The sequence below is a fragment of the Centrocercus urophasianus genome, unplaced genomic scaffold (genome assembly GCF_019232065.1).
Source record: "Centrocercus urophasianus isolate 14NV4802_14NV808 unplaced genomic scaffold, USGS_Curo_1.0 seq_11, whole genome shotgun sequence".
NCBI classification, from domain to species: Eukaryota; Metazoa; Chordata; class Aves; order Galliformes; family Phasianidae; genus Centrocercus; species Centrocercus urophasianus.
Window position 1 is genome coordinate 38,052,130 of NW_024884253.1, and position 72,089 is coordinate 38,124,218.

General features: G+C 37.2%; 1 protein-coding gene across 4 annotated transcripts; it reads left to right on the forward strand.

The window, feature by feature from the left end:
* The first annotated feature begins 10,015 nt into the window (after positions 1-10,015).
* Positions 10,016-57,552, forward strand: ST18 (ST18 C2H2C-type zinc finger transcription factor). 4 transcript variants are annotated; one of them, XM_042839939.1, is made up of 19 exons: positions 10,022-10,202; positions 13,850-14,212; positions 14,303-14,647; positions 17,483-17,617; positions 18,965-19,055; positions 20,606-20,710; positions 22,107-22,312; positions 25,496-25,707; positions 34,397-34,639; positions 40,074-40,189; positions 43,030-43,092; positions 43,857-43,925; positions 48,556-48,618; positions 48,711-48,791; positions 49,677-49,898; positions 52,596-52,684; positions 54,125-54,228; positions 56,332-56,475; positions 57,273-57,552. In XM_042839939.1, the coding sequence occupies exons 1-19, from the start codon at positions 10,031-10,033 to the stop codon at positions 57,411-57,413; spliced, it is 2,964 nt and encodes a 987-aa protein (XP_042695873.1). In that variant the 5' UTR covers positions 10,022-10,030; the 3' UTR covers positions 57,414-57,552. The 4 variants fall into 4 exon arrangements, with proteins under 4 accessions (XP_042695872.1, XP_042695873.1, XP_042695874.1 ...); XM_042839938.1 differs by having other exon boundaries at positions 10,016-10,202; positions 13,850-14,647; XM_042839940.1 differs by lacking the exon at positions 34,397-34,639 and having other exon boundaries at positions 13,850-14,647.
* Positions 57,553-72,089: the final 14,537 nt, after the last annotated feature.

Genomic DNA, 72,089 nt, shown 5'->3' on the forward strand with positions numbered 1-72,089 from the left:
TCAGTGTTCATCAGCACATAGTAAATATCATCCTTCTAATCACGTGCTGGAATTTCAAGTTTTGTATGCCTTAGTGTTTTCTGTTGAGTGACAGAATGTATCAGAATGTTATGGCCCCAGATGGTTGCTTCTTATGGCAGATCCATTCTCTGTGAATGACCACAAGCCATATAGAGAATGAAATGTCAGACACAAATTTCTGCCTCACATATATCAATCATGAGTTTGGACTCGATGATCCTTAAGGTCTTTTCCAACCTGAGTGATTCTATGAGTTAAATATTACTACTAGCTGCATTGCTCTGTTTAACGGATTATAAGGGTGGATTCAGACAATAAAAACAGAGACAAAACAGACTACATGCAGGCAAAAGATGGCAAAGAAAGGTAAAGAATAAAGCCAGCATCCTTTTATGTTAAAACAGTTTCTGACAATGAATTACTTAGGATCCCATTGTCTGTTTTCAAAAGAAAAGGAGAAAAAAAAAAAAGGAAGTCTTATCCTCTCTTACATCTTCTCTAACCTAACCGAAGGAATTTGCATGGTTTTTATTTACAGATTTATGGCAGCTAGCAGGCTGACCATTCACATGTAAGTCTTTATGCATCCAGAGATTGTATGGATGATCTGTAGTTCTGACTATGAACTTAATCCGTTCCAAGCTGCATTCCTGGATTGGGTCCAAGAATGTATTATTGACCTAGTGAGCAGAGACAGACTGAGTGACTGACTAAAAAAGGGGGTAGAAAGACTGATTTGGCCAAGCTCTTGGGCACACATTCAGATCACTGAGTTTAGGAATTTCCTGAGTTCCGGTAAATAAAAAGTTTTTTCCAAACCGTCTTTTAATAAACATAACTTATCTGTTGTTAAAGCGTCCAAATCTGTCTCTAGCTATGTAGAATTCTTGAACTATGAGCATTAGAATAAAACTTTAAAGTAGCTACTAATTTCATGACATATTTAAATAACAGTATCTATGTATGATATATCTGAATATCATTATGAGCCCACAAGCTTCTAAACTGGAACAGGAAACTCAGAAAAGAGAATTAGAATCAGTGCTGTCCTCTGAGTTGTCTTTTCTGGGGAAAGAACCATACTGAAATAGCAAACTGTAGTTTAAAAAGAGAGAGAGATTTAAAGAAAAAAAATACAATTTCTTCAGCATGATAATTACATTTTAAGTTCTTATTCTAATCAAAATTTACCTACTGCAGCTTGAAATCCTTGTCTTTTAGCCTCTGGTATCACATGATTAGACTTCACCATAACTACGTTTTTTTTTTTCCTATGTTATTGCTGACTTACCATCACTCCACTCTTAACATGTATCATTTTATTTGCTCAGTCATTTCACAGTTCAGTTGTTCTTTTTGGTCAGGTGGCCTATAACATTTAGTTTACTGTCTGAAACATCTCAAGCTCAGTATATAATGACTCAACACAATTAGCCATTTCTCCCCAGTCTCTTTTCATGGGGGCTAATAAATCCTCTTTTACCAACAAGGCTGTAGCAACTCTTTTACTTTTCTTATATGTCTTTTCAAAATAAAATATATCTTTCAATATCATCCTCCCTCCGGCTTTCACTTATGATACAAAATTTTCTCCACTTTATTATCTGTCTCGTCCTGTTACTTTTTTTTTCCTAGCTAAATCTTTAATTTGTGTATACAGGCACACACTTTAATATATTAAAGTTACTGAGATAGTTTTGCTCATATTAGTGTTCACAATTCTCCTTTTATCTTTCTTCTCATCTATACCTCATATGCTTTCCTTTCATCTTGGCCTGGCTCTGGACTGAACTTTTCACAGCTCTGACATTTGAGAAAAAGATCATTGTCCATGTATGGTAGTTACCTTTTCTATTTGTGGAATGCCTTTTAACCCTGGAATGATTGCTTCAGTGCATAGGAACAAGCCCTGTACCTTTCATGGATACAGCTTGTAGGTTAAATGTTTTGGTTTCTATGGCTTTGTTAGAGACAGAAAGAGGTGAAATGCATTTTTGTGTCGTGTTATAATGAAAAACAAGAAATATTTCTATTTTCTTTAGTTATCTTTGTCATGTTCTGACTTTTTATCATCACTTCTGTGACATCAGTTCACCAGATCTAAATGACAAGCTAGTTTATTAGTTTGATCTCTTCCTATTTTTATGTTTAAAAATATTAATAAAAGGAAACTACTCTTATCTGATGAATTCCAAAAGATTTTTCAGGAATTCTCGTGTGCAGTTTTTTTCTGGTGATACACTGTAAGTGTCTCATAGTTCATCCATTGACTACAGTTTTCTCAGTTGCACATTTTTTTTTTTTTTTTTTACTCCTTGAAGTTCTTCAGCCAGACAATATGTTGCCACCTCTAACTTGTAAAGTAAGCAGTTGTTTCTGCTCATGTGTAATTTCCTCATGTCTCAAAATTCACAAGTATTTTTTCATTTTTGTAGGTAGGTAGAATGATCTTCTCATATAACCTGTGTTCCAGCACATTCTACTATTCAGTGAGCAATTCAATGACACACAAGATATCGGTTAAGTTTACTGTCATGTCCTCCAGAGTAGAATAACATTTGTAAATGGGAAGTACGTTTTAGCATGAAACATCAGAATGCAATGCTGTATAAATTTTGAGAATGTATGTAATACATAAAACAGACCAGGTACAGGGAGACATCATTTCAAGCTTCCAGTATTTAAAGAGAATTTATAAACATGAGAGAAATCAACTTTCTACACAGGAGGTTGGTAATAAGACAAAGAGGAATGCTTTTAAACTAAGCAGAGGAGATTTAGGTTAGATGTCAAGGGGAATTTTTTGACTCAGAAAGTGGTAAGGTGCTGGAACAGGCTGCCCAGAGAGGTTGTGGATTCCCTGTCCCTAGAATTGCGTGAGGTTGGATGGGGCCCTGGGACATCTCGTTTAGTGCTTGCTCTAAAGGTATGCAATCGTATCTGTGGCAGAGGAGTTGGAACTTGATGATTCTTGAGGTTCCTTCCAACCAAAATGATTCTGTGATGATCTTCCTAAGAATTTGGCTTGAAGAGTTCTGAGATAGTGCGAATTTGTTACTCTTGAGCTGTCAGTCTCACTGATGAAAAATGTCTCATTGAGTATATTCCTTAATAAGTAAACTTGTAAATAAACATATGATAATAAGTGATTAATCTAGAGGTTCTTACTCAATTAGAAGAATCATTTTTAATGTCATTTGATTGACCTTTTCTTAGTTAACTACCTGGCACCTATACTGATATTAGAGTGGAATACTGTAAATTGAATTACTATTGAATTATTATTTTTCCAAGGATTCAAACCTTTTGTATTCCATCAAAATTGATGCAATTTATTTTCTTCCATTAGAAAATTATGTTCTCTCCCTACTTGTACAATCTGAGAGTAACTTTTGTCATTTAAAAGTATGCTCTATCTAGTTTCCTAAGTTTAGGATTTGTCTTTGTATGTCGTCAGAATATGTGGATTCTTTAATGGTCAGTAATTTCATGGTACTGAGAACAACATCCTAGCCTTTGTATAATTAATAGTTTAAGCGGACTTGACTGATGTTGTGGCTTTTTAGACTTTTTGTGAACTCCAACTTCTGACTATGATGAGACATTGTCTTAATTGTCTTTATGCCTATGCTCACTTTTAGAGCAACCTGAACTAAGAATATTAACACTCACTCCAACTAGGCTATAAAATTTACATGCAGTCTCTGCAAACAATGAGGATTACTTAAGGAAACAGAACATAAATCTGACTGACTTAATCTGAAAACAAAGAAGATAATTGGATTATAGTCACTTTCCACCTTCCTCCTCAACCACTAATGTCTATCTGAAGATGCTGTAATTTACAGTATTTGAGTCTTTAGTTGCAGTGATGAGACAACCTATGTTGTGTTTCTTTTGAGTCCAATGTTTCATATCCTTTCAGGAACCTCTAGCATTCTTAGTTGCTGTGAACAATTACCTCAGTGTCATTTCAATCAACATATGATCGTCCCCTTCCTGTACCCAGTACTAGTCATTTCTCCTGATTATCATCAGCTTATGTGGAGCTCAGGATTTTTTGTTTGAATTTGAGGGATTAGTGACATATAGCTGTAGCCTAATCCCTTGGGAGCCACTAGGCAGTTAGAATCCAACTCATCTATTTCTTAGGTTGCTAGAAGATGTAGAAAAGGACTAAGGTAGGGACATTAAGGATTTCTATGCCTTTTCAGTACTTCCACAGCTTTCACATTCTTAGAAGAAAATCCAACTATGACAGAAAATTGTAAGCTATAGGTTCAGCTTTGAGTAACGTGTTCCTGAATCCTAGAATATAAACTTTTCTCACTCTTAAGAAATAAGTAGTATTTGATAGAGAGTTTAAGAAATAAGTAGTATATGATAGAGAGTAATGGGACACCTGCAAATCTGTGAACAAACTTGATCAAGCCCTAAAGAAGCCAAAAATATCTTTACTCACAATCTAATTAAGGAACAGTTAGGCTAACCTTCTCCTTTTTCTGCTGGTGTGAAATTAAATTAAAAAAAGACAGATCAGAAGAGCATATATCCTTTAATTGAAATCCAGTAGTTTAATATTTACCTTTGTGACATAGCTATCAGTCAAAAGGTAACTCAAATTAAGAATTCAGTTGTTTTCTCCACAAGCTAAAATGTTCCATTAAGTACTCTTGTGCAAACTACACGAAAAGCAATCCTTAAATACAAATCCTTAAATAGTATTAGACAATACATGAAAATTCCTTGATATTCAAAGACAGATATTTTTGTCCTTATGCTAAGGAGCATACACGAGAAGAGGTGTGTTCTGTTCTTATTATTTTACCTGACATCCATTATAGACAGTAGTAGACACCAGTTATCAAGCTAAATGTACCCCTGGTTTTATCCACTGTAGCAATTCTTATGTCTGTTACCATGCTTTACCAACCTGCAGGCTGCTTTGAATAATTAAAAAGAAAAAATTCCCCAGAGGTTGGAAATCTTGACAACATACTAATGACAAAAATCTTTGCTGGCTACAAAAGGTCAGGGTAAAGGTTTGACATACACACTGCTTAGATGAACTGTTTACAAAAAAAAAGATGGACATGACAATTAGACAGTCTTCAGTATTAGGAGAAACTATAGACTGTGAGGATTGCTCTCTTCTTAGGCATTGCTTTGTGAATGCAAACCAATGCACCACTGTATGTCTATATTACCAGCGTCTGTCTCAATACATGCAAGTAGATCATATATGTCTTAGATATTAACCTATTAACCTTTTGGATCGTACTGTAGCTGACACAAGATTATTTTTCCAAAAAAAACAAAAAAAAAAAAAAAAAAAAACATAAAAAAAACTCTTCATTATAAAAGTGCTAAAATTATTTATTATTCAAAAAATATTAGTACATTTAATTTGGGGAAGAAGTGTACATTGACTTTGAGCACAAGAACAAAAAGAACTTCCCCTGGTTTATGAGCCTCACATTACCAAATAACCTTGACAGCTGAATCAGTGTTCCATGACAACAAGCAAGCCATTGATAAATAGCAACAAAACTATTAGACGTTGAATTTATGAGATGAGTAATAGAGAAGCTAAATTATAGGTTTACCATTTGAAAAACTGCAGTATGACAAATCTGTTCTAACGTGTGTGTGTGTATGTGTGAATGCACAGAAGGAAGAGAGAGAAATGGAAACTTTTAAAGACAGATATAACATAAACATGCCATGGATATTAGAAATGCACAAATATATTATTTTATGTGAACTAGTGAAATTCAGTGTCCATTATGAAGTAATAAACAAATCATGTGTAAGTAATTGAAAAAGCTACCACTTGTGAAGTTGTCTTCCTGGTTTTATTCTCATTTTTATTTTTAAGCATTGTGATGTAGGAAAAGGGAAATTGTGGTAAGTAGTAGATCTTTAAACTGCCTATTGCAAACTAGTAGATTCCATTTAAAACTGAAGCATGAAGAGTCACCACCAAAAGCAAGAGTATGTTCTTCTGGAGTTCAAAAACCTCTTCTTGGTCTGTGGAAAGTAATTTGCACTTCCTAGGAAAGAAAAAACAATTATTTTTTTATCCTCCTGTAATCAGAATGAATGGTATCAGAAATCATTTTAAGTAAGGTTGAATCTTGCATCTGAAATAGTTTTGCTAGCAGGGCAGGGATGTAATTGTCCCTCTGTACTCAACACTGGTGAGGCCATAACTCCAGTACCATGTTTCATTTTGGGCCCCTCACTGCAGGAAAGAATGTGGCGCCCTGAAGTGTGTCCAGAGAAGAGCAACTAAGGTGGTAAGGGGTCAGGAGCACAAGTCTTACGAGGCATGATTGAGGGAACTGAGATTGTTCAGTATAGAGAAGAGGAGGCTCAAGGGAGACCTTATCACTCTCTATAGCTATTTGAAGGGAAGTTGTAGTGAGCTGGGGGTCAGCCTCTTCTCTAGTGTAACTAGTGATAGGATTAGAGGAAATGGCCTCAAGCTGCACCTGGGTGGATTCAGGCTGGATGTTAGGAAATACTATTTTTCTGAAAGAGGGGCACTGGGATGGGCTGCCCAGGGAGGTGGTGGAGTCATCAACCATGGAGGTGCTGGGGGACATGGGGTAGTGAGAAATATTGGTGATATGTGGATGGTTGGACTGGGTGATCACATATGTCTTTTGCAACCTTGATTCTATGATTCTGTCTTATGTAGTCACTTATTTTAATTTATTAATATCTTTATTTTATTATTTATTATTTTAATTTATAGGAACTATAGAGGAAATCTGAGTGAGTGGCTGTTCATGTACAGAGACAGATATGATAAGAACAAGATAACAGGAAACTTGGTGATATGACTGATTGTTTTCCAGGCAGACCTGTAGTGGGATTCTTGTGCTCATTTTTCAAAGCAGGACTACATTGGCAGGTGGCAGCAGCACTCTAGGGCTCATCTTGTCTGTTATCTGCAAGTGTTTGAGTTTGGCTGTTTTTCATTGTGAAACACCAATAGATTGACAGCTGACATTAAGTTCCTAGAAAAGTACTGTAGTAGTGAGGAAGAATACAGCAATCACCTTACATTCTGATTATGTTTTTCCTTACCTTGACTGGAAGATGCGCAACAGTCAGACAAGTTACAGGATTAATGCTGAGGAGTTATATGAAGTTCTGTGACCTGTGTTAAAGAGGATAGTATACTAGATGAACTGATTTGATCTTCTGTTCTAAAAATCTATTAATTATACTTCTGTAAGAAACAGCTGCAGCTTTGTCAAAGGGGAATTAAACACTGAAAATGCATATTGTCCCAAATACTGTTACAGTAGCTACTGGAGATAAATTTGAAGCTTGACAAATAAATGAAGGAGATTCAAAGGCAAACTTAGCAAAGGTTTTGGTTAATAAAGCAATTGAGTGTGAAGGGTATTCAAACATTTGTCATTTATTCATTTTGCCTGAACCAGCATGAATGGTACTGTCATTCACAAATATTCATTAAGAAACATTTGATTGTACTTTTTTAGAAACTAATTACGCATGTTCATCTGTACTGCATCCATGTCTGATGTCTGTTATACAGCCACCTTTTCTAAAGGGTCACTTAAACTCTGTTGTGATTCTGACTTTTAACGTGGTATTCATGTTATCCTCTAGTCTTAAAAAGAGAAATAACCGAGAAGTCTTAGTATATTCAACCTCAGATAGTAGTTACTGGATAGTAAATGTCCAGTAATGCTAATGCCCATGGCATTTTAGCTTTCAGAAGATCATGAATATCTGCTGTGTTTGAGGTGCATATGGTAGAATTGTAACATTCCCTCAAACTGCAGATCATCGTATTTCCACGTCCTTCATGTTTGCAATGATGAGTTGCCAAAAAGGTGCTTAGCCAAAAATGGGTATTTTTTAAACAAAATGCTGAAGTTAGTCATATGCTTTCATCCAAAACAATCAGAACCTGAGCCAATTTAGTGCACATAAGATACCTTGGAAGGATTAATTTATGCTGTAGAGCTTGTATTATGTTTAACCAATAGGAGTTCTCTGCACACATGGATTTAAAAAAAAAATTTTTTTTTTTTTTTTTTTTTTTGCAAATCTTGCAGCTAAGTCAGTGAGCCAAATGCAAAATCTAGCACCTAAGAGCATCTTGTAGATTTGTAATGCACCCTGGGGGTGCCTAGGGTTGAGAAATCACTGAGTGGATTACACAGATTCATATAGTTATTTTTGTCAATGCTGAAAGACATAATATGAATACTATTATTCATACAGCATAAATTTCTCAGAATACTATGTATAAGAGAACAATAAAACTGCACAAAATCGAAAAAAGTTATTTTTAAAGGGCGATTTGAAGGTTTGAGCCTCTTTAGTGAGGTACTGCAAATATAACACCTATGCACAACACAGATCAGATTTACAGTGGACAAAGCTTTATTAAATTTCTCTAGAAGCAAATTAATGGCAGGTCTTGAAGGAGATGAAAGAAATATATCAAATCTGCTAATAATCTTTCTCATTAAAAGTCAGTCATTTCTTCTCAGTCAGTCATGCAGAAGTAAAGTATTTAGACAAGGCTTTTTCCAGGGGGTGGTTTGCACAATTTATGCCAAATAACTAGTTCTTACTGGGATGAATAGCCCTCTGTTGGAACCTCTTTCCAGAGTCTTTACAAAGACCTGAGAAGATCCTAAACCAGGCACTTCTGGCATAAGTTAATGAAATGAAACCAGTGCTCAGAACTAGTACTGAAAGACCGATACTGAAAAATATTCTGAATATGCACTGTCTTTCAAGTGTGTTCTGTTGTTGAATTGCATGTGATGACTAAAATTGAATTCAAGATATGTGGTTAGTTTTTCAGCTTATGTGTGTATGTGGAAAGATCTGGCTCAAAAAGAAGGAATGAAAAACATCACTGTATGTAATGTGTGTTATATTTTCTAGTCATACACAATACATTTTTGGGTCAAAATCTCCTTTTTTCCCCAACGTGGCTTTATAATAAACAGATTTGCCATGTTTCTACCTATAGAGATGACAAGGAAGTTTGTTCTAAATGATGCTCAATGCAGCAACAAATACACCTAAGAAGACACAGTCTACAGACTTGGATATAACAAGAAATTGTCATGTTGGCGCACTCCAAGACACTGCTGCAATTCTTTTAATACAGGAAGATATGGAGAACTGTATTTAAGAAGGAAGCATTGCCCAGTCTCAATGGGGTCTGATGACTGCATCTGATATACAAATCCAAAAACAAAATTAGACATTAAATTATAAAATTTATTATACTTCTCCACCCAAATTCTGTTTGAACATTTTAATTAATATCAAAGATAATAATAAAATTGATCATTGAGTCACAAAATAACATGCTTATCTTAAACTTGAATGTCAACCAGTTATCAAAAAATGAATAAGACCTCTGTGGTCAACACTGGTATGAACAAAGAGGGACTGCTGACTGTAGGTTTTGTAATTTAAGGATGGTGGGGAACGATACAAAGTACACAAGTAAATGTACTACTAGCATAAAGACAGTGGGGCTAAAGCATATTGTAATATCACTGGTGGTATATTTTTCCCCATTAGTTGTTTTCTCTGGATTATCTGCCCAGCCTGCATCTTTGTTCATCCTTTCCTGGGTGTATTTATTCTACAGCAGAGCTTGGATTAACATATGATTACTTAAGATCAAGCATGTTGAATTATCGGTCTTTTAGTTTTGTCTTCCTCTTCATCCCTCTTCCCCCAAAGAGATTTTGGCAGCACTCAAAAAAAGAAATAGTAAATTTTGTCAGGATCCTGAAAACTTGGAGAACAGAAGCTAAAATTAAATTTCTGCTAAACACAACTTGTTGCTGTTGCAGGTGAATTGATATTGTGTCAGTCCTCTCCCGTATACATGAAATGACGATTGTAGTTTTTTAACCAGTTTATCCCTCACTTCTCTCACTTTTTTTCCCTGTCACTACCCATTAATCATTGCAGTGCCTACAAATGCTCCATGGCTAAGAGAAAAGCTGAAGAACAGATTTCAGGTGTTCCTGTCAACAAAAGGAAGTCTCTGCTAATGAAGCCTCGCCACTACAGTCCCAGCCTGGAATGCAAAGAGGAAAATGAAGACAGGACAGATTTACAGGAGAATATTGCTGTCCTCGATAGCAATTCAATTCCAGGTAATCATGTAATAAGGCTCCACTCAAACCTGAATTCCACAGAAGGGGAGCTATGAAACACTGTTTTCAAAAAGGATGCAGAACGCTTTTGGCTTGTAATGGAGTTGGAATAGTGCATTTTTATCTAGCTTTAACCATTCAATTATTTTGTACAAACTCCTCCTGGGGTCTAGTAAATGCTTTGCAGGTCACACAGAGAGACAACTACTACAGCAGGTCAGGTATGGAGCAGCATCTGCTTCTCCACTAGGTCTGTCAAAGAACAAGGTTAAGCCCACCACAGATAAAAACACATTTATGAAGAGCAGATTTTCATTGGAATATATAGAGCTCTTAGGGAAAAAAAATGCTTAGCAAAATGTTGTTGACTTTAGCATTTAGCAAAGCAATTTCATGCGTGTGACGGCTACGTGTGTTCTGATTAACACAATTATTAGAGTCAGCACTTTTATACTTGTTATTTAAACTCTTCTAAGTCAGACATGTCTGACAATTTATTGAAACTTCTACAATGTGCTGCAAAATATAGAAGAGCGTGGGGATACAGAAATATATTGCTATAGTTTTTTTGTTTCTTTCTAGTATATTTATATATATTCAAGATGAACAATTAACATCAATCTAAATTGACTGTTGCATATATGTTTAAATAATACTGCACAAGTTGATAATCAGGGAAGTGAGAAATCAGTGGAGTATATGCTGCATTGTTTTAAAGGGAAGAGTCATCATTAGATGGCAACCATCAAGATAAAAAGAAAGGGATCTGGCACTGGGAAATTAGTAATCACAGCTACTATGAAAACAGAATACAGAATGAACTTGTATCCTGCTTGGTTGTTTGTTACTACAGATGTTTAAAGGTAATTTACTTTCCTCTCCCATTACAAGGTTTCCTGTACAAACTTTTAAAATATTTTGGAAGGAAGCAGAGAAATGAGATTAAGAATTTAGATCTTTATTCACTCTAAATAGGATTTTCGAAGAAGTAAATAACTCTTCCACATATTCTACATATGACAGCTACATACACATACAAACAGAAGACAACTGACAGATTAATCAAATCCTTGTTCTGCTTAAATCAGTGCAGAACTCTGTCTTGTTTCTGAACTCACTGAAGGGAAAATATTTTGATGATTAAATAGGTAGAATGTGCATATTCACGTGAACATAACTTATTTAACTTTTTTTTTTTTTCAAAAAAAGGGCCAGTGTTGAGCCAGACCATTGACATAAATTAGTACCCATTTCAAAAAGGGTAACTTGATTCTTATTACACTTCTTGCAATTGTTTTTGGCATTGATAATGCAATCTATATCTTTTGAATTAACCTTATTAGTTAAAGTGTCTATGAAAAAACTTCAGCTAGAACATAAGACTGATTGGATATTTACTTTTAATTTCTTAGAGTAATATTGGTGATTTTATTGTGAACTTTTCACTCTTGTTGCTTCACCTGTTAATGCTTCAGTTCATGCACTGAGGCCACTGCAAACTAAGCTGAGTTCTGATTATTTTAAAATGAAATCCAGTCTATAGAGTGAAAAGCAAAGCTGAGACATCTGAATCATTAAAACCAGTTAAACACATTTTTTAACATTGCATTTGTAAAATTCCTCATTTCAGTATCAATCATGATGGTTTAAGAAGCCATCACCGAAGTTGTGATGCCTTGTATGGCTTTACATCTTTAATCTAGAACAATAATAATTGAAAATATCTACTGCTATTATCAAACCTTCTTATTTTTATTTTTATTTCTGAATAGTGGGTAGAACTAACTTCTTACTTCTATAAATGACATTTTGATGTTAATGTTTCATTTTCCAAATGGCAGAAGAGCAAATAATAAAATGCATTTGCCTAAAGTTTGTAGCAGAGCCAAATGATCATTCTTACTTGCTGAGATGTGAAGACAACAGACTTCTTTATTCAGAATACTGCAATGTGTGGGGTACCGGAACAGCTGCTAAAAAGTTATGCTAAGGATTACAGACATTTTTTTAAAACACAACTTCACACACACAGTGCACAAGGCCACCTCTCCCTGCATGAGCCCAATTTTCTGAAGAATAATAAGAATTAATCAATATTTTCTTTTAACATATAACAAACAGTTGAACCAAACAATTATGTAAACTGGAAATGACCCAAAATGCTAACAGTTTGGCAGCAGTAAAGTGAAATGCATTGTGGTGCACATGTGCATTTTTGTCCCCCTTTTCCCCTCCACAATAATCTGCACTTAATAGGAATATTTTAAACTATGTAGCTAAGCAACAGAGGTAATTGTTGCTTTCTAGAGCTTTTGTTAGGCACTCTAACACAGCCCAAATATGCATAATTAGGTATAATGTCTATAAATCATTATTGTACACATGTGGGTAGTTAAGTGGATTGAGAGAATAGTTCAATGAATTGGACATATTCACTGAAAATGCTTTTTATTTGTTTTCTGTAGTTCATAATACTTTAAAATTATCATAACCCTTTACACTTTCTCTTAATAGCTCACTGTGTTATGGAGAGAAACTTCATTTGCATTTTAGACTATACCTAATTTATTATTTAAACCTGGAGTTCTTCTGATTCAGGAGAGAGCAGACACATCTTGGGAAATAGTCTGTGCTTGTTTATTCATCTTCCTTTCTAGGAAGTAAAATGTTAAATTTTTCAGTTTATGTTGAATAGATCCCAACAAAAGAATGTACCCTATAATCAGCATTATTGAAGGGGCTAGTGTTGTGACTAAATTCTTCCCTTCATCCAAAAATGCTTTTAGTTACTATGGCAATATTTACTTGATCCTGGCAAACCAGTGTTGATTTTAGAGAGATAATTACCAGAAAGGAAGATGATGGAGATGTATTTTTGAGTGTCCTTGTCAGAGGAAATGTTTATAAAAAAATTAAATGAGATACAAAAGGCATATTGTCTTCCACACCGTCCACCTCTCCTACATGCAGCCTCTGTTACCATCTGCCTGCTGCTTTTCTTCTGAAGAAAGATGTTTATAAAGACAGGATGCACTTCAGTGGTGTCTTTAACAAGCCCTTTATGAGTCTGTACATAACAACCATTTCTGTTTGCCTGCATGACCTGATCTATCACTTAATGTGGCAATTGTAATGGTGACCAGGAGCTTGCCCTTGGTGAAGTGCGGATGTTTTTTTCCTTCAAGGTCTTTCATGGTGCTCAAAAAGTAATTAGGGTCTATTTTGAGAAAATATTTAGGAATCTTAGATGAAAGGAAAATGAAAATGGTTTTTAGAAGAATTTTTAAATGTGTGTGTATATGTTTCTGTGTATATGATATAGATTCTGCTTATATAGTATTTATGTGCATATCTGTAGTGCATTATACTTGTGCAAATATATGTGAAGATGTATGTTGTAAGACAGTATATTTCTTTACCAACAGCAAAAAAACAGCAATAATGAAACAATAATATAAGGCAGGTACAATTTTAGAAGGGCTTGTCCTGGTGCTACAAGTAGTCATTTCAAATACAGCACTGGTGAATTAAATAATTTAAGGGTACTTTTCAGTAAAGTAATGAAAGTTTTTAATATCTTCATATCTCTTCTAAATGGTATAAAAAGCTTTTCTTACACGTTTTTCTCTTGCCATTTTCTTATGCAGAGGAAAAGATTGCAAAACCATGTGAGGAAACCCTTCATTCAGGTGGGCAAGAAAATTCCAGTCAAAGAAAAGATAACTACACCAGTTACCAAGATGCCATGGCCAAATCTTTGATGAACAGTGGAAAAATTGCAAAAGATGCACCCAGTCAAGCAGTGGCAGAAAATCTAAATGACAGTGGCATTCAATCCTTAAAAACAGAAAGTGATGACACTGATGAATGTTACATGATTGACTCAGCTGAAAGAAAGGAAAAGACTGTTATTTCTGACCCAAAATATTGTTCATCTGAGGAAAACGAAAGCAACTCTGAAATGATGGAAAACGAGTGGGACAGCTCCTCAAATTTTTCAGAAGAAACTAGTGAAAAGCCCCATGTAACTCAGAAATATATTGCAGAGTGTAATCAACCTAGCATCTTGGAAGTCCCTGAAATTAAGAAGGAGGAGGTAGAATTTGAGCCTTGTGAAACACTTTGTGATTCAGAAGCAGAGCTAAGAGCACCCCAGGAGTCTCACCCAGATTCTTTTGAGAAGAGAATGCAGAATGTGTTCCCTGAAAGTGAAGAAGATGACAACGAGTGCCTGTCAGAAACCACAGAAATGTCAGTTGAACTGGACAAAGCAAAAGGGAACTTGAGTTTGCTAGAAGAAGCAATAGCTCTGCAGGCAGAGCAAGGGCATGTGTTTCACAGCACCTACAAGGAACTGGATAGGTTTCTCCTGGAGCATCTAGCGGGGGAGAGAAGACAAACCAAAGTTATTGACGTTGGTGGGAGACAGCTATTTAGCAACAAACGTAAGGAAGTATTCTTGGCTGTTCTTGCTGGCTTAAGTATTTATCCTGTGACTGATAGAGAACTCTGAGAGAGGTTTTATAGAAACAGTAAAGAATCTGGAATTTACCTGGTAATTTTGCTAATTATGTACCTTCACTCTAGTGCCTTACATCTGACCAGGTTAAACACTGGGTACTTGGCTTCCTGCCAAACTGCTATGTGAAATGTTCAGTAATGGCTACTAAAAGGGCTGTGTAGCTGGCACTGACACTCCTTCTCCTCCTTCTCCTCCTCCTCTGCCTCCTCCTCCAAAGAGCGTAAATACATACCTCCTGAATTTGAGCAGCCAAAAAGAAGGCATTAAAACAGTGCTTAAGGATAGGTTAGAGTGAAAAATTGGCTTCTTCCAAACATATCACCTAATTCCTAAGCCATGTGCTTTCTGAGCTCTGCCTACTTCACGTATCTACATTACATTTTACTATAGCCAGCATTTTTGAGCCAGGAAAGCATAAGTGTGCTCTTCTGCCTCATTCACCATCAGTGGAATTACCAGTAAGTTCCAAAATCTTTATTGTTTCTGGTGCTGTGTGACATCCTACAAAACTGCAGAACCATTGTTCCATATTCTATATCTAATCAGGCTTCTAGAATTGGAGATTTGAAAGATTCAGGTTTGATTTGTATACTGGGTTGGCTGGCATGAAAATCCTTGACTAATGGTAATCACAGAACATTGAAAGATGTCATTTTATAAGCACATTTTCTGCTGTAGTAAGTAACTCTACATTAGTCTGTCCTTTGATCTTTCCTTTTTGGCTTCCAAACATGGTGAAGCCACCCTAGCATAGCTGCATTTTCTGCTTTTGTTAAACAAATGGATTTTGTGTTTCTGGAGTTACTTTAGGGTAACTCTTCAGAGTGGCACTTTAGAGTCCATGTAGATGATGTTGTGGCATTTGCAGATATTATAGTTATTTAGTTAACTAAAACATTCAGTGTATAAGATAACTTATATTTTTTCACTATTTGCAACTATGCTGTATTCTGTATTATTTTCAGGCTGGAAATACATATCATGCATCTCATTCTGTCTTCCCATTAACATGTCATAAGCTGTATGTGCTAGGTGTTGGTCTACCTCCTTGCAAAACTACATTAACCTTTATTTGTTCAGATGACTATGATAAATGTAGAAATTCTGCAGGTACATTTTTTTTTTATCCCGAGACCAAGTTTGTTCACTTGGGTTCACATTGGAGTCAATGTGAGTTTCTCACAACATAAAGAAAGGAGGAGTGCTGGTAAGCATGGTAAAATTTTGCACTTTCTGGTTTACCTCATACTGTCGTTACTAGTAGTTTTCAGGTGGACTTAGGGGCTATGTTCATACAGGAACAAATAAGACCGTCTTCAGGCTGTATAAACACTGCATGATTTTAGTCAGTATATCATCGGGCACAGATTTTTTTTCTTTTTTTTTTTTTTTCACATAAATAACTGGTTTTTATTTCTAGTGATGAAAATCCACCATCAAATCCATCAGCTCTTAATTTTCTTTCTTGGATGGCACATCAGAAGAACATGTCTTACATTTACATTTTTCCATCTTTTTAATGATAAAGCTTTCCAATTACTGAAGGAAAAAATTAAATCATATTTTAGGGTCTCTCTTTCTTCTCTGTCCACTACTGCAGTTTTTTCCATTTGCAGTTATTCTAAAAAGCATGTGGTCTCCTGTTGATGCTCATTCGATTTACTTTTCTCCCCAGTTTTTAATTTTTGTCTTTTACCTAAAGTCTTGCCAGGAAGTTTAACCCTCAGCTGTCTCGCAATCCTGCCGCTGAGCACATCCTACCTCACGGTCCAACAAAATCAGCTTGAAGAAGGCTGCTCCCTGTGCTGGCTGCAGCTGTTTTCTCCCCCAGCGCTGAATGCTGTTGGCAGCCAATCACAGATTGAGCTAAAACCATCCTCAGCAATTTATGCGGCCACTTCCTGCAGATTTCTCACAAGAGATTTTCTGGACCAGAATGCATTCCTTTCTCGCCCAGACTTCTGATCCTGCATTGGAAATCAAATAAAGGCTTTTTGACCAGAGCTTCTTGCACAGTTCTAGGTGCTTGAAACAAAAATTGGGATTGCACTGTGGCTATTGCAGAGTGGTAGCTCTGGGGCTGAGCTGAGACCTCCTCTTTGAAAGGGTATCAGCTGCTCCATGCTTTCACTGTCATTGTGGGCTATTCCACAAAGCAGCATTGCCATGTGTACCAGAGGGAGCTGCTTGCCTTGCCTCTCAAATGTAAAGTGGCACATATTCAGTTTCCTAACAAAGAACCTACAGCCTAGAGATCTGCGATATTTAAGGAATGGCTTCTGGTTGAAATGCTTTTTTGTTTTTGTTTGTTTGTTTCACACCTCATCTTTTATTTGGTTGTCCCAGCTTCCTGCAGTCTGACATTAGCAGAGTAAAAGATTGTTTCTGTTTGGTGCTTTTTGTTTTTGTTGTTTAATTTATTTATTCCTTTATAGATCTTGCAGTTGGCTGATGCTGCCAGTTCTCTGGCTTACTGGATTGTGGCTTCTGTCCTATTTGAAGCTCTGAATGGAATAAATGACACTGCAATCCTAAAGCTATATAGTTTACCAAATAAATGGCTTACCAGGAGTGAGGAGCCTCTGCTTTAAGGATACAGTGTGTAATAACATAAAGAGATGCTGGAATTACTTAAACCTGTGATAAAACTTTGTGTAGGAACTGTGTCTGAAGTACAAGAGAGATTTTATCATCCTGCACTCAGCTGAGTGCAGATAGTCAAAAACCAATCAAAATCCTTATCTGACTTTTTTTGCAGATTCACCCAGGCCTGAAAAGAGAGAAACCAAATGTCCCATCCCAGGATGTGATGGCACAGGGCATGTGACTGGGCTGTACCCCCACCACCGCAGTCTCTCAGGCTGTCCTCACAAAGTTAGAGTGCCACTAGAAAGTGAGTATCATCACCCTGAAGTCCAGAGTAACTGGATCTGGACTACTACTGTCAGTAGCATGTGTTCTTGCTGGAAGGGAAACCCACTTTTTCTGTGTGAGATTGCAGAAAAGGTCTGGGAGCTGCTATCCAGCTCTTGGTCATTCCTACTTGCATACAGTAGCCAATGGATCTTGAGAATCTTGCTTGTCCATGCCTTTCCAAAAGGCATACAGCACAGAGATTACCTGTCCACTTCAGAGCTTAAACTTGATTTGATTTCCTGTAACCACCCATCATGGCTGCTGTTTTCACACTGATACTTAGAGTCCAGGGCATGACTTTCCAGAGATGTTTCCAGCACCCTTCCTTCCACTGATCTCAATGAGATTACTTCCATCCATGCATCCCAGTAGTGGTCCACAGCAAGTCCCTCTCCTAAGGCTGTATCATGCTAATCTTTGTGTGGCTAGTTTAGCCTGAATTTCCCTCTTTATTTCTAATTTTACTGATCTTGTTAAACTGGTATGTGTGCATGTATGTAATCCTGCAATGAGATGCAATGAAGTGTTGCATAATAACACAAAATATAATGTGAAAATTTGTTTAAACATCCTAGATAGTAATATTGCTTTCTGCAGCAGCATGCAAGACAGTAAATTAAAAGGATACCTGATAGAACAAATCATTTGACTGAATGCACTGTACTCCTAAAGGGATAATGAAGATATGAGAAAAGATATACAAAGATGTCTCCTGTTTGACACAGACTTATGTCTTGCTCTTAGTAAAGGTGGTAGATATCACAGCACATAAGAAATGTGCATGCAACAGGTTGTAATCCCTGTTGAGAGTGTAAATTGCTGCTTGGGGTTGACCAGTTGATCAATAGTAGATTCAGAACAGAGCAGATAATCAGAAGATATCAGGATTCAAAAGGACATACTCAGAACAGATCATTTTACATGGTGGAAGGTGCCTTCCTGAGCCAGAGAGGGATTGTAGCTGCAAGTATGCCAACTGTGGTTCTTAGGAGTTCTCTATAGCCTCACTTTTTCATTTACTGTGTTAGTGTTGTGAACCAGAGAGCTATAGGCTTCGTGACTTAACATCCCTGCTAAATCCCACCTTTGTCCTTCTGAAGTCCCTAGGAAAAAACGTTCTGTGTGTTGATAGACACACTACAACGAAGTAGCAGTCAAATGGTCTGTCTTGGAGACACTGGTCTGGCTTCATTGCTGCTTCTCTTCTTTTGAGGTCACAATATGACAGAATTGAGAATCTTCTGAGTCTAAAAAAGAAATATTCTTGTTCTTTAACATCTGTATTATTCAGTTATGTATGTTACCAATTGTTTTTCTTCCTTAGTTCTTGCCATGCATGAAAATGTTTTAAAGTGCCCCACTCCAGGATGCACTGGAAGAGGACACGTCAACAGCAATCGCAACACACACAGAAGGTAGTTCAGAACATTTGCTGCCTGCTTAAAATCTGACATGTACTAATGAATAAACTGGTGGTCATGCCTTGGAATTGGGTGCTATTTACTCTACTGCAAAATGCCTATGAACAGCAAGATTAGTCTGTATTATTTATAACAATTGTTTTTAATTTGATTATTTAAAAATGGCTTCAGCACTGTAGATAGTTGATTTCACTAGTCTTTCTCACAGATGAGTTTTCAAAATGTGGTATCACTATAGTAATAATGATGAAACACCATCATATAAAAAAAAGTTGGAATGAACAAATATATTATAAATGCTACAGCTAGAAATCCCCCAGGAAAAAAAAAAAAAAAGCCTTTTTGTTTTGTACTATATACACAGTAGTCCTTGGCAGGAATTAACTATGTTCTGCTTCAGCAAAACATGAAATTTTACAGGCAAAACTTTAGAATCTCTGTAAAAGCAAACTCCATTAATTAGTTTCAGGAATGTCATCTTCCTGCTTGGAACACCCTTGTCTGTTTAACTTTCTGCCTGCAGGGAGAAAGTAAAACTAAGGAAAGCCTTCCAGACAGGCAGCTGGGGAATCACAGCTGGGCTGCAGGTGAGGCAGAGAGCTGAAGCCACTGTTGTCAGCATGGCTCCTATGGGCACTGATGTCTCCTGGCAGGCAGCAAGCCAAAATATGCCACTGTAGTTCTTACGGAGTGCCATTCCTCTGGAAGAATATATTGTCCATCTAATGATAAAACTTGTCGCAAAAAAAGTCAAAAAAATCTTGACTGAATTGAATTTTTGTGGGATTTTTTTTTTTTGCATGATTGATTTTGGTTAATTTGCTATGGTGAAAGGGCACCAAACTCAAGGATTAACAAACTGTGTCACTATCTCTGATGTAAAAAGATAGCATGAAGTCTTAATTAGAGTGATCATTAGATTGTCTAATATAATATATAAGGAACCATTAAATATTTTTTTCAGTGTTTAGCTGTTTTAAACCCTTGGTTTTCTTAGCAGCACATCACGTGTGTCATAACTGAAACATGAATAGGGTAAGAAAGCATTGTTTAATTAAAGCAAATAGAGAAAGAAAGAAAAATAAAAGAAAAAACAAACAAACGAACAAAAAAAAGTCCAGCCAGAAATAGTAAAATGTTCACTTTGGTAAAAGCCATACATACAGCTATATTTTTCTACAAATCCACTTTCTAACTTTCTAATCATTAGGAGGTTTATACCCAAGAAATAGCTCATTTAAAAAATAAGAATAAAAAAATAAAAATCTTGTTGTGACTTGCCAGCCACAGAACATTAAAGCTCAATGCTGGAAAATTCCTACATGATTCAGTTTCCATTTATATCTTCTCTAATATGCAGATTTCACAGTTTTGCACTAAGGGATGAAAAACAAATGAATCTGACTTTAAAGGGCAGCTCCTATTGCCATAGGGTCCCAGAGAAGTTTGAAGCCATTGGTTTCCATAGCACATTTCTATTACTTAAAATTTCATTTTAAGATTTCTTTCTTTTTGTTTCTTTCCTTCACCTTGTTTTTAAACAGCCTTTCTGGTTGTCCAATTGCTGCAGCTGAAAAGTTGGCAATGTCCCAGGAAAAAAACCAGCTTGAGTCTCCAAAAGCAGGGCAGTGCCATGATCAAACTCACAGGTAGGAGCCTACCATGGTCTAGTCTGCTCAAAGTATTCCGTACAAACTCTATCAGTCCTCAGGTCCTTCACCCTTTTGCTAAAGAGGTATTTCAGTTTTGCAAAATGAAGCTCTGCGAAGGTAAATAACTTGACTGTATCAAGTGGCATTCTGCTGGTCATTGTGAGTGTGGCTGACGCTAAAGACAACGGACATATGTTTCGAAAAGCAATTCATTTTCTTCTACTAAACCTTACTTCAACACAAGTATCTTAATGGACCATTCTCAAATGTCTTCCTTCTGTAAACAAAATCTGCTATCTTTGCTGAAATGTTGGAAATGATTTTCTGGAACTGTTCCTTTGTTACAACGCTTTGTCCACTGAAACATTTTTAAAGATTTTTTTGAGCTTTCTGCACTTCTAGCAGCATGGGGCTACTTTGTTGCGATTCTTTTCAGAGGTATCTTTCAGTGACCCCAAGAAGTTGTATTGTTGATCCACTTATGTGAAAGGATTGAGAACTCTGCTCTTTCAGTTTCCTCACTGTTGATTAATTCATGTTATGAGTTTCTTTAAGTTCATTGATTTAATTAGTTTATTTTTTTGTACAATGGCATCAAAAAGAGAAAACATTTTTTATTGTGATTGTATTTTGTTCAGAGTTATATGGACCCTACAGACATGCATAATTTGCACATCATTGGCACCACGACCGTTACAACCTATTATATTCAGGTCTATTTGGGGACACTTTAATTTGTGGATTATTGACATGATCAGCTCTAATGGTTCCTTCAGAGCCATTATAGAATATTATGTCCATGTGTCTGCCAACTGCACGTGCCTTAACTCTACATATGAAAAGTCCTTAGGAAATTACTAAAGACAAGTACTTACTGAACAGTAACTAAATGGAATAACATGGAATAACACACTATAAATCATTCTTCCCAAATAGCAGAAGCAATTATTTTGGATCATTCGTATTAAATTTATACCATAATCATTCACAGTAAAGTGAGAATAGTGATCCATAAGAATACAAGTCATTTGTGACTTACAAAAATCCAGAAAAATTTTACGTCCAAAAAAAAAAAAAAAGGAAACACAGTGGTACAGAAGTAAATTGGTATCCTCTTTGTAAATTGCCTGCAGCATTGCTGTAGAATACTAGGTATTTTTACACGTACAGCTTTGAACTTATATGAAGACAAAGTACTCTTTGACTTCTTGGTCAGCCACCAGAATTGGATTTCTTTCTTGTACGTATCTACCAGTAGATGTTACATGTGAAAACAATGCACTTTCTGATACTGGGTTGCAACTGTCTGCTACTTTTCAGTAAAATATTATTTAAAGATATTCTTGCTTTGCTATTCTTGTCTTTCTCATGCTTTTCCTCCTTTTCTCTGCAGCACAAATTTGACTAAGCAGCTTGAAGTAGCTCAGTACAATTACAGAACTTCACAACCAGTCACTTCCTCCAGAACCACCCTCACAAAAGAAAAGGAGAAGTTTGGGAAAGTACCCTTTGATTATGCCAGCTTTGATGCACAAGTCTTTGGCAAACGCACAATAGCACCTGCAGTGCAAGGGCGAAAAACACCACAGTTCCTTGAATGTAAGTTTGAAATTCTACTATATTTTGGGAAATGGGCTTTTTTTTTTTTTATTCCCTCCCCACCCGCTTTCAAATTTATAGAATTCAAAAAGTCTTTATAGGAAACATCTTAAGCTACTTATGGCCAAAATGCTAAATATATTCACTATTTGCTAACTGTAGACTGCTAGATTGCTGAATGTGATCACTATAAGGTTTACTTTTTCGATGTGTCTTTGAAAAGCAATTGTCAGAAGGAGAGTTAAAAAAATGAATGATTTTTATCTTATCTGTTGGCTTCCTCCTTGGCTGAATTTTTATATTCTTGCGATAGTACGCTACCATGAGAAGTCCCACAGAATGTCAACACAGAATGCTATGAATTGCATATAGCATAATAAAATTTCAAGTTAGGTTTTAAAAGAAACTTGAGATACTTTTTACCTGCATCCATACATCCATACACATACTCCTCCTCCTAGACCATGTGCTTCAGCTGCATTACTTTCAAGACTGAATTTAATTCATTTTGATTTCTTATATTTCTGTACTATACCATATTCACAGTGCAGACATATCGAATGCATCAAATCATTATCAAGTGCTTACATCACTTGCAGATTTGCTGAAGTAACACTCTGTAGAAATGAGATGCTGCAGTGTGAACAGTGATTGCTTATTGCAGACACATTTTCACAACCTGCATGGGAAACTTCAGCAAGATTGTGCTGTATAATTGGCCATTATAAAATACTTCTTAGTTTCAAGAAACATACAATTCAGTTTCCACAAGGAAAATGAGGAAAAACCAGTTTAATTGTACCATACATGGATGCAGAAGAAAATAGATCTGAAGTACCGATTGTGCGTGACAAAAAGAGTAGTAAAAGAAAACAAAAAAAGGAAAATTCATCTAACTTAAAGAAAGGAAGGAGAACATTTGTAGTAAGGTGAGCATAAAAGCAGAATTTTTAAAAATGCATATATACGACATAATACTTCTAAGAATATATTATAAATATTTTTATATATTTATAAAATATGCTTATTTGTTCAAGTATCTGAACATATGTACATACATATATAATGTATATGTAGACACATGCATTTTTGCATATATGTGTGTGTGTATATATATATATAAATACCTCATTTAAAATGACAAATGGAAAGCAGATATTTATACGGACTGGAAAATAGGCTTGTTCAGATGTAAGCAAATATGTGCATTGCCAATTTTTTGGGTGGCAGGTTTTCCAATTTTGTTTGTAAAATTGAATACACCCTATTAGCTGTCTCTTTGCACAGATGCATGTCTATTTCACAGGCTCATCTCAAGGAAAAAATGATTGAAATGTTTTTATACAAATCAAATCCATACATATGCAATTTCTGTATAACGTATATCAGGACTGAAGTTTATGGCCTGTTCTTACAAAGATTGCAGTGTACAGCTATTATTTTAATGGAAAGGTGAAAGTAAAAGAGCAGGTGAGTGTTTTAGCTGAGCAGATGCATAAAAGTTGGCAGTAAGAAGCTGTGATTTACAGTCTGGTTCAACGTCCTATGTAAATATGAAGCTAGCCAGAACCACATCATTAGTAGTCTGTGGATTCTGCTTTTATAAACTTGATTTGCTGACAAAATGTGTATCCATCAGAGCCTGCTTTTTTTTTTTTTTTTTTTTTTTTTGCCTGTTATGGTGGTTAATAGATAAAGCACCTTTTTACTTGTTAAAAATAATATGAAATTAGCAATAGTAAGTGCTAAAAGACCCTCTTGTTCTGTAGTTTCACAGAGGGGTAGTTTCATTTGTACTGGAGAAAAGGAGAGCTGAATCATGAAGCTCTTATGTTTTGCTTTATTGAGATGCCTTCAGTATTTAGAAAAACAGAACATGGCATTCAACTGCAGTCAGTGCACATAAGCAACTATTTCTTCTACAGCATCCCGAGATTGAGGAAAGATGTCTTGAATATCTCGTGTAGGTCTTATCATTGAAATACAGTCAGCCAAAACTCTATGTCCACAGCCTTGGGGCTGAAATCTTTATGCAGCAAGCTGTTTGTTACATGCAGCAATGTTCTCGTGTATCTGGGTGTAGGCAGAGAAGCTGGATTTTGCATACTTTGTGGGACACTGAGCTACAGAGATGACGATTGTTTATTAAGAACTGAGATCATGATGCTGTCTTTTCCCAGCCACAGTTAGTGACTTCTCAAACTCCAAAATACAGAAAAGAGAGTACAGTTCTTTCTACCTGTTTTGGATTAAGTATTGGTGATGGAAGAGAAAACAAAAAATGATAAACGCCACTTTTGTCCATGAAAGTGCTTTTCTGTTCACCTGCTGACTCTTTGTTCTTAAGTGACCTCTTTGTGTCTACTGAATCTTATTCCAAATGACAGCCAGCATGAAGATATCAGCTAAGACCACTTTTATTCTGAATATTCATTGTTTGTTCTTTTTGTGTGTTTTCTTTTTTTTTTTCTTTCTTTCTTTTTTTTTTTTTTTTCCTTGTTATTTTGTGGTTCTTTAGGGGATCTTTTAGTTTATTTTTTTGTTTTTTTTTTTTGTTTTTTTTTTTTTTTTTTTTCTTTTTTTTTTTTTTTTTGGAATTCTCTGAAGGGTAGACTCAAATTACAGAAAGTTTCCAGAAAAACAGTTTATTCAAGAGCCTGATCTTGTTCTCTTTACTCATACAAACAAAGCTACATAAATAACAGTTATTCATTTAAGTAGGGTAAGCAGTGTTGTTTTAGCTAAGACTGGACAAGTCAGTTGTGTCTTCTTACACAGTAGAGCTCCAAGGGGAAGCCTTCAGAAGGATATATTTGCAAGTTCATTTTCTTACCAGTGTCATCAGATCAAATTTGATAATGTATTAATCCTTGTTCAGTCTTTCCTTAGACATCATTGTGTTCCATGCCTGACTAAGGAATGAGAAAATTCTGAGTAAATGTCTCAGATGCTTTGTTAAAAGATGCGTATATGGATGTGTATAGTTATTTTTCTGGTAAAAAACTAAGTATTCATATTTCTGAAGCCACTTTTACAGTAAACCTTTAGAGTCAGTAAGAAATTCATTGTTTTAAATGTATTCTCTGAATATTTTATTATATGAAATTGTAGTCTGAGAAACAAGACTATTTTATGGAAAGAAATTGCATATTTAAAATTGCTAATCAAATCTCTCTTCAACAGCAAAGCATTTTTCAAATCCAGTGAAATTTTCTAATCGACTGCCTAGTGCTAGCGCCCACACACAGAGCCCTTGCCATGCCAACTCTTATAGCTACGGTCAATGTAGTGAAGACACCCACATAGCAGCAGCTGCTGCTATCCTGAACCTTTCCACCCGCTGCAGGGAAGCAGCAGAGATCCTCTCCAACAAACCACAGAGTCTGTCTGCCAAGGTAGGGTAGTCCAAGAACCTGGAGGGTGTGCTAGCTACTGAACTGTGCGAATAAACTGTCTTTCATGTTAGTGACTGCATTAAATCCCCAAAAAGAAGGCTTCTGTTTGCATGCTCTTTTGAAGAGAAAGAAAAAAAAATCAGTAATGTAGTGGCCATTTATTTATAAAAATAAATAAATAGCAGGAGTTATGTTGTTACTCTTTTCATAATTGAGCCCTACATACAAGGAGGGAATTTTGTGGGAATAACAAAGATGGATATGCGAAATCCAGCAACAATTCGTGTTGGATAATGAGTTAGGTATGTTTAAAGAAGGAATTTTCCTCTCTCTGAAACCTGCCATAAACAATCATTTTGGAGGCTGTGCATTTAAAAAAAGTATTAATCAAGGTGATATTTTGCTTGCAATTAAACAGGACTGCATCTATTGAGTCTGCTGTATTCTGAGCGCATATGATAGTTTGAAATGGTGTAGAGAGATAAATAACAACTGACTTGGATAAAATGCTTGTTTCTGCTGGTGAGAGAGGAGAATCAGACCCACAGTATTTGGAGATAGATAATTTGGGCAAGTCTGTCGTAATGGAATGCTGCCTAATCTCGTAGATGTTTGTGTGGCTTTCATGTTTTGGTTTTGCTCTGCGTTTCCTCACAGATCTTTATGATTTACAAATGGTACTGTGTGAGCTATGAGCCTTATTTTCTGTGCCATTACATGGTATTATAATGCTGATGAAAACAGACAAGATTTTCTTCTGATGGCTGTGCATGTGGGAGCACTGTTGTTTGTTATTTGCATTAAAGTTCCATGTGCTCCCTTATGAACCAACAAAACTTTTGAAAGCTCTGTGTAGATGAGGATTTGCCCTTACAAGAACTTGAGAAGAAATCACTGGGGGGTGAAAAGAGGTGTATTTATCAACACACAAATTATCAAGCGTGTTTCTGTTATGGGACTCAAAGTCTTGATATGTATTCCAAATGACCAGTGATTGTTACACTGCAAGCCTCAGGGTGGCTAGAGGTGGCTTCTGCAGCTGTTGGTTTACAAATTTTCTTGGGCCTCTGTCCACTACTACTAAGAGGCTTCCTGTTATCCTTTGAGGGGAGCCACTTGTTTTACTACAAACATGGCACCTTGTCAGGCAATACAATCCATTCTCCTTTGCATAGTAGTATCTCTTACTTTTCTAACTTTTATTTCTGTTTGTGGGGTATTGAATCTTGAAACCAGCACTGGGAGGTGCCACAGGGTATACATTTTAGTGTATTTATATGCATTCTCCATAATTTAGATATTATCTATCCCAAATATTGCACATGAAACCTTTCTCGTGAAACCTGACAACTGCTGCGGAGAGGTCCTTCCACTGATCTTCTGTAGAGACTTCTAGCATGAAAATGGAAACTGATGCCAATGGCTGGATTACATTGCTGCCGCAGCCTTTGGCTGACCTCAGCAATACAACTTTCTTGCCAGAGACGAGCAGTAAAGGGACCAGACATAAACCAAAGATTTTCTCCTCCATACCTGCTTCACAGTTGCCAAATGATGAGGAAGGTTTGAATAGGAATGAATATAGTAATAACAATACAGAAGAACACTTGGGGCACATAGCTTACTCCTTTTTCACAGCTAGGAATCCAACTTAAAAGAAAATCACCTGCATACCTTGCTATCTGCCTGCATCTACTTTTGCCAGACTTTCTGGAGGGCGTACTGATACAAAACATCTGACAGAAGAATCAGAATTAGCTTCTGGCTAAAACACAGGCAAGTGAGCCCCAACCAGATTTGGTGGCCAAAACCAAACAAAACTGTTTCTATTTGGATTTGGCTATTTATTACTTTAAGAACTAAAGCAGAAATAAGTCTGTAAAAAACTCTCTTCAGTGTAGATATATATTTTTTTATGTTAAAATATGAAACATGTATGAGGCTATATCTAAAAGATACCACCGTCTATTTGTCAGTATTCTTGAATTCATTTATGGCTAGTATTGGTCACCAAGGTAGATTTTTTTAATGATAGAGTGTCATATATTTTTAGATAATCAAAAACATCTCATGAGGACCTTTTCAGTGTTTGGAACTCAAATAATTCACCATGAGCTGATGACTACAAATTTAATGATTTATTTTTCCTGTTAGTGATAGTACACACATTCACCAGGTCTGAAAACACTTGTGAAAGGTGGCTGTGTTTAGAGCTCAGTGAAAGATCTCTGAGCCCTGATCTTGCTACATTCCTTTTGTTCCTTGCCAAAGAAAACCTGATTAACATCATTCTTAATTTAGTGGATCAAAGCCCCTGACTTCTAAAGGTCTTTTCTATTACATGAGCACCATGAAGCCTCCCACCAATGCAAACCACAACACTTGAGAGTCAGAGTGGTAGAAAAAGGGCCAATGGGACCACGGAGGATATGGTAGGAAATCTTTTCCAAGTATATCTATAATAGTCAGATCTGTAAAATACCGTGTTTCTACGTTTTAAAAGAACTTCAATCATTTTAAGCAATTGTTATTTTCTTGTTTTCTCTCAAGGTGCATTGTCCCCGATTTTATTTATTGACCTCCAAGGGCTTGCCATTTCTTTTTAGTAAGAGCTGGACATTTTAACTTGAATGCTTACTACTTTTCTGCAAATATGGATATATAATACTTAAATGAAAAAGAGACTTTTTTTCATTGCAAAGTTTCAATTGTTATTAATTCAATGGATTTACAGGAAATGATCTCATATTTTCCACATATCAGTTCAAAAGGGAGAATCCAAAGGGGGAAAAAAAAAAAAAGTGTAGCAATGGTAGAGAAATCTGATTACACATTAATATTAGCACTGCTGTTGGTAAAAAGAATTTTAAAAAGAGAACCAACAAACCAACATAAGAAAGTTATCTGACATATATTCCTATATAAAAATTCTTAATTTATAAATTAAACAATTTAAAGAATACCTTTATTCTAAAATGGGCATTAAAATTGATCCTAAACTGTCCCCGTAAGTCTCTATTAGCTGTGTGCTACTTACTAAGATAATCAGACTCTTGATTATACCATTTATGTTATTATTTATTTATTATGTTTAAAATAAGTAATACCACATTAACTTTAGAGTATCTAAGCCATTCCATTTCACAGGTGCACAGGTTCACCAGTAAGCTGTTCCCCTGCTTATATTGATCAGCCAATTCTCATGTGGTCTGTACACCAAACCAGTACACTCATCTCCATTTGATTTCCAGCTCATGTCACTACTTTCAACTCGTATTGAAGTAAACAGAAGGACTCCCCTTGAATAATTAGCCTGCAGTTTTCAGCACAGAGCAAGACTCTACATTATCATAGCATCCATCCACTATTTACAGCTCTCACCACATTCACATCTCACAGAGGTAGTTGCAAGCAATGCAATTTAACTGTATCCCCATCACTACTGCTTGCCAAACATTTTGTTTAATGTTTTGGTGTTTTTCCCACCTGCTTAGACAAAATGGCATATGCATGCTATGCCTTGAAAGAAAACAAAAAAAAATGACACTTGCTAAAAATATTTAAAGTTCAAATTCTGTTTTTGAACAAAATTATGTCATCTCTATATTCTTGGATGTTGATGGTGATAACTACATCAATTATTTCAACAATGTAGTCAGTGTTGTCACTTGACACATTTGTCAGGTATTCTTTTATTCCAAATACCTTAAAGCCTAAATACAGAGTGAAAATCAGCCAAGAATATCACTAGGTTCCATCCTGTTATACTGCTGTGCATGTTGCTCCTTGAGTAAGTGCTTGGCTGCCTTTATTTAATTTGTGAATTGCTCTGGGCTGAAACTGTGACTTCATTTGTTTCTCAAATATCACTGGGCAGCTACAAGTTTTCCTGTTTTGCCTCTGTCTTTCAGCTTACTACAGGGTAACTCAATTGTTTAAATTTACGTCTGAGGTATGCATGCATTTATTCTTATTGATTGTGAATAGAAAAAAAGGTAGTCTTTCAGATGGAGTCAAACTAAGAATAGCATTCACACACATGGCAAGAAAGATATTAGTTCCAAAGTTATTTCTAATGCTAGAACTGAAAAGCCCTTTTGAGCTTTCTAGACCAGACTGAACTGCTAGTTGGAAGACAAAATCTTTGATAATGTTGTTTCTTGGGACTTACTTAGTATTAAGAACTATGACTGATGCCAACCAAAGAGTACATAAAACTCTTATATATAATGACACAATCTCCCTTAGGTCACAGGTTTGAAATAGAAATAGTTCATACAGACACAATAATTCACTCTTTCTGATTCGTCTATGAGATAAAGCTTAACTTGTAATCATTACTTGAGACAAATTGCAGCGTATTAGTTTTGAGCTACCAAATGAACCAAAAACATATGAAATAATGCAGCAATAATTTATGAAAAACAAACAAACAAACCCTCCTCCCTTTTATTATCTTGGCTGATATGCTTGAGTTCCAAGACAAGATTAAATAATGTACTAGATAATACTTCGTAATAATTATGCCATAAAATGAAGTGAAGTGAAAAAGCCTGACTTTAAATTATAAAGCACTTGAAGAAGATAGAGACCATTTCTTCATCTAATTTGTGCTAGTCTTCATTTTAGATGGATATACTTCACAGAATACTAACTGTACTTTATCTTTTTCTCTGCATACATTATGGAATGTAGAAAATATACTTTTGTCTTTTTTCTCTCATTTTTCATTCTGAACTCCTTTTTCCACCTCCTGTGGGAATGATTACACTGTCAGTGACGTGGAAATAGACAAGAAGTAACCTGAATTTAATTACTGTAGGTCTCCTTTCACCCTTATTGATTTTTTTTTTTCATTGCTTCAGTAGATTTTTCCCTGGTTTACATCAGTGTAAATGTAAATAAGATCAAAATCAGATACCGAAGATTCACTCAGCTGACAAACTATTATTTTAGGAAATAATAAGATACATTTGAATCTTTATTTTACTTAAATTTTAAGGGAAAGACAGAAAATATACATAGTTTTCTGTAGGTGCTATTAAATATGTAATTAAAAATGGATAAATATGGGACAGTTCCTGTCTAGACTAGAGTTGACAGATCTTGCCTTCACTGAGGAGGACACAACCTTTACAAGCCTGAGATAAGCATAGTAAGTGCCATTTTCTGTCAGCATGCCAGCATTCTTTAGCATTTTTGCCATTTTTGTCTTTTTAGTTCCGTTTTAAAAGTAACGTAAAAACAAATGTGGTAAAACAAGCAAAGCAGACATATTGAGAGGAGGGTGGGATGAGAATAGGAATGAAAACTGGAGCTGTAGTTCTGAGCATCATCTCTCTGCCATTTGGAGTTTGCTGTGAATGTAGCAAAGTGATAGCTATTTTATACTGTTCTGAATAAAAATCCATGCTGTAAACGTGTGATCCATCCTGTGATGGGCAAAAGGGGATATTTTTCCATGACTATATTTAATTGCTGTGTGCATCTGTGAGCTCACTTAAACCCCATCTGTACTCTGCTTCACAAACACACAACCCAGCCTTTCCTGATCAGAATTAGGTGCGTTGGACAACACAGCTTCTGCACGAATTTCAGGAAAGTACTGATATCTATCTATGTTAGTAAAATGTTCTCCTTATAACTCAAAGCTCTTGTTTAGGTTAATGGTAGCTGTTTCCCAGGGGCTATACGTTTCCCAGTATTCTCCTGTGTACAGTTTAATCAAGCAGGGAACCTTGAATGCTTTTGGTCCCTTTTGTTGCCATTGTTGCCTTCTGAGTAGCTGATATTTTGTCAGTGACACAGAATCTGCACTATTTATGGGTTTTGCACTATAAAACTACTGCAGCCCAGTCACATGGCTTCCTTTTCTAAGCCATCTGTCACAGAGGTCTGGAATTTTATGTGAATGTTGGTTGTGCAGACTTAACCCAAGTTTTTTTATTACGAAAATGTCAGCAACTACAATATTTAGCATTTTACTTTACATTGGTCATTAAACTTGATTACTGTAGCTCTGTTTCATGGCTATAGTTACATATCAACTCTGAAGCCAAAAAACACTGGGGCGATCATGGCAGAGCTGTATTGTCAGATCCTGGAGTGTGAACTTGGCACTGATATAGTTAATATCTTGGATTTTTGTAACTAAGGTTTATTAATGCTAGTATAAAAAAATGTATTTGATATTATACAGATGGCATAAGATGTGGTGGATACTAAGTTATTATCCAGGATAAGCTGCACTGTCAAATTCAGGGCTTAAAACTATCACAGGAGATTAAACTATTTACTAAAAAGGGGCAGAAAGATATAACCAAAGCGTCTTAGTATGAACATATTAGAAGTGTATTTACTTCCCATAAATATAATAAAACATCTCTTTAAGCTGTATGATTGAAAATGTGAAGTTTGTCATGCAGACGAAGCAAATGTAAGAAGTGTCTGAGTTTCTGAACTGGGGAAAGCAGATGGCTTGGTATGCTTCAGTCTAGGTGTGCATCTATCACAGGCCCATGGATACAAAACGGAACCAGGATCCCCAAGTCAGGAGAGATCACTGGCCCTGAAATTTTCATCTTCTACCAAAATTTTCCTTGTGATCAAAAATATTTCATCAGCTGCATTTCACCTTTAAGTGAGTCACCACTGACAGTGGTAGAAGACCTACCTATAAGCTGCATGAATGAAGCTTGTGCCTTCAGCCAACTGACTTTGTCATGTCACATTTTCAGTACAGAGAAAGAATTCTCCACTTCATTGTAACTGTTTTTAAGATCCACAAGTAAGCATAAATTTGGTTGCCCTATCTTTAAGCATTCAATGACAGACTAATCTCCAGCAATAGTTAATGGGGAAAAAAAGATATTTACTCTGTCGGTGTCTCATCTTTTCCTAAGAAAGAGATGAAAGTAAAATGGAAAAACTTGCTCCCTGGGCTTATCTGTCTCTTTTCTCTTTTCAACAAAGGATCTAAGTGATTCCATTATGGTACAGGTTTACTTTTTTTTCTTACTCTTTCAGAGTAAGAAAGCTTGATGTGGGCTAATATGACTGTCTCTGAAGTTAGCCAGCACCTAATACATCTAGCCTCAAATTCCCAAGTGGCTTCTGAGCTTTGTGGTGATGGAAATAGAAAATAGTACAGCAGGAGAACTCATCCACATTAAATATAGCATTCAACATGAGTACTACTTCACATGACCTTGTCATTTATCTCTGTAGTCTCTGTATATTTTCCAACTTGTTCAGGTTAACGCGTACAGCTAAGCTACCAAGTGTTCTTTCAGAAGGCACCTTTTTCACCTCTTTTGCTACTTGATTTAATAACTGCTGTCAGTAGTGAGGACCAGTCTAACCCATATCTAAACACTATGCCGATATGCAGTGTTGCTCCCTGGTTAAGGCATACATATTAATTTTAGACAATGTCCCTGCATTTTAAACAGTAAGAGCAAAGGTCCAAGAAATCCCAGCTATAAAAAGGACACCTTGAGCAATTATCTGTGGACAGGAATTGCAATGGTCACAAAGAAGTTTGCAGTGGTAAAATCACCATCAGGTCGCTATTTATCTGTCCGTGAGGACAGGACAAGGGAGCAGTATCTCATCAGTGAGTGAAAGCAAGAAGTTTTTCATCTTCTTAAAGGATGATGTGGACATGCAAAAGCCTGCTTAGGCATATGTCCAGAAGCAGAAAGGCTGTTTTCTCAGTGCAGAAAGGGCTCGGGGTTAGCCCTCACAACATGAGCATGAGGTGAATTTTTTTGTTGCATCTATCACTAAGCTGTACTTTCAGGAGCTTTTTGTCATTTCAAGAAGAGTTTTTACTGTGGAAGGCGGAACAGTGAGCTTTTCTTCCTTGGTTCTCCTCATACAGCTAAGCAGCACTTGCTTCTTCATATGAGCAGGAACTGACCTGAGAGATTCTCCCTGCCTGGAAAGAGAAGTTGGGTCTCTTTCCAAACTGCATGCTCCTCTGCAATCAGAGGCTGCTGCTTGCTGTACTTCCCAGAGTAGCAAAGGCTCTTTTTACTCATATTGGAGGTCTTCATCAAGGAGATTCTTCCAAAGATTCTTCTGTGGCTCTCAGTCTATTGCTCTCTACGTAGGCCTTGTTTTGTAGCAAAACTTTAAAAGATTATTTCCAACTCAGACTATGATTAAGATAATAATATGTGAAACATTCTCCTCCTGTGTTTCTTTTAGGAATATTTCTTAACCCTCCTTCTCTCCTCCGTGATGTAGATTTAATATTTGTGAGGCATGGGGGGGAGGGAGCATATGTAATAATAATGCTGGTGATGATCTAAACAATGCGCTAATGCTATTAACTGTGAATTGGGGTCATAGTTTTCTGTAAGAGTGAAAAGATCAAGAAGATTTAAAGCTAAACTTTTTTTAAATAAAACTAGATTTATAGTGTAGGCTATGATTTAGAGGCATTTTTTTAAAATTCTACTTACAGTGTTTAAGCTGAGATGCAAGGACACCATTACTGAAGCTACCCTTAAGTCTGCCTAAGAGTTGGACATTAACTGATATAAATCGAAAAGCTGGTTTTAGATTCAGATAAATTTAAATGAAAGCATGCATTTATACTTATCCTTTAAAAGCACCACATGTTTATGTTGCAGCTTCACCATGTCCGTATTTAAGCATGTCTCTGTTTCCTGTTGCATGTCAGGGAACTGAGATAGAAGTGGATGAAAATGGCACTCTGGATTTGAGCATGAAAAAGAACCGAAGCCAAGACAAAGTTACGCCTCTCACTTCTTCCAGTACAGTACTTCCCACTCCTTCTTCTTCTCCTTTCAAAACAAGCAGCATCTTGGTAAATGCAGCCTTCTACCAGGCTCTTTGTGAGCAAGAAGGCTGGGACACACCAATCAACTACAGCAAGACACATGGCAGGAAAGAAGAAAAGGAGGTATTTTTTTTCAGTTTCTGAGTGATTTTTTTCCAATGGGCGAGTGGTCAGATAATGGTATTTCAGTAAATCTCTGCCAGTGAGCCTTGGATCTCACATGTAAGTCTATTGGTTCAGAATCCCATCTGAGAGCATAAAATCAGAAATAAAAAATTATTTGAAATTCCTGAAGGTTTTTGTTACAAGTAGCACAAAAGCGTATGTATGCGATTTCCATCAATAGTGATGACTTTTATTCCGTAAGAAAACACCAGGGAAAAATGTAATAGTACATACAAATGCTTTGCCTATTCAACCTATCCTAGGGAATGTAATAAGTCAAACTTAAAAACATAGAAAAAAAAGTGAAATGGACAACTAAAATTTCAGTAAATGCTTTTACTTAGTAATTTTGCACCTTTCATGGCTATTCTTCCTGTCTCTCCCTCCCAACTTGATCATAATATTGGTTTTGTTTACTTGTCATAGAGATTTATCCCATGTTGGCAACATGGCAGCAGAGTCTTCTATTGTTTTTCTCTCCTTCTATTTGACAAGCTTTGGCTTTCAGTTATTTTTGTTCTGTTATTTTTCTTTTTCTTGAGTCTGGTCATCAGAATATGGATTACTTGAATTTTTCTTAAATAAGGAAAAAATCATAAGTCATTTTAAGTCTAATTAGACAAAATCTTGCTAATTAACATAAACAAGCCTTACTGATAACCTTTGAAGTAGAATGTTTTGATTTGAACTTTTTTATTTGGCTTCAAATACATTTACTTCCTATTTGTTGTTTTTACATTATTAAAATATTTGAACAGTTCAATTATTACAAAATTATCTTTTCTTCAAATATCAAAACTGATACTTCAAGAAGGCATACAGAATGGTAAAGCTGTTTAGAGCTGAGGTTAGGAGATTCACATTTACAATTCCAAAAAATATCCAGAAATAGAAGATAATTCAGTTGAACACATAAAAATCTGTCAGGATTGGGTAAAGATCTGCCATAATGAGACAATTTGTGCTATGGTGGATCATTTATCGGAGGCAGGGTTGTCTTGAAGAGCACACTGCTGACACCTCTGTGGGGCTTGACTGTGCTCTTTGCCTCAGCCACAAAGCTCTGAGAGCCTGTATCAGTGTTCTGGAGTGAATTTCACACAACACAGTAGGCTGAGGGCCCCAGCTTTGAGAAAACTGCCTTGCTGCAGGAGATCAGTTGATGCCACAGACTTGGCAAGGGCCTATTCTGTTGCTCCTCCTCCCTGCAGCAACTGAGGATCAGAGAAGGAGCTGTAGCAGAAGCACCCCACTCTTTATGGGATTTCAGATTGCCAAGACATGTGGCTGCCTGCTTCACTCGGCACCAGAGCAGGGAACTGGATGCATCAGCACACTACACAAAATGACAAAGATCACTGCTCAGGCACTCTTGCCCCTAACACTCTGTGCTTTGACTCTATATGGCTTGTTCCTAATTGAGGATCTGGACCCAGACCTCTGCTGTGAGCTTTTGCCATCTCGGTGTGTCCAGTGATCTCAGGGCCAGGAACTCTGTTTTGTAAATCGAAGACTGGCAGTTATCCTTATGCAAAGAAAATGACTGATTATATCTATTTCTAATTCATTGTTATCTGGTTCATATGCACAACAGTTGCTTAATTTTGGTGGTAATTTCCAGAAAATATTGTCTCTCTCTCTCTCAGTGAAATAGCCTGTCCAGATGCCCCCTTAAAAAAAAAAATCTGAATTTGGAAAAAGCTCAAAATCACTCCAAAAGGAAAGCACTGAGAAATAACTAGAGCTGTCAGTTAGTTCAACTGTCAGTTCTCCAAAGATTTCAGGGCTTAAAAATGTTAAAAGTGCCAGATGCTATTATCTGTTATTCATGTTACCATTATGTTCTGGTCTTTGCTGAAATCAATATAAACTTCCATCTGTACATTAATGGAGTTTCATTGCTTGCTTGCTTTCTGGAGTGTGCATGCGTGAATACACACATGCTCTGCAGAAAATAGTGTGTTGAAAGCTCTGCAGAAAGTAGAGTTTGGATGGATTGGTCTGGTTTTCCTTTTAGTCTGGTATTCTTCAGAATTTTAATAGCATTTAATTATAAATCCCATCAAATAGAAAAGCAAAAATTATACATACACTTAGCTGTCATCATCATCATTTCAAAGACCAAGAAGTAGGAAGCACTGAAGGTGTTTTTTTCACAAGGGTTTATTTTGCCATCTAAAGCTAAAACTCTGGAGACAGATGTGGTCCCTTGTGGGCTGCATGTATTGACTCTAGGGCCAAGAAAGGCAAAGTTTGGATATTCTTCTAGACCTTGGGAGAATTTTTCTTTTTTCAAAGGAGCCCATCTATGAAGTTCTTGTAGGTTTTTCTGCATGTCTGTGCATGTATAGCTGTTGGTTTAAAGATTTAAAAATCTTAGTCTGGAAAAGCTGATTCTATAAATCCAGAATTAAATTTTGGAAAAAAAAAAAAACCATATGGATATCTTGTACATTAAAAATATGCATATAGATATACTTACGTGAACCTTTATCTTCCCATTTTATTTTTTTAATTATTCTGTAGATACTTGAATGAAATTGTGTATATCAATCTCAATGCTGCTGCATTTTGTCAAGTCCCAGTGTGTAGAATTAATAACCAGTCCTCTCTATGCAATACGTGTCAGTCAGTGACTTGACAAATATCTCACACAGAGATTTCTTGTCCGACAATTGATAAAGAGATATCTTCCATTTGAGTTAAAGAACACAAGCTGTAACTGAAGATATTAAAAAACTGCAGTGTGAGCAGGCTGATGTGTGCCTGGTCTTTATACATTTCTAAGATTCATCCCATATATGCACTAAATCTTTAGAAAAAGCACTATCTCCCAGTTCAGTAATACAGATGTAGCCTGTTGGATTAGCTGGTAAAAAAAAACGCACGAAACTCATAAATCAACCTTCTTCAACATCCATTACGTTAAATGGAAACCAATCTACGTAGGGCTTCTGAAGTTATCTTGATATCTGAACCCTGCAGCTGTCAGGAGAAGATCACCAATTTGTTGTTCTTTTAGGGCTTTTGATTTTATGGAGACTTACAATAGTGATAATCCCTGCAGAAGCTTTAATTTACATGTATGAAAGAAAGTCAGGACAGAACATGTGGAAGGACATAGTAATTAAATAAAACTCTCTTTCTGCAGCTTTAAGAGGAAAAACATCCACATAAGCAACTAGAATCAGGATTTAACTTAATGCTGGAAAAACAGTCTCTCAGGTTGCTTAAATCTGGAACAAAGCTGGAGTTCCTTTTTCTTTTTTCAATTTTTATCTTCCTGGCTTCCATGTTTGGATGACTTTCAAATATTTAGTATTTCTATATGAATGTTTTAGCACTGCTGATCTATTACTCTTCTATTACTCTTTATGTGAAATTTTCCTTTAGAAATAAAATTCCAAGAGCCTGAAATATATGTTTACTTTTATATCTTAAAATATGACTTGTCAATTACTATGAAAGAGTGTTTAGAAAAGACATGCATTTTTGTGCATGAGATGAGATGAGATTATTCGCAAACAAACTAACTCCACAAATGTGACTCCAAAAATCAGCAGTAATTGATATATCAATAATATGACATGAATTTCTATGTGTATGTATAGTGCGAGTTACAGTAGGCAGTAGGTAGCCAGTACCAGAAAGCAAAACGAAGTCATATTGAAGATCCAGTCTCCAAACAGGCAAAGATGAGCTGCCAGAATTGACGACCATATGGAAGCTTTATCAGAAGAAACACCCCCGCAGAGCTTACAAGTCCCAGTAGGCAGAATCTCCATTTTCAGTCCAGATTCTTCTCAGCCCTCCACTATGTGCTTAACAGTTCTGCAGACATCCCTGCCCCTCTGTCCTGGCACATTCATCAGCTGCACAAGCCCAGAAATCTACAGCATCAACCCTGAGAGTTTAGCAGAAGCTGAGAGGTCCTCCCCTTAACTGCAGGCAGCAGTTTCTGCTCCTACATGTAGCAATCTCAGGGTGCTACCTGCTTGAGAATCAGGCAAATCCAATGTGAGTTCCCAGCAAGGATTTATAGAGATTTAATAATTGATGCTAAGGACTTTGGAGATTTCTTGAATGATGAAATATCCACAGAGCATTACTCCAGAAAGGAAAAACTTAACCTTCATAAAAATAGTAATAATTGAAGACATTAATCCTCAAAACAGTAAAAATGAAGATATCTGAAATGATCAAAGTTTGCTTTTTTTTTTTTTTTTTTTTTTTTCAGAAAATGAAAATGTTATATTCTCCAGAGCTCTGGATTTCCAAATTGTCTCCCCAGGAGAGTGAATGTTCATAGTGCATACTATCTATCAAGCAGGCTTGTAGCAGTGATTTTATCTACAAGTCATAGAAATCCATAATTACCTTTACCAGCCAGCTGCTATGAAAATCTGTGTTTTTCTTCTCATGATTTTTGTTTTATCAAGAATCTTGTCTTTGCATAAGACATCAGATCATAGCTTTCTACCAACCTTGAAAGTGTGGTATTTATATATTTTTACATAGAATAGTTTTTTAATTTATGATTATAATTTTTTAATTCACAATATGGTACAATGGTTCTCACTTCAACTGTGTATAAAACACAACGAAGTATCATAGAATCATAGAATCATAGAATCACCAAGGTTGGAAAAGACCTAAAAGATCACCCAGTCCAACCGTTCACCTATTCCCAACAGCTCCTGCTAAACCATGTCCCTCAACACAACATCCAGTCTTTCCTTGAACACCCCCAGGGTCGGTGACTCCACCACCTCCCTGGGCAGTCTGTTCCAGTGCCTGACCACCCTTTCTGAAAAGTAATACTTCCTAATGTCCAGCCTGAATCTCCCCTGCCGTAGCTTGAAGCCATTCCCCCTGGTCCTATCACTAATGACATGAGAGAAGAGGCCAACCCCCAGCTCACTACAACCTCCCTTCAGGAAGTTATAGAGAGCAATGAGGTCTCCCCTGAGCCTCCTCTTCTCCAGGCTGAACATTCCCAGCTCCTTCAGCCTCTGCTCATATGGTACTTGCAAAGAAAAAGCAAGTATATACTTTCTGAAGTCTTGTTTGGGTCTACATTCAACAATTGCCTTAATTTTCTGTGTGTTTTTCTGTGGTCTTCATCATTGTTATGTAAATGTAAGCCTGATTGTCCCTATGTACATACTAAAACAGCATTTACCTTCAGAAATAATTTCATAATACACAGTTCAACATTTTAAAAAGTCTACCTGCCAGTGCTTTGAATTACAACGCATTAAACTTTCTTAATGGTACTTCTTTCTTATGGTACTTTTTAAAATGTTTTAAAAGACGTTCAAGTTATTTGTTGAACATGTAGAATTCTCTTGATGAGAGAAACCATTTGTCACACTTTCATCTAATATTTCAGAAAGACCCAGTGAGCTCTCCAGAAAACATGGAAGAAAAAAAGTATCCAGGAGAAGTCTCCATACCAAGTCCTAAACCCAAGCTCCATTCAAGAGATCTCAAAAAGGAACTCATCACGTGAGTCACAAAAAAGCGCCATGTTCCTCTACCCTTCTAAAGACTGAGTAAATTGTTTGAGTGCTGAATTGAAGTGCATTTGAGGTAGCCAAGTAGGGAGACCTTCATGATCACTGCATGCAGTTCCCGCTGTAGGTCAGTGTGGAGCTGAGACGAGGCAGAGATAGGTCTGAGAGTTGGACAGATTCAAGACTTATATTCTGCTCTCTATCAGTTTTTACTCTTCATGTAGGTAGGTAACAAATGGGCCACATTTACAAGTAGGCTGTGTTAATGTTTGTGTAATTGAATAAACTTTATTTGGAAAGTCTTTGTTACAGTTCCACTTCCAAGGATTTGTGGAGAAGTGCAGCAAATTTTGCAGACATTAAACATACAAAGTTCAAAGGATAAAATGGATAGTGGGTAGTGAGGAACTGCCCCAGGGTTTTCCAACCCTAGGAAATAGGCTTTAAGTTCTTAATTTGCCTCCTTCAAAGCATTCTGTCATTCTGTCCTACTGAAAATCCAGTGGACTCATGAATTCATACTCTGGGAGAATAGGCTGATGCTCTCTTTTCCCAAGAAAAGAGTCTCATTTGCTTAGTTTTAAACTCCAAAACTTTACTGTCAAAAACTGCAAAGAAATCAAGATAGTTTTTTGGTTTTTTTTTTTTTTTTTTTTTTGTTTTTTTTTTTAATCTTTCTGCACATAACAGTTTGTTTTGGTTCAGAACAGTTTCAGTAAAATTGTAACAACCAGCTCATAATACTGGTCACCTTTTAAAATCCCAGTTAGGCTCTTCACAAAAGCCTACTGGATTCACGTCAACATTGCTATCAATAGAGTGGGTTTTTTGCCATATGGGATTGAGTGATCATTTATTCCACTTTTCTTTTTGTCCTCAGTACAAAGTAGGTCTCTCTAGACAAGTGGAACGTAGAATTACTTAGTGATGATAGTCTATAATGTATCACTGCAGGCTCCTCCATAAATAAATGAGTTGCATCCCATCACCTTGTGTACTGCTCCCCAGACTCAGTGGCACTGAATCAGTTAGATATGACTCTGTCTTTAGAAATAACATATCCCTGGGGCAAGCTTCTGTGAAGAGTGATTCTTTCACCTCATGCCGTGCAGCCTGCATGTTGCCTACTCACCACATTGTATCTGTACTTGTAGTTCACGACCTAAATTGAAAGAGGTCATGTTTGTTTTGCCTCCTCTAAAACAACTGCGGACAAAAATACTTAGAGTTTATTTGCTGAAGACTCTAATGGCTTTTCCTTTGTATTATTTATTCCTTTGCGATACTGACCTGTTTTGAGATGGCTGTGAAACATTTTTCTAATCTCCTAAATAATAATTCTCCACAGTATTTACAAAAAAAGGTGATAATCTAACATTGGTTTTACTGTATTTTTTTCACATGCCGAGTAGAAAGAGGCACCTAAGATGTAGCTGTTCTAAAAATTAAATAAGAAATAGCTTTAATATATCAGCAGATCTAGGTGCAATTACAGGAATCAGACTGCATTTCTGTGATCCCGCTAAGCCTCAAAACTCATACAGAACAATCCAATACAGGTGGCTCCATCATGAGGAAGTTTTTAAAATGACATAAGCACTTGCAGAGAAAAAAAAATTGACCCCATTATCTCATTTGCAGTGAACTACCGTATGAATATCATCTTACTGCATGTGCCTCTTATTTTTCCATGCTGATTCTCTTTACCAAAACTACACTGCTCAGGTTGAAGTGGGCTCTGATATCTTGCTAAGGCTTTTTTACAGATTCGAAAAGTTCCTAGCATTCTGCCACTTCAGAGAAAATAGGCAGGTGAGGATCTGAGGTTTACTCATGGAGCACTAGCTAAATGTTTCTGTACAGATTCTGATTGCCCAGTGAAACACTGGCGTCCAGTGAAACACAGCCATTTATGAGGTGAATGGAGGGCTGCTGTTAGAGGTTTTAAAATATTGTAGAAGGGTATACTTAACTCACTCCTCCTCATCCACCCACAGATTGCATTTCTTGCAATTTTTGCACTCTTGCAGAAGATCAATTGGGATCAATCTGATAAATGATCTCAGAGTTATGACTAAAGTTGAATTGAGGGAAAAAATGACATTTTTTCCTGGTCAAACATGCCTCCATCTCTTGGCATAAAGGAAAAAAATACATTGTGCTAAATGTACACCACATGTAAATATACATTTACATTTACATAAATGCTAAATGTACAATTTTATGCCACTTCTCATTTCAGCTGTGAAAAATCCCATGAAAACACACTCATTCTGAAATTTAGCTGATACATTTTCTGTTCTGCAAGAAACCATAGCATCTATTTCTCACTTATTTCTCACAGCAAATAAAGATCCTGAATGCATTTCTAAAAAAAAGGTGCATTATTTTAGTCAGAAGCTAAAGGAATGATTTGGGATATTATTGTTCTCAGGCCTGTGTTACACACAAGATCAGATAGGAAACTTTACCTCTAGGATTTATGAACTGCAGTTAAATATTGGTAGCAATAGTGAAGTTTCTTTTCAAGAATCCGAGTTGTAACTGAAAAAGCTATGCAAAGCAAGGTGGTTTCACACTTGCATAGATCAAAGAAGTAAGGTTTTGACTGATTTGCATGGTGGAAATAGGAATTTTTTTCCTTCTGTGCTTGAAGTACTAATTGAAAATTAGAACTGTTATGTAGATTTTGTTAGTTTTTGTGGTGTCATGATGATATTGAGATGGGTTATAATGAATATGATTGTCCTACATATCGTTATGTACTTAATTGCAGGGTAAGCTATGTGATGTCTTGTGCATGCTCTAACCTCTCACTGCATCTTTGCATAGCTGTCCAACTCCAGGATGTGATGGTAGCGGTCACGTAACAGGAAACTATGCCTCACACCGCAGGTAAGAAACAACAGGAAAACCAAAGCAGGAAATAGTGCTACTTTTACCTGCTATCATTTAAATTTTTTTATATACTAACCATGGATAAGTATTCAAAAGTAATTTACAGAAAATAATCCGTACAGAAAAGGGTCTCTTTTTTCCTGTTTTATATTTTGTAGAAGGTCTGGACTCAATAGTCTGATGGATTTAGGCAGCATATGCTTATTACTCAAGATGGCTTAGCAAAGACATGTAGATAAGTCATTCAGTAGAGGTTGCATTTCCCTAAGTGAACAAGCACTCTCTATACAGATGAGATATTGGATGGGATTTTAAATAAGGTTTCCGTAGAAACTTTTTCTGCAAGTGGCTTTGAAATTAACAGAACTTCCAATACATTCTGTAGCTGCAAATTATTTCTTTAGAATAGCCTACTGTCTACCTGGGGGTTGAAACAATATTTTTTTCTGTTTCCTTTTGAGAACAAGATGGAAGCAGCCACATGGACCAGATGCTCTACCTGCCATTTATGCAGAAAGGGCTCTGCATAACACCACATTGCCGTTTAATGCTTTACAGGGACTTAGAAAGCTCTAGCCTTAACCATATATGTTTTCAGTAATTCAAGAGTCTGGCATAGATTGTTCTTCCTTTGTCAACAGGAAATAGTTGAGGGTCTGGTTTTTTCCTATTTTTAGTCACAGATTTTATAAAAATTGTTGTTTTAAGAAAAGAATATATACATTTTGTTTCAGTGAAACATTCCACATTGTATTTTTCAGTGTTTCTGGGTGCCCACTAGCTGACAAGACATTAAAATCCCTTATGGCTGCTAACTCTCAGGAGCTTAAGTGAGTATTAATAATAGTAAAAATGTAATTCTTATTTATCTTTGATCAACATGTTCCCTATAGTAATTGAGTTGTTCATTTTAATTACTCTGTGCAGCGAAGTATGAAATATTTCAGTGAAGTTCACTTATTAAAACAGAGTTTATTTCTCTCAATTTGCCTTTCTTGTTTAGTGTCCCTTCATTTTCATGAATTAGCCAGGACATGAAGAAAAAATACTGAAAACACTAAGAGTAACAGTATTTTTCATTCAGGAAGAAAGAGAAAAATATTGAAGACATACCACTGATTAGGGAAGATAGAATAAATCAAAAAACTAGACCAGAATTCCTGCATATCATTTTTTATCATTCAGTACCATATACTATGTGTTTAATGTCATTGAAGCAGACATCGAGTCACATGATTTTGTGCTGGCATAATTTTCACCATGAAATGTCACTTACAAAAGGACTGTGCGGGCTCTGCTATATAGACAGATGTATAGGGACATATGAATATTTCAAAAATCTGTAGTCAAGAGAGGCACTGGCAACCAGTCATCTAGTTATTGAATTGCCTTTGTCAATAAGGACATGGGGAAGAGGAAAGGATAATTAGAGTTCTTTCATGGCTTTCTCTCTGCATCTTGTAAATTGGATCCTGTAATAGATGGCTTGGAAATCTCATGGATGCATGTAAAAAGAGAAGAATCCCGTGACCATCCTTTCTGTCCTTTACATTCATCCCTAATCCAGACAGAAGAAAATAAAGTCCAACTATGGCACAGTTATGCTGATAAGATGATGTTTATGACTGTACTGATTACACATAGATTTGGCTCAGTGCTTAGTCACAAGTTAGCTTACATAGATCAAATACTAGTGGTCTCATTCTTTAGTCCAATAACATGAATTAAAAAAAAAAGAATGAACTGATGGTAGCTATGGACGTGAACCTGCTAGAGGTGCATCAAAATGGCAAAAAAGGTCCATTTATATGGGCAATTGCTTGAAGCAGTTCTGAAATTTATTAGGGAAACTAACATACTGGCACAGTATTTTATTGAGTCTCAAATGTATAAAATTTAATTTTAGTATTTTTTTAAAAGAGCAGCACAAGAAGCAGGGAACTGACTTGTGAAAATGCTGACAAATTTGAAATCATTTGCTGAGTCATATGTATTTGTCCCTGCTTTTTCTGGCTTTCTGCCATACATAGACACTCACACAAATATTTTGAATAGTTGCTCTTCATGCAGCCCCTCCCCCCCATATTCATGTGTGAATAAAGAAATTTGCATACCAATATGGTTATTTTTCCACTAAAGCTTCTAGAGTTTTGGTCATGCCATAAGGAAAGAGGAGCAACAGCATATGACTTAAATGACAAACTGCACATTGTACGCCATGTATTATAAGTGAGTTGTGAAAGACAAAGTCAAAGTTCATGAACGTTTCACAGACAGAAATATGTTGCATAATGCACTTAGCATTTAATTTCAATTAGCTAGAAAAGAGCAAAAATCAAAATCTGTTCACAGACAATTTGCAAAAGGGAAAAGGGCGAAATAAAATCATTTTCCACAAATGTACCAACTTATTTTAGCTTCCTGCAAATGTAATTCAGGTGAAATTTTAAACAAAATTCTGCTTTTGATAACAACTAAATGAAATCTTTTGCTTTTAGTATAGTATAGTGATATCAATAGTTTTACTTCACAGAGATGAGAGTAAAGGGCATAATGCTCATAGAATCAGGCCACCAACGTACCCTCATGTAGTTAGGCGTGAAGAAGAAAAAGCTGTGTATTTTTTCCAAATGTTATTCGTGTTTAATTTGCCAGAATCAAGATATGATTTTGGCTTTAACTGTGAATCTCTAAGCCAGCAAAGATACAAGGCTTCCATGTGATCTGCAGTTGAGAAATAAGGAATATCTGCTCAAAAAGTAAATCAGTCAAATTCAAGAAATATAATATCTGAGAAATTCTCATTGCACTGCACAATTTAAGATGGTTGAATTAAAATACACGAATGTTGATGAAGGATTTTTAAGCTATTACAGAGAGTTGTGATTTAATTCACTTTCATTTCACCAAAGAGCTGCTTATCAAACCTTAAACAAGTTTAAAAGTATACTATATAAGAATATCTAATTAGAGTTCAGAAACGTTAGGAAATAGGTAGATTCCACATACCAAGTTGATAAGTTATGCATATTCCATCAACAGCAGCATTCTAATCATTACCCTTTTTAAGTGACTTGTGTGGGTTTGCCTTAGGTAAAGTTCCTATCCAACAATTTCTTAGAGCTTTACCATCGGTAGAAGTATCAGAAGTGCTTCTAGATTCTCAGCTGAGTGTATCAATTTTATGTGAAGTTGTAGTTTGTCTACCTAAAGATAGAACACTGAAAAGGGGCACAAAATGACAGGTACTTGATGCATGGTTACAAAAATTGCTGTGTGAAATCACTGTGAGATTTGTTCTTAGAAAACAAACTTGATGAAGTGTAAAAGAATCTGTAACCTACACCCATTCAAGAGCTGACATCGTTTAACTTGAGATCCTGTGACCTCTGGCTCTCCAACACAAATGTGATTTTCTTTGGCTCTCCACAGTAACTCCCTAAGCTGGGGCATCAGTTCAAACTCATCAGCCAGTTTAAAGCTGATCAAGATCCACATTACCACTGACTGAAAGGCAATGCATTGTTGGTATATCTTGTGTTGTGAAATATCACAATATTATTAATATCTTACCTTCATATCTTTAACATTCTCAAGAATGCTTTGAATTCCAATCTAGTTAGTCTAACTGCTACCTGAGGAAGCAAGTGCAAATGGGGAGATTCAAAATTGTCTCACTGTACTTTTATGTCCATAACTCTCAGACTCATGATGTGAATATATTCCATAAAGAGCTCTTGGTAGATTAAAATCTGGGTGCAGTCTATACAGACAACTCTTCCATCTGTGATCATCTGATAAAACAAGTAGCCCAAATTAATACCCATAGTATTTGGCAGGTATTCTGGCTTTACTGGTGAGCATTCACACCCTCCAGACATCTGCCCTAATTGCCTGCTTCACATAACATTGTGCCCAGTTCTTGTCATATGCTCAGATAGGTCAGCATTTAGCTGAACAGTCAAGCATATCTGGCACTCTGCAACCCACAACTCTACCTTTACTGTCATTGTGAAGCATATTATTCTGCCCAAATACTTTTGTTCAGAAAATATCATCATGAAATGTTTTGAAATTGTTACTTAAAACAAACAAACATACAAAAATAAACAGTTTTCACTTTCTTCACTTGAAATTATTTGCTGAGTTCTACTTGAATCACTGAGTAAATCTGGTCATGTCCAAAAGAAAAGCATTTTCAAATATTCAAAGATGCAAGTGCACACGTAGACATGATACTACAGTTATACATGTAGAAGTTTTCTGTGACAGTGTAAAAACAACTGATCAAATCACCCATCTTGTCATCTTGGCCAAGATTCAGTAACAACCAAGATCCATACAAGATTCCATAATGGTTCAGTCAAGATTGTTTGGCAAAACTTCTGTAATTCTGAAACTCTGTAAAAATCATAGTATTTAAGAGGCCTTTAGGGATGATTAACATAACAACCTGGTGCTGTAGAGCACAGAAATGTGGAAATGGCTGGCACTACTTCTAAAGGTAAATATTTTCCTTATGCTCCTTCCTGTATTGAGGCATGTTTCTCTAAAAAAAACCCACACATATACAAATTCAATGAAAAAAATGACAACAAATGACCAAAAAAAAATCAGTTTGAATGACTGCTTCACCAGTAGAAAGTGATGTCAGTAGGGTCCTGTTCCCAAACCCCCAGAAGTCAGTGGAAAGACCTATTGACTGCAGTAGGCTTTGGGAGCCCACTTTTCATGTAGTACTAGTACCAGATCACCAGCAATGATACATTAACAGGCAAATTTGTTTATTTTCATTGTATGGATGATTTAGTACTAAATATTCATTCTTGAAAGGCTTCTATTTTTTGCGCACACACACACACACAAAACCCCTTAACTATGAGATGGAAACGTAATCCAATTGCCAAGCTGAATATCCAGTTGCATCTAGAGTTAAATAGATATCCTGTTGTATAATTACAGTGCTAGGAATATACAAGCTACTAAATTCAAATTCTGGCTATCACACTAACTCTATTGATGTACAAAAGTAAAACTGCTTCTCTGCTTCCATTTTCCCTTTTGTAAATACTGGCAAAGTGCTTATTTGCATCCATACCTGTGAATATCAGAAGGATAACAAACAAATACATACAGTAAATTTACAAATAGATCTATATCAATCGGCTTTTTGCTTGTTTGTTTGGCTCTGTGCAAGGAAAAATGTTTGGTGCAAACAGTGTTATGAATTGCTTAATTCCATATATCTTATGCAGTACGTTTAATGTTCCTTACTAAAATTCAATTATATTAAAAAAAAAAAAAGTATTTTGCACATTAAAAAAAAAAATCAACAAGAATTAGCTTTAATTACTCAACAAAAGCTATATGGTGGAAGCTTTCTCTCACTCTAGACAAGAAGCACCAAATACATGTTATTTACTGCTATCTTCAAAGTCATGTAAGTATATTATTCTATAGGTGCCCGACACCTGGTTGTGATGGTTCTGGCCACGTGACTGGGAACTATGCATCACACAGAAGGTAAGCACTGTCCCATGAATTGAGACTGCAGCACTTGGGTTTATTGGCAAGCAGCATCCTAACGAGGTGGATTTTATTCTGTGTCCTTGCAGCTTATCTGGTTGTCCCCGTGCCAGAAAAGGTGGTATCAAAGTGACTCCTTCCAAGGATGAAAAAGAAGACCCTGAACTTAAGTGAGTACAAATGTGTAAGTCGTTGTGAAGGGGGAATAAACAGTAAGAGCAGAAGGGATGAAACATCATAGGAATTACCCAGCCCACCTGACAATAAGCCCAATAGCTGAAGCCAAACCAACTGCTTCAGTTTTTAGTGAAGCTGATGGAGTCCATCACATCGGAGCTTGAACAGCGAGGAAGACTTGTATTTTCTCGTATCATTCCTACTCATTTAACTGATAGAATTTCACTTGAAGTGAAAACTGAAAATTCAGTGAGTATTTACTGCTTCCTTACTTGAATGCAAATTCCATTAAAATCAGTAACCGATAACTTCCAGAATACAGACATGAAGATTTAGTTGCACTTATTAATTTTCTTACTGCTTGCTAATGATATATGAGAGACTGCATAATAGTGGCCGAGCAACTAAAATAAAAATAAAAATAAAAATCCTAAACCTTCCTTTCTTCCTTTCTTTGCATATGTTTCCAAGAGTTTTCCAGTAACATGGATCAGAATGTTTGAGCCCAGCCTCCACTTCCTGTCAAAAACACAGAGAAGAGAGAATGCTAATGTTTCATATACCTACAGGTTGTGTTTTATAGTCTATGATAGAATTTCAGTTTTCTTTTCTGGTAAAATACTATCTGAACGAATGGTTTCATTTCTTAGGCTGTTCAACTTCACTTTACATTGCCTAATCTTAAAATTAGGTAAACCTCCATAACTCAGCTTGACATGAATTGAATGCTCAGGTATAGTGCATCTTTGGGGACCAAGCGTTAATATACGGATGCAAAGTGACATAAGTAGCTGAACATATTTTCTCAGACTTCCTTGAGAGTGCTTTCACCAGATGTCTCTGATAAAAACCAGGGTTCTTTTGCTGTGTTTCTGTAGATGCCCAGTGATAGGCTGTGATGGCCAAGGTCACATATCAGGTAAATACACTTCTCATCGCACTGCTTCTGGTTGTCCTTTGGCTGCCAAGAGACAGAAGGAGAGTCCCGTCAATGGGTCTTCACTATCCTGGAAACTGAACAAACAAGAGCTGCCACACTGTCCTTTGCCAGGCTGCAACGGGCTGGGTCATGTTAATAATGTTTTTGTCACCCACAGAAGGTATAACTTTGTGTTTTCTTTTTCCTTTTTCCTTAAAGTTCCCCTGTTGAATTGGCAACAAATGAGGTTACAGTCTGAATAAATTGTGCAGAGGTTATTTAAATAACGAGATAGTTTACATTGAAACTGAAGTAATATGGATCAGAATAAGCTTGAGACAGCTTGGATCAACTTTTAACTCTTATTTTATGTTCCCCTAGCAATGTGACTTCCCAAGGTCTTTTTATTCAGATTAACAGTTTCTATATGATTTAAAATTTAATAAGAGTTCTGTCCTAGGCAAATATGGAGTTGGATCTGTGTATCTTTTATAGAAAATTCAAATATCATTGAAATGTCAACAAAAGGGATTAAGCAAGAGCAATGTCTGCATTTATTTAATCTTTTTACCAGTGGCAAACTTGTTTTCATAAACTTTGTATTTAAATCACTAGAACTGCCCAAAAAATTAAACACACAGAACTCATGGATCACACAAGTTTGCTGTTACAATTTTACAAACAAAACTATCTTTACAAAGTAGGAATCACACATATAGCCAGTGTTCAATAAATATCAGATTTTTATATATTAAGATGAAAGCATTAATATCATTTGAACATGTTCAGTCAATATTACTCAAAGAATCCGTTTACAGAATCAGAAATACTACTTTGTAAAGTTTAATTTTCTGTGCACAGAGGGAATTAAATGTCTATTTTACATCTACTTTGCTTTCTTTTTAACATTCTGAATCAAGTACTCTAATACAAGAATGTCCAATATAATCTGAACCAATTCAGTCGGAGGAAGTTCAGTATGATTCAGCAGAACTGTGTGCTCAAATTTCACAGCCTCTGAAAGTGGTTGTTTAAAGGTTCCCCAGCAAGCTCCATTGCTCTTACTTTTCCCTTTCCTTTCAACCCTTATGTTCATTCTGGTGAGCCAATCCTTTTCCTAACACTTTTCTCTATCTCAGCCTCAAGCCTGTGGCTCTGCCCCAGCCCACTCCCAACTCAGCACAAGACTTTGTTTTTCCTTATTTGGTTGTAATACAGTTACACAGAACTCTTAGCTCAGCTGCTAGGACAATGTCCTGCTGTTTGAGTGACCTATTCCCAGTTCTGTCTGCAGCAAAGTTTTGTGGTTGTGGTGGATTCATTGGCTCAAGAGTCAAACTGTTTGCTCTGCACCCATTTCTCATTATGTAGCGTTTGATAATGGGAGACTGCCAGTCCTCAGAAACAACCACCCAGGATGGAAAAGTATATCACAAATCCTTCACTGAAATTTTAGGCAGCCTACACATGAGCATTAACTTTTAATGCCAATGCCTCATCTGTATAGCAGATGTAGTGGAATCAGACCATGATGGGAATGCTGAGAGATAAATTCCTTGAAGAGTTGTGAACTGTTCATATGCCAATTTATTTATAGCAGAGAAGAAACCTCCAAAGCAGTAGATTTGTCCATTGTTATCCTAAATTTATGAGCATGGTAAAGTGTTTACATTACAATACTATTAAAAATTGGGGCTAATTAACTCATACTACACAATATGACACCTTCAAACCAATAGAATAAAAAATTGGTCTCTTAGATTACTTCTGTCCTACTAGAGGCTGGATCACTCTTAAGATCATATAATTAGCATAGGTTTATGATGTTATATCCTTACCTAACACACTTGAAACCCGACAAACCACCCAATGACTTTGAGACAATGACAGCTCTGGGCTGAGCTCCAGACCGATACCAGAAATGGAAAACTAGCACATTTAGCTAAGCAGGCAGGAAGCAAACTTAAACCTTCCAAAGTTTTTTCTTATTTATTTATTGACTTATTCATTTCCTCTGTGGAAACACCATGTTGAATAGGATTCTTTTTTCACCAAATAATAGTAATAATAAAATAAAAATAAATAAAAATAGTACTAGGAAAAGTTTTGCCTTCGTTCCTTACTTGGCTACATCTAAATACAAAGCCTTTTGCCAGTTCTTCAGCATGTGGTATTTCTTCTTTGTTATTTTTAAGACAGTGCAATTCATCTTAGCCCTTTAGTAGGCAATAAAAATTGCCTCAGATAATTACCAGCTGATGAAATTGTAAGCACTGAAATAGCAAAATATAATTTAATGTGAACAGTGGTTAAAAAGCAAACATTATATAATAGAACCATTCAAAAAAGCTATTATGGTCTATAGGGTATACCCAGAGTTATTATTGTATTGATCATTATTATATATCAACAAAATAATGCAATAAATGTGTGCTGTGGAAATCAACCCATTAACAATTTATTTTTTTAAGAATGGTAAACTTGCCATTTTAAAGGACCATCTGCCACTCTCCTCTGAAGCATAATCACTCAATAGAAACAATAGAGTTTTTATTTGTTTATAAGTGCTGGAACTTCAAGAATTCTGTAAATGCATTTCCATGTAACTTTACAATAGCTCCCAATTCTCTTTTGATTATTCTGAAATATGCTTAAATGTTGTTTACTTATTGGTTGAGATATCTGTTCCAATTTTCAGGCTGGAATATGCAGTTAAATAGCTCTTTATGAGTTATGTCATTCCCTGAAGCTATGCTATAATGGAGATACTGATGTGACCTTAGATACAGAGGTCTGTCCAAGTGCATGATAATATTGCCTGAAAGGATTGTTGCCACTTTCAAGTGGGTGCTAATGTTTTTTTTCCTATCTGTTTCAGTCTATCTGGTTGTCCTCTGAATGCACAAGCCATAAAAAAGGGCAAAATTTCGGAAGAGTTAATGACTATCAAGCTTAAAGCAAGTGGTGGTAAGGAGATCTGTAAAAGATGATGACATTTATTCAGATAGAAGGGCCTGGTCTCCCATTTATACTCAGGCTCCTTGATGCCATTCTGGCATTAACTGTCACCCCTTTCAGTTGTCTCTAGCAATAACTAAACTTGAATAACAAAAATCTTTGCGTGAAAGATTATAAAATTCAACTCATTTACAGCATGATAATTCAAAATTTGGGAGTATGATCTTTTATCTCAGAATATTATTATTATTATTATTAATTTGGAGGTGCTCTTGCTATTGTAATTAGTAATAAATTATTAGTTACAGATCAGAAGAGCTAGCTGATGTTAGCTAATGGTTAGGCTAACGTAGAAGGGAGATAAATTGCATGTGTAAGTTGACTCCTCTTTGACTCCTCTTTTTAACTTTAATACTACATGTTTCTGTGCAGTACTTTGAAAATTTTGCTAATCCTTATAGTAAGAGTAAAGGAGCAACTACCAAATAGATACAATATAATATTACTTTCTTATAAAACATGCTTTAGAAACCTGGGCATTGAGCCAGGATGAAAGGAACTTGCCTTTATGCTTCCAATAGCTGAGCAAAAGTTCTGTTACAGTTGTGTTACATTGGGCAAATGATTTTGCTTTCATGTGCATCTCTGTCCACATTATCTGTGGGGGAGGAATTGCTACTGACAGATTTCCCAAGTTGATTCCCCAGCAGACTCAGTTCAGGGCTGTAGATTTTAGAAAAGAAACAGACCTGGTACTTTTTTCAAGGTGGAATTGGTTTCAGAATGATAGTGAGCAGAAAGACAGATATGTATTGCCAGCTGCTGTAGCTGCTCAATATTTTTTAGAACACGACTTTACTAAAGGTCCAAAGATAATTTTCTTCCCTGCCTAACTTGTGGGATGTGAAAGTCCTCCTTTCTTCTTTTTTTTCTACAATGTTTTTTAGCTTTTGATATCATTCACATTTCACACATACCTAAGGCTGTGATCCACTAAATTATTCCACATAGAATTTTGCCCCCACATATTTTCCTGAAAGATCAGAAACAGGTAATAAAATAAATAAATAAATAAATAAATAAATAAATAAATTGCAAATGCTCCATCGTATTTAATGATATACTTTCCTCCTCCCAAGTATTTGTGCAAGTTTTTCCTTTCTCTGGCTAGTTTGTGGTTGTATGTTAAGCTGGAAAAAAGAACTGTCAAATACAAAAACTCAGAGAGCAATAATTTTCCCTTAGATGTTTCAGCTCATATAGAGTTTTACAACTAGAAAACAATTTTGTCAATAAAAGCAAAGTAAGAGGCAAATTAAACATCAATAATTTGATCAAAAGCCTTTTATCTCCCTCTTGTTCAGCAACAGGTAGCACTGTTTGTTACTCATACGTCCATTTAGATATGAACACTTTACATCTGATATTGATATTTTCAACTATCTGCAGGTATTGAGAGTGATGAAGAAATCAGACATTTGGATGAAGAAATAAAAGAACTGAATGAATCCAATCTTAAAATTGAAGCTGACATGATGAAACTTCAAACCCAGGTATGACATCAAAGCCGAAGTTTTCGTTTTTCTTGTACTATGGTTAAAAGCATACTCTTCACTCTGTAGCATTTAAAATTGCAAAAATCCCAAATGCCTTTTTGTCAAGTTTTTTTTTTTTTTTTTAATCTGTTTTCTGTAAGTAAGTAGCAGGTTCCTGAGAATTATTATGAAGATCTACTGAGTGATACGTTGATGGCAGTTTTTGAGCTAATCTTGGCAACCAGAGAAACCATATTTACCAAACAAAACGTTCGTTTTCCTTTGTTGACCAAACCTCTGTTAAACACACCGCAGAGAATCCCATGACTGCGGTAAGAACCCGGGCTAGGGAAGGCATCAGGAGCCTGCTCTGACTTTTAATACGTGTGAGTTTTGTTGTTTTGTACTTAAAAAACTGGCAGTTACTCAAATAGTTCGAATTTTGCCCCCAGGCAACAGCTGGTAAAGAATGGATGCCTCTTGTTAACTGGTAGGGCAGATTAGTTGAAGGGGGAGCTGTGGAAACGGCATTCACTGTCATTCTTTTGTAAACTGGCAATATGGCATTAGCCTCCAGGTGCCGACTGTGGTTCTATGGAGAATGTTCCTCCACAAAGGGACTTCTGCATGCACCTGAGTGTTCACCCCGGTAAATCAGGTTGAAATAAGAGCTCATTATTTTAGGAACAATAAGATTTTTAGAGAATAATTCCTAAATAAGAATAGATCTGGTAACAGAATGCAAGTCTAAACTGATCCAGAGCAGAGTGCAGCCACAGCCCTCATTTGCAGAATGCTCTCAGTGCTGATTCATGCTGTTTTTATAATATCCAGAGAGTGTATAGTTTAAACACAGGCAAAGTTTATACCACCTGCACTGAGTATAAACGCAACCATACTGCAATGCTTGTGTCCATCCCAAACCGAATAGCAGTGAGGTTTTTTTCAGTGTTTCTGGACGCTGCTTTCAGTTCTCTCTGTTTGAACAGAGATGGCCTAATTTATGCAGCTAGTTTTCTCCTCTGAATTACTCAAGATTGAAGACAGTCTAATTAGCAAAGCCTGAACTACATCTGCAGCAATGTGTTTGCTACAGGGCTTTGCTCTATCCCCTTTTAATCTCCCCGGATCAGGTGCTTGGCTGCCTGGAGCACGCTCCATAGGACAGGCATCAGGGGTGTAGACAAACAGGGCTCCTCTTCCTGAGGGCAGTCTGGGTCTGGGCAGTGTGATGAAGGAAACTAAACTGACCAAAACAAGGAGAGATTTAAGCAGTGCAGAGAGGTGTCGTCCTAACAAGGAGAGAGTGGGTCTAACACTTGCAGCTGTGCCATTGCATTGTCCCTTCCAGGGCCATGGGCAGCCTTGGCAGTGGCTGCATTGGGTGAAGCACCAGGCCCTGCCATTGCATCCTTCTGTTTTTCAGCACAACTTTTGACATATGAACTTTCACAGCTCAGTATCGCCTTCTGCTCTCATGCAGAAATTATACCATTTCACTACCTCAGGAATATTTTTATGCTGTTTTTAAACACCTGGTGTTTCCATTTTGTTCCTCAGAGATCTCAGCAATCACACACTCAGCCTCTCAATTTCCTTCCTGCTTAATTTTTCTCCCACTGATTCCATCACATTCCATTCCATCCATTCCACTGATTTTTTTTTCTTGCTAACCAGGCAGCTCGCAGCTCTACCCTCCACTAAGCAGTGAGGCAGGGAGGTAGCATAACAACTAAAAGCTGTGTCATGACCATTGTGGGCAATCAGCAGGGAATACTTTAAGAGCAAGTCAGCAATGCAAACATCATCAGCCTCCTTTCTTCTACCTTCCACCATCCCTGAGGCCACTCTCCATCCCAGTGTATCCCCTTTCCCCTCTGACCTCATTTCCCTGCTCAAAGTGCTCTCCGGTGCCTCACTGACACAGGGTTTCTCTGTGAAACCACAGCAAAATCCATTGATTCAGACTGAACACAACTTGCTGTGATTATTCTATGGAGAGGTTATATCCATCCTTTAAAAAGTGCCTGAGTTTCAGACCCACAGTGTGACAATGTGACTGCCAGTTTGGGCTCAGCACTGCCACAGTTCTGTTTGATTGTAGATGTCTGTATTTTACAGATCACGTCTATGGAGACCAACCTGAAAACAATAGAAGAAGAGAACAAACTCATAGAGCAGAACAATGAGAGCCTGTTGAAGGAGCTAGCTGGTTTAAGCCAAGCCCTCATCTCCAGCCTTGCTGACATTCAGCTTCCACAGATGGTAAGACCACAGCCAGTGGCTTCGCACCTTCTTTGAGATTGTATTGCCAGCACCTGAAGCAGATGAGATTGCTCAGGGACTGACGGGAGCACTATAGCTGCATTAGCAGAGCTCTGCTTAGCCTAATTTACTCCGCGGAGATGCTGGATCTTGGACTCTGCTTGATATCAGACTCAGCTGCTTCCAGGACTGAGCCAACAATGGTGTTTCTGCCCTGCACAAGCTTTTACTCCACCCCTCCCCAGTTCAGTGTCCCCCTGCACAAGGTGTGAAAATTTCACACTGAGAATCTGTTTTTACTCTTAGATCAGAATATTGACCTCTTTCACTGAGCTCAGTGCTATGATCCTTTTAAGGCCGACAAAACTCTGCCTCTGAAAAACTCCATGTCCTATATGTCATCCAAACACAGGCCAAATCCACCAAGGTAGTTAGGTCTGCAGAAATACAGTCTCCTTTCCCAGTCTCAAGAAGGGCACTGGTAAATTAGGTAAGGACAATTACGGGGATGTCAACCATAATCCCAGAGCCTCGATAGATAAGGTCTCAATAGAAAAGCAATTTATACTGAAGATAATATCTCAGAACATTTTCTTGCCTCGAATGTGCTTGGATGCCCCAACACAAGAAAATCCCTCAATTTCTACAGTCCCTCTATTATCTTGGATGACTGCTGTGTTTATGACTTCTCCCCAGTTGCCATGTCAATGCTTTTCTATGCTTTGGAGTTGGGTGTTTGCATTCCTTTGGCCTTCATTTTATCTGCTACAATTATACTCTGTTTTGTCTTCATTTAGGGGCCAATCAGTGAGCAGAATTTCGAAGCATATGTAAATACACTCACAGACATGTACAGCAATCTGGAACGGGACTATTCCCCCGAATGCAAAGCTCTGCTGGAAAGTATCAAACAGGCAGTGAAGGGCATCCATGTGTAGGATGTGAAAGCTGCTGGGCAACAGAAATTACTTAACAGCAGTAAACTCCAGATGGATCTGTTAGGAGTTCATGTACTGCTAAGGGGTGTAGGTTGCCATGCTGCATTTACAATTGCAACATTGCACTAATTTTTTCCCAGCTGACATAAAAAAAGAATAAAAACACAACAGACTATTTGTATTAACAGCAATGCACTCTGTTAGTATATTATATTTATTTCAGTACAATTCTTTTTTTTTTCTTCTTTTGCACTCAGTTTTTGTAAAGTGAATGTAAAAAGTGTGTGTGACTATTTTTTATATTTTTTATTTATTTCTAATCAAAGAGTTTGGTTTTTTTTTTATCTTTTAACAGCATTTTTGCGGCCTGCCATATTTTTACAAATGTGTTTATTAATTTATTTTCCAATGGGATTTTAAATAGACTGAAAGTTATACTGTAAATTAAATAACTTGCTGGGTTTGTACAGGAAGAAAAAAAGCTATGAGTAACAAATGACGGAACTGTGGTTCTAGTTTTATTTTCCTCACATCCTGCTTTTTTATAATGGCTTTTTATCAAAAATGGGTTTGCAGTAACATGAGATGTGAAGATGCATGGACTGAGAAGATAAATGGTGCCCACTAGTGGGGAACTCGGGCTCTTAAAAGCACAGTATGCTGGAAAACAGTGTGTTAAAGAATACGTTAGCAATAATGAAATATAGCAATCAGCAAAGCACTTGACTTGGCTGTGTGATTTAGCCTATGCGAATGATTATTTAAAATGTTTCAAGAGAACTTCAGATTTATTTTACCACTGCAGTTTTTTTCAGAGTTAGCTTACAGAGGGAAATGACAATTATCTCTAAACAAGAACGATAATTTGATAGGACTGGTACTCTTTTAGTACGATATGTTGAGATTTTAATAAAGTGACCAGTATTGCTATGGATTTGGAACCGAAAAATGCAAACACATCCCAAGCACACAAGAATTTGTACATAATGAATCAAACACATCTCCCCTGAAATGGCATTCAATACTGGTTTGAACTTAACAGCAGTGAAGAAGGCAGCAGTCTGGAGGGGAATATTACTCCAACTCAGTGGTGTTGCCCTTCTCACTGAACGAACGGTAGCAACACAGTGATTGGTTTCTCCCATCCTTATTCACCAAGACTAGTCTGATACTGGGTCGGTTGCCAGTCCTTCAGTAGGGTACCAGGCACTACAGGACGTCCAGGCACAGGGGAGGGGACATGCAGCTGTTCAGAGCAGCTCATGTGTGCCCCCCTCGCTGGTTAGCCTGGGCTTGGAGTTTCTGAATCCGTCAGAAATTAGCGGTTGCTATAACCGAGGCAATGTCTATTTCAGGGATTGTAAGTAATTAAGCATTGTTTCAGAAGTTTTTTTTATATTTATTTTTTTTAAGAAAAAGGTATAAACAACCAGCTAAACTGCCTTTTTTGTATGCACACACACCTCATGTGCATATGTGCCTCAGTGTAAATGTATACATGGATCTAGCGTGCGTTTAATTTTTCCGTGCTATAATGAAAGTGTTTATTTTTATTAGCCTCATTTATATTTAGATTGAATATGATGGCATTCACAGGCTTGACATATACAATTATATTATTACTGTTCCTGCACAAAAGAACTATTCAGAAGTGAGTAAACTCTCATGCACTGTGGTCACTGTTCTGCATTAGGTGGAGCTTGCTTTTTTGTTTGAGAGTTGATTCAACTCTCCAATCCTAGTTTAGACAGGGGGAAATGTATGTTCTTAGGAGCTGTGTTTATTTTTAAATCAGTTTTTCAAAAGCTACCATACGTGCTGTCTAATATAAATAGGAAGACACCAAACAAAAATTTGCTATTAAAGTTACTGTACTCGCTGACAAAAAATCAAAAAGCGAACATTTGTTATACTTGTTAAATGCATACAAAATGAGTTCACTCATTACAAAGACTAAAATTTAATTTACTAAATATTTTAACAAATTTGTTATATATTTTATTTAAGTAAAAAAAAAAAAATCTCTTACCTATGTATTTATTATTATGATTTACTCTGGCTTCAGGTTAATTTATCTGTGTTTGGTTGTTTGCTCAGGATGTTCTGTGAAGTATGTTTGTATTTATTTGCCTCCCTTGTACTTGATGTGTTTTGTAATGTGCACTGATTTTTTTTTTCTTTTCATTTTTCTTTTTTTTTTTGTGCTTAAATGCATTTATGAGCTACACTGTAAATTGGATCTTTTGTAAAGAGCAATGATGTATGCATTTTTTAATTTGGAGTAGTTTGTATACTGTTTCTTCATACAATTAATATTTCTTACATCAAAGCAACGAAATTGTGTTCTGTGCTGTACATTTGGTGTATGGTAGGAAATAAAATTGATAATGAAACATTGCAGCAAGTTTGTTGGTTATTTTAGCCTCTAGATGCAGACTTGTATTACACATTCTTAACTGCACCTGGCACTATACAATGTGTCAGATGTTTTACTTGCTTTGTGTACAAAACGTGTCATCCCTGTAAGTAAATTTCTGGTATCAGTAATTTAATTAGTGTTTTACTTTGTCAATTTCAAGTAAGGAGAAAAGCAAACTGCTTAAGAGATCCTTTTCATTTTTGAAGGGAAAAAAGAAAAAAAATGAAAATAATCACTGCATGATTTATTGCATTCTTTTCTTGGCAGTTGTAGACATCATTTACACTGATAAAGTACAGGATTTGTGCTGACCTTTAACAGCTGCTAAATTATGTTTAAACATAAAAGCCATTGTAAAGTTTCCAGCAGTTTGGAACCACCCACGGTTCCAGTGCAATTTTCCCTGAGATGTGCAGTGTTTATACATTACAGAAATAAAAATCTAATGCTTTTAGAAAGGTGATACTTCCAGTATCTAATGGACTTTCTTTTTTTTGCACTGCTAGTTGTACTGAAAACAAGCTATTTTCATTTAGAATTCATGCTGATGGCTTCAGGAACATTTCTTGTCTCAGATTCCACTGATAAATCAAGAATAATTTTCTTCAGAAAATATGGCAAATTTTAAAGCTGATAAAGTAGCTGGTTTACAAATATTATGTATTTGAGTAGATGTTGCGAGACAAATCAAAATGGACTCTAGAAAAAATGACATGGTCAGCATTCAAATATACCAGATCAAGAATAATTGTTCTATAAATATGCCTATAACAGGCAGGCATGTGCTTACTTCATGTAAAATTTTTACTTCAGTAAAAATATATAAATGCCATTGGTTGAACTAATTGGAATGGCATTGAAGCTCCAAATATCCAGGAGAAGGAAGGGGAGTAAGTTCAATCAATATATGCTTGTCCTATCAGCTCCAGAGGTCTGTATCCTGTCCCTTAATTGCTCATAGCAAAAGTTTTTGAGACTATAGTGTCAAAATCAGATTCTGTTTTCTACTGCAATCATCTTTCCATTTACTAATTAAGCACCTCTTCTTTCCTGCTGGCTTATCGTATCTATCTAGTTACTTCAAGGCTTTTCCACTCAGAGATCCTTCATCCTATTCATATTGTACCTTTTTTTTTTTTTTTTTTTTTTTTTTAAATGAGTTTCAGATTTCCTTGATTGGAATTTGTGATCTTGCAATGATGCAGAGTCAGGACAAAAGGCACATCCTTCCTCTCTTCTTGGGCAATTTATTCTAACTTCCTCAGCATTTATCTCATAAAGTTTGCATTATGATTTGTGCAGCTGCATTTCTTGGATGTTTCTCGGAGATCTGCAGCTGACAAAGTCCTTTGTTCATGTCACTTGGGTTGCTGTGGGATGATAGATAAAGCTCCATGTAGCTACTGTGTAATGTAGGACAGTGACCCAGTTTCACTACCTTTCAGTATCTCATTCTGGCTTGGTTTTCTTCTGTCTCTTTTGCTCTAGTGAGTTTTAGACAGCCTAGCTCACACATAATTTCATAAAGGATTAGCCTGATTTTCTGTCTGACTTCATGGTACAAATTGCTGCAATTGCATTTTTGTTCATAACAAATGTTCCCACAGATATTGTCCAAGAATTTCTCAGGAATTTTCAGCTATGGGATAACACTTGCTATTTAAATTGCTATTTTTTCACTCTGAAAGTATTGCTGCATGAGATTTTTTCAAACTAGATCAGTGATTTTGTTGCCCAGCTTCAGATCTCTTTGAAGGGGCCACATTTTTAGAAGCTGGAGGCTCAGCTATTTTTGCTAAGCAGGGATTTTTCCAAATTCCCTTCTTATGGCCAATTCAGATTACACAGCATCCAAAAATTCTCAGCAGGTTTTTGTACCCATCCCTAGTATTGAAGAGTAAAACATCTTCTATGTTACACCAAGCCTAATTCTAATTCCTACCAAGCTCCTCTTTCAATGTCTGTACATAATATCTTTAAAATTCTGAAGGAAAGCAATAAGAAAAAACAAAGGACCAAATTTAATTCCTTATTTAACTGAAGATAGCATCTGTACAGACAGTTCCCTGTCAGTTGTTACTGAAGCTGGAACTACGGCTTAGAGTCCATGGCATGCAATCTTCTCTAATTACAATCATATGTACAATCACTGTGCAGTCCCTGATTATTTCTGACACAGTAGTCAAAATCTGGATTAGGAACCAGATTCTACATTCATTTCAAATTTGTTGGAATGAAATTCATGTGATCCTTTAGAAGCAGGAAGAATTTAGTTACTTCAGGAGTTAATTGCCCAGAACTGGGAAAGTTTTGGGCTTTTTTCATACTGATATCTGTTTATGCATGTTAAGGAAGGAAAGAAGGTTTTAAAAAGCTCATGAAAACCTACTGGAAAAATGTGTATAAATCAAATTCCTTCAGAGAAAAGCACAGCACTGTCTCCTCAGGCTGAAGAGCCCAGCTCTTTGCACGGAAGTGCTGCTTGGGGGATTTCAGTGCCGACTGCTGCGAGTGAAAGTCCTGTGCATTCAGCAGTCCAATGAGGAAACGGCAGCTTGGGAAGCTATCCCTCAGGCTCAGCCTTTTGAGTAATATGGGCTGTGTTAGATGAAAGATATCTGCAACACCACACTGTATATCAAATGTCTCGATTGCAGTAATTATAAATTACTAATCTGGTGGTTTTTCAGGATGCTGAATGGTACCAGTGAAGTCATTCAAATCTACTGCATCCAGGTAAGTTCCTGTGCCCATCAGAAGTGGCTCAGCATTGTACTCTGCAGGCTCAGAACAAATCCCCACATTTGATTTAAAACTCCACTTAATCAGTACTTACACGCAGCCCATCATCTATGTTTTTCTCTTTTTATTCTTTTTCTCCTAAGGCATTAACAGGGTCTACATTTTATTCCTATGATTGGTATACTTGAATATATCTTCCAGCCAGCACTGCTGTTCAGGCTGCAACTACATTTTCAAAATAGAGAAATCAAGTTTCAAAACAACTAAAGTAAGGACTATAAAAGCATAAGCATTTTTATTTGAGATAATGCATCTCATATGGATTTAGTATGAAATCAGCTGATTGCTACAAGAGTAAAATGATTCACTGTAAGAGGGAGCGGAGGGAAGCTCAGCTGCTCCATGCTCTGATTGGCAAGGACATGAATCACAGCCTAGCCTGTCAGCAGCAGCCTATGCAAGCTCAGACAGAAAGGTGCACTTCTCATGCCTGGTGTGGTGTCAAAGAATGTGAGCACTACAAGTCTTACACATGAATGTAAATATTTGAACTAGGCAGGCAATCAGGGATTCTTGCTTTTGCAATCATTGTGACAGAAACACAGACAGGGCACAGAACAGACATCATAGAATCATAGAATCCTTTGAGTTAGAAGGGACTCAAAGGTCATCTAGTCCAACTCTGCCGCGATGAACAGGGGCACTTACACACCTAGATCAGGTTGCTCAGAGTCCCATTCGTAGAATCATAGAATCATAGAATCATAGAATCACAAGGTTGCAAACGACCTACAAGATCATCAGTCCAACCGTCTCCTCATCACCATTGCCACCACAAGCACTAAACCATATCATGCAGCACGTCATCCAGACACCTCTTGAACACTGCCAGGGACGGCGACTCCACCACCTCTCTGGGAAGCCATTCCAGTGCCTGACCACTCTATGAGAGAAAAAGTTCTTCCTTATGTCTATTCACCCTGACCTTGAATGCCTCCAGGGACGGAGCCTCCACTCCTCTGAGCAAACTGTGCCAGTGCCTCATCAACCTTAATGTGAGTAATTTGTTCCTTATATCCAATAATTTCCTTATATCCAGTCTAAATCTCCTCTCTTTTAGGCTGAACCAATGTCACCTTGTTCTATCTATCACAAGAGTCCCCTTCTTTCTTATAACCCCCCTTTAGAAACTGAAAGGCCACTCTCAGGTCTCCCTGGACCCTTCTCTTCTCTAGACTGAACAGCCTCAGCTCTCTCAGCCTGTCCATGTAGGAGAGGTGTTCCATCCTTTGGATAATTTGTGTGGCTCTCCTCTGGACGCACTCCAACAACTTCCTAAAACAATGACACCTAAGGGTGCCAGACTGCAACACCTCTGCTCAGTACAGAGCCACTTTGGCTTCCATACATGAGTCTTTTCCTGTTTTGTGAAATATATAAGTATATATATGTACGTATACACACACACTTTTGGTCTTGCTGTTGTGTCACAGAACAGAGAGAGCAGGAGTGTGATACTAGCTCTGCCAGCATGATCTCCTTCCTGGGTTGGGTTACTGGTAGGACTGGTGGTGGGGAGGAATTCAGGCACTTGCTACGAGCCTCCTCCCCACCCTGTGAGCACCCACATGCAGCAGGCTGCAGTCACACTTTCCAACCTGGACCCAGTCTTGGCCTTGGCCAGGCAGCCCTTCCTCTGCAAGAGGCTTAAATCTCCATTCCCCATCTTGGGAGCACTTGTGATGCCCTTTCTATACCCAGATTAGAGGACATTGTCGCAGTGCATATGAGGCCTCACAGATAAGGCTCTGTATGAGCTCCAGCAGCATCCGAACACAACAGCGTGGCTTTCGCATCTAGCCTGTGGGATCAGAGTTTATTTCCCCAATGCAGGCAGCTTTGCACTGCCTTCCTGTTAATTAAAGTATTGATTACAATACCTCACTGTTTACACGCAAGATTTTGCATGGTCTTGGCCATTCACATGCAAATGAACTTGTAAGCCTTTCTGTGCCCTAAAATCTGCTGATATCAGTCTTCCAATTCTAACTCCACATTGTAGGACATGTGGCTTTCTATAGCTTAGCTTTGATGCCCCCAAGTCATATTATCTCAGTTCCAAGGTTCATTATGATAAATCTTTTGCTGGTTTTAAATCAAAAACTTTAATTGTACTGTACTTATTCAGCTTGGGTTTTGGCTTCTGAAGGCAGCAGTTTTAATTGCATCATTTGTATAGTGGCCCAATATGTTTTGGTGTGAAAAGTGCATTATCACGTTTAATTTTGTATTATTTTTCCCATATGTTTTAGTTACACTAAAACTTCAGACAAGGAGTGATGAGGCTTTGCCACTTCTCTCTCACTCTGTCTTCAGTGTTTTTTAATGAGCTACAACCACATTATTTTCTTTTGTTCTCACCGGTTGGGGTTTCAGAGAGCTGTTTATTTGTAGGGTAATTCTTGTATTTATGTAGAGCAAGGCATTAGACATTTTTATCCTCTACTTATTAACAAGCCAGATGGTACCGGCTGCTACCCACACAATTCCAATTATCAGATGGCAAACTGAAATATACGTGGGGCAAATTAGAAGATGTATATTAAAGAAGCATCGTGGAGAATTGGCTTCTTGGAGATGTTGATTCACAAAGGAGTCCTAGCAATTAGGATGTGAAAGCCTACTGCTGAATATACAGCATTGGCCTGGGGCAAATGTAGCCTCCAAAATTTAAATACTATCTCTCTCTTTCCCCTGTGGACTGAATACTTTTATTTGTAGTGCAATTCCGTTCTTTCATCCTTTGCATTTTGTGTTCTCTTCAGAGTAAGTTGTAGTTGGTACTACCTGTGTACTACAAAGGTATTTCAGGAAGATGTAGAAAATCTGAAAATTAACAGGACATTTGTGCATCACCTCTCCTAAAACACTCTCATGTACGTCAGTGACAGAAATAGTCCTAACTCTGAAATACAGGATCCTGCAAAGTATTGCTATTCCAGGTCTCAAATTGACGTAGAAATTACAGTTTACATGTGGAATTTTTTCATAAGGAGAGCCTTCAGCTTCAGATTTCAATGGAGGTCTGGTCACACTTAGTATGTTTGTTTTCATGGTCTTCCAAAAACATCTTTAGTAAATTCAGAACCTAGACCATGTCTTTACAAAATGTGAATCCCTACATCAGTGATACATGATAATAATGAAGAATGAATGGCTTAATGAAAGGTTTTATGATATCCAGGAGGCATAACCTCTATAGGAAATATCTATTCCTTTTACCCATTGATTCAAGCTGAAAGCACTAACCCAAACTGAACTGTGGACAAATAGGTGTCTGCAGGTCAGACCAACTAAAGTAATAAGTTACTTAAGCCGATGTAATGGCTTTCTTTAAGTCCTCCCTTGCTCATTTGGGATATTTGTGGCAAATCACTGATGACCTATGTAAGTGGATTTTATTTTGTTACTGTTATAGTTTGAAGCATTTCGGATTATGTCTGCTTCTTGTTTATAGTATCCAACCAAGTGAAAACTTTCTCTTTCAACAGATAGTGTCAGGACAACTGGGAAAAAAGCACTATTCTTGCAGCTCTAGCATCTGCAAACTACAGATTTGGGGGAAGTCTGAAAGCAAATCTGCACGGTTTAAACACCATTTACATTTCAAACAGTTTATTATGTGCAAATAGTGCAAATTCTCACTCCTATTCATGAAGAAGTGAAAGATATAGGCAGACATCTGCCTACCATTTGGTCACATAAGTGCATGAATCCACAACCACAAAGGTGCTGGTGCTTCATCCCTCTCACCTTCCACTTTTGAAATTAGAGGACTAACAGTGTTCCTTTCATCTTTCTGTCAGCATTAAGCTTGACCAAGATGTGCACTGGCCATTGGGATGCCCTAAGTGAGATGCTAAGTGTAAATTGGTGACAAAACCATTAACAAGGTGTTAGGGCATTTACACAGGGCTTTTATGCCTGGCCTGTCAGCAACAAAGCAAAACAAAATTTATTGTCCGGGGCTTGTTCTGTCAACCCTCATTCTAGTCAAAGTGCTAATGGCCTTCTTAGTGTTAATGACTCCTCCAAAATGTTAGGCAAAGCAGAGAGATCCACACAATTTTCATAGAGATTCAGTCTTTTAAATCAACAAGGCCAAAGTTTGGTTTGATTTCTCAGAATAGGAAAGCCAACATTGGTTGAGATGCTTGAAGATCCCTGACATCCAAATTATTGTCAGGCCTGGATTGCAAAGAAGTAGTTCAATAGCTGAACATCTGTGAACCCACTCACTTATAGTTGCTGTTTCACCCACAAGCAGCTGTGGAGTAGACAGGCAAAATTCTCTACATGGTGATAATTACAGTGTGCATTACAAAGGAGGCATAGTCACAAGAGCATGCAATCAGCCTTCCCTCCCCCCCCACTTTTTTTTTTTAAAAAAAAAAAAAAAAACTCTGGAACAGGGCGACCCTACTAGATCCAAAATGGGTTTCTCAGCCAAAATAGAGAAACATTTAGTTAGATCTGAACAAGACTGGAAAAATGACTTCCTGAGAAGGAAACTTTTTCTAAGGTCATTTTTTCCAGTCTCATTTTTGTTTCTGCTGCAATAAAGAACCACTCTAGGCATTCAAACTCTTCCAGAGACTGAAATATCATTGATCTATACAGATCTGCAATTTGCTTTAATATGTTTTTGTTGCTTGTTGCATGTGCCTGTGCTGTCTAGGAAGCACTAACCATTACATTATCTTTCCTTACTGTTGGGTTAGTGGTGAGTTGAGCCCCTTCATCAGAGCTTGTGATCTCTTATATTATTCTTTTTCAGCCTCCTGATCATACATTTTATATAAATTATACATTTTATATAAATATCAGACAGGGAAAAAAGAAATCTTACAGTAACATTTTTCTCTCACCCGAGGCAAGCAACCATGCATAACAGAGAGACTGTGAAGTGGAGCTTAAATGAGATAATAACGTATTTAATTAATGCATTAGCCTTGCATGTTTGTACAGGACTGTCTTTTCCCTACACTCTGTATCTATGAACTCAACTTCTTAATTGTTAGGAGCTGAAAGGCACTTGCGTGTGAAAATAGTGTCTTCCTTGTGTTAATTCTGACACATTAGACTTGTGGTTTAAAGGTCTAGTTTTGGAATTGGAGTGGGCTGGAGTGACATTTTAGGGGCCACACTCTGTCCACACAGCCAGGGAATACAGCCCCACCATAGGGAAACCCAGCAGCCTGGACTGTGGTGGGCCCTTATTCTAAGAGGGCTATGCTCTGTTATCACTAGGGTTTCTGGTATAGAAGTTACAACACAACAAAAACATCAAACAATATTATTTTTTTTCTAAGCAGTAGTTCTGCTTGTGTACTTACATGGCATTAGTGGCAGAGAGAACAGAGATTTACCCACTGCAGGTCTTGTTTTTGTAACTGAATTATTCAGTAACTGCATCTTGTTCATTATGTACACAGATTCCAAAATTTTACAAATTTTTCTCCTAGGGAAGATACAAGGCACAGCAAGATTTGTCAGGAAAGAAAAATGATAGGTCACTCTATGAAAGCAAACCAGCTGTCAAGGTTTTGCTTGTTCCCTTAATAGGTAGCTGTAGAAAAGCATTGTTTGGATAGAATGATTGCAAATGTGGGGTTGTGGCATGGCACTATGTGCACCAGAGGAAAATTAGGGAAAGGCAGATTTAATTTAAAGGAAGAAGTACTTTAAAGGAAAACTCATTGGAAGATAGGGAAGTTGGATCTGCAGAGTGGTAATGGACAGACAGGGGGAATGGGCTGGGTGTGGACTCTGGAGAACTGGTTCTTACTGAACTTAAACACAAATTTCTGACATAACCAGTACAGGGGCACACAAGCAGCAGGCACCACTGACAATACTTGTCCCCTCTCCCTCCACTGGGAGACAGACAGAACTTCTCTGCCCAGGTTTGACACAGCTGATAACACCCAGCTTGTAGGCTATGTAAGCACTTGGCAAAACACCAGCAAAGGTGGTGAAGTTTGGAACAGAGCAAAGGAGCTGAGGAGAGTCCTCATGGTGGCTGCAGCTCCTCACAGGGAGCGGAGAGGCAGTGCTGAGCTCTGCTCTCTGTGATGGTGACAGGACCAGAGAGAACGGCATGGAGCTGCATCAGGGAAGGGGCAGCTGGAGGTTAGGGAAAGGGTCTGCACCAGAGAGAGGTCAGGTCCTGGAACAGGTTCCTCAGAGTAGTGGTCCTAGGCCCAAGCTGCCACAGAGTTCAAGTGTGCTTGGGAAATACTTTCAAACATAGGGTTTGATTTTGGGTGGTCCTGTGTAGAGCCAAGAATTGGACTTGATGATCCTTGTGGGTTCCTTCCAATTTGGCATATTCTATAGTTTTCTGTGCTGGTAGGAGCTGAGCATGGTCATACTGATGACCCTATGGGAGCTGCTCTGGAGACCATTGCCAACTCAGCTCCTGTGCCTGTACCAAAATGCAACTGTGACCTCTGCAAGCAAGGCCAGTGCTGAGCTCTGGTGTGGTGCTTTCTGAAGTTGCGATACAAGAGCACTGCTGCTCTGTGCAGTAGCTGGCATCACAGCTCCTCTTCCCAGGCCCAATGAAGATGAGCAGGAAGCATCCACACAAATCGGTGCATCCACTTCTTTAATAATTCATGTATTTTTGCTCTCTTCTATAGTTAATGAACCTCCCCCACTCTCACCCTCACTCTCTCTCCCTCTCCCATTCAGTCAGTTTGTTGTCGTTTCATGTATCTAATCCATCTGTCACTCGATTATAGCTATCGAGCACCTGTTATGGATTTCTAGAGTTTCATTCAAGCTGTTGACAAGTTATTCACAAATTGGCCCTTGTCATACTGTCATCGTGTGAAGTGCACTTTAGTGAATTCTTTTGGGTACACAAAATAATGAACAGAAGACAGCAAGGCCTGTGAATTAAGCAGTCTCACGTTCCCAATATTCAAAGAATCACCAACAGATTGGAAGTTTCTTGTTGGTGATATATTTTTCAAGCCCTTTTCTTAAAATATTTTGTCTTATCCATCCAGCCCCTTTCGCATCAACAGTCACAACACAACTCGCTTGAGCTGTTGGGGCAAGCTATGCTGACAACACCGCCTCATTTTCCAAAGCCCATGCTACAGCTGTGACATGTTGATTCCTGCTTCCTCTGTGCAATTCTCGCTGCTGACTGCGTTGCACAGCAGAGACAGCAGAAGGCTGGCTGGCCCTCCTGGGATGTGAAGCTCCTTTCCTCGGGGAGCTATGCCCTGGGGTATGTCGAGCAGGATCTGTGTGACAAAGATGGTTATCTGAGAGTGAAACACCTCTTGAAGAAAGTAGGCTTTTAAGAAGAGTTAAAAGCAGGTTAGACCATGTCTGGAAAATCCTTGTTGTTCCTTCGCAAATCTCAGTACCAGAAGTCATAGAAATTAACAGTTTTTCATGCAGTATCCAATTCTGCTTCCACACTGTTGCTATTACTGCTTAGGCTTTTCTTTCTGCACCACACACACCTCTGGGCTTCTGCCTGTGCTCTGCTGCCATTCTCCAAATGCTCTTCACAGTGCAGATGGGTTTCGAGAGTGCAGTCAGGCCCTTAAAAGTCATACATTACCAGGATAACATGAGTTAAATAAGAATTCTACAATATCTCCACAGAGCAATGTGTTGGTGGTAAAGAATAATGCATTTGCCAATAAAGACAAAGTGACTGATCTGTTTTCAGCTGCAGAATGAGCTATTTATGTGCAACTTGAATGGAAATAAATAAATGTAGTGCATGCTTACTGTATATTTAAATCTATTTTTCATCAATAAACATATGAACATTTTTTCTAGGGAAGTCTGTGAATCCTTTGAGTAATATTAGAGCTTCAATGTTTTGATTTTGAAGGGCAGAAACTGAAGTTTAGCTACTGTCTAGTCCTGATGGGGTGTTAATAAACCATCAGAAAATTATCTGGCAATTGCAAAGAGGCTAAGCAACTTCTGGTGACACTGTTAGCTTTCTTGCTGTTTAGGATTTCGGCGTTGTAGGATGTATTTTCCTTTGTGGTTTGCCATGGGTTACAGCCGTGCGGTTACTGCTTCCATAGACCAATAGGTGGCAGGACTCCAAAGCAAACAGACAGCGATACGATGGTGCGTCTCAACAGAGCCTGACATGCAATGTGCATCTGCCTCAACAGCATAAGCCACGGTGAAGAGTTAACTCAGAAGGAAAACAAGTTCTTTTTCAGGGTTTTTGAACGTGTTTATAACTACTCGATATTCAGTCTGCGAACTGCAGTTCAGATGCTCACAGAAAATAAATACCAACCAAATAAAATGAAGTTTCATGGGAGTTAGGGGCCGTTTGTAAAGAATTTTTGGATTCTGAGGCTGCAGATAACCACTCATGTCTTTTAAAGCTTGCAAGAGTCACATTCCTGGAAATACTTAGAAACCTATTTTTTAACCTACTTATGCTGACATGATGCTAATCACATTTAGGATTTTCAGTGTGAGTAGGTTATGATAATAAATTCCGTTTTTCAAAAACAATTCGTTTCCTTCAAGCAAGATCATAAGGCCACATTAAGCACCTGAAGAGGCTCCACTGAGAGTTCTAAAACCACATCACAGTGAAAACATCAGTACAATTCAGCAACAGTATTTTCCTACATACTGATATTTGAGGCTTTCAAACTATTTTTAGTCACTGCTTCAGCACCACAGTAAAGGTTCTAAATCCTGCCTTAAATGAAGGTCCTGCAAGCCCTGATGCTGGGGTACTGAACTGAGTACCAAAAGATCCCTTTCATCTGTGGCTTACCTATCCAAGAGTGCCCTCAGTATGCTTGAAGCATGCTGATTCCTTGAAAAATAAATTAGAAAAGAAATTCCATTGCTGCTGGGTGGAAGGAAAGCCCACTACCAGGCTATATGATGGCTGAGGGAGATGAAAAAAAAGCTCAGCAGAGATGGCCTTTAAGTCAGACAGAGGTTTTGACAACTGGGGCATGGGCTGCCTAAAGAGCTGTCTTAGCTGCAGTGTCTGCATCCAGCAGAGCTTGCAGCCAAGGAGCTGGAGTGAGGGGAGCCACCTCAACTGGCATAACATCAGTTGCTTGGACACATAAGCCCCATTCTTCAGTCTCATACTGTTGTCTAATTGAGGCAGGTCCCTGCTCAGCTGTTTGCTTTAAAAAGCTGAAAATCTCTTTCTTATGAGCTTAAAACTCCTGTCCAGGGATCCCAAGCTGTGCTCAGGCAAGTTGGTGCTGGAATTCCAGGTTGTACTGCAATCCTCTGCCAAGCAGAGCTGAAAACCATCCCTGTAAATCCCTTCAAATCCTAAATCTTGTTGGATGCAATGAGACTAGGCTTGGGGGGCTTAAATCACTTTTGAAAATGATGTGGGATCCTAAGACACCGATGTATCCTTGAAATATTTTCCCCTTGCTCTTAAAAAGGGGGTTCCTGAAAAAGGATTTTCTTCCAAA

Coding starts and splice junctions, on each gene's coding strand:
- ST18 (XM_042839938.1), top strand. CDS start 10,031: ATGGCTAAGAGAAAAGCTGAAGAACAGATTTCAGGTGTTCCTGTCAAC. Junction 20,711..22,106: donor TGCCATGATCAAACTCACAG/GTAGGAGCCTAC, acceptor TTTTCTCTGCAG/CACAAATTTGACTAAGCAGC. Junction 40,190..43,029: donor CTCAAAAAGGAACTCATCAC/GTGAGTCACAAA, acceptor ATCTTTGCATAG/CTGTCCAACTCCAGGATGTG.